General features: G+C 37.7%; 1 protein-coding gene across 1 annotated transcript; it reads right to left on the bottom strand.

The window, feature by feature from the left end:
* Positions 1 to 21,097: 21,097 nt before the first annotated feature.
* npffr1l2 (neuropeptide FF receptor 1 like 2) lies at positions 21,098 to 66,294 on the bottom strand (the record flags this gene model as incomplete). Its single annotated transcript, XM_079872361.1, has 4 exons — positions 66,088 to 66,294; positions 46,843 to 47,234; positions 25,873 to 25,972; positions 21,098 to 22,097 (listed from the first exon to the last, which is right to left on the bottom strand). Exons 2-4 carry the CDS (start codon positions 47,189 to 47,191, stop codon positions 21,098 to 21,100), a joined length of 1,449 nt encoding a protein of 482 aa, XP_079728487.1. The 5' UTR covers positions 47,192 to 47,234; positions 66,088 to 66,294.
* Between the last annotated feature and the right edge of the window lie 5,795 nt (positions 66,295 to 72,089).

The following is a 72,089-nucleotide window of genomic DNA, read 5'->3' as shown; positions in this document are numbered from 1 at the left end:
TAACTGTGTTGCTTGATCGAATGTGATTGCTTTTATTTATTTTATTTTACTTTTCTATATCTTGTTTTGAAAATTAGAAGCAAGGTATCAAACGAGGAATTTAACTCTAATTGATTATATTCTAACTTAAGATTTTCAGCCATAAGGTGAATTCAGCATTATTGGTGGTAACTAAATTTGAATTTATTTTATTTTTTTTATTTTTTTTCTTCATAGAAACAATCAAATTCGAGTGAAACCTAAAAAACCTTTTTGTTTCGAGTGAAACAAAAACCTTTATTTTTGTTTGAAGAAGTGCAAATTGTATATATATATATATATATATATATATATATATATATATATATATATATATATATATATATTTTTTTTTTTTTTTTTTTTTTTTTTTTTCTCTTATACATTCCAGTTATTGAGTTTTTTTTTTCCCAACACAAACATAATACAATCATTTAAATATTCTACCTTGTGTGAGTGACTCATTATTGTTGTGACATCCTTATTCTCTGCAGGCGAATTTAGTCTTCTGATCTGACTGGTCCATACTCAGACATTGTGTCTGTACCAAATTGAGTGAAGGGTTACACACAGATCTGTGTCAAATTGTTTCTACTGAGTTTACTTGCTGTTTCTGCAGTACTATTCCGTGGCTGAATCCGAAATCGCCCCCTATACCCTCAAATAGGGCGTTATTTAAGGGGACAGCCATTTGTAGTGGTGTCCGAAACCATAGTGGACGTTATTGAGTGCACTTATTCAATTACACATCGCACTGCAATAACGAGTGTACAACCGATGTGCTCAACGGCCGAATGTCCGAATTCGCTCTCTCCTTTTCATTCACCCCTTCAAGTGAACAGTATTAGTGGACTAACGTAGGGAATAGTGAATGAGGGTTTAGGGGGTAATTTCGGATTCAGAACGTAACAAAAATGGTAGCGTTTAAAAAAATAAAATAGAATAAAAAGCAAAAAACAGCATGTTGTCAATTAGATAATTTCATTTTTTGTTGACTTTGCAAAAACAAAGGCGGGAATAAAGAATTCTAAACTAACACAAAGAACTATTTCAGCATATAAAGGGTTCTACAGGATGATACGTTTCTAAATAGAACTGTTACTACATGTAAAGGACCTTTAAAGAACCATCTTTTTTAGAGGAATAGTGTAACCAACAAATGCTTATTTAGTGTTGTACACTTGTACGAGAATTCAACTAAAAACAACTGTAGAGAGTACTTGATAATTTACTTCAGATTACTTAGAATTACTTTTTTCTACAACTAATTCATTCCAAGTGTATGGCATGCAGGTGATAGGTTGATCAAATAACTATTAGACTACATTTGTAAGACTTTGGATGCTAAAATATGTGAGACAGTATTAGACATATACAGACTGAGACATGCTGTGAAGGTTTACCAAATTGACCAAAACCTCTGTTGTTCTACCTTAAGCATACACTACAGATGATTGACATTTTGTTATGCTTTTCTCCTGGGTCTTATTCTAAAAACCAATATTCATTGTCTATCTTCCCCTGAGGCCAGAGCTCAGTGCATCACTTTATATTAATAATAATAACAACATCATTCTGTTCAGTTGATGTGGGCATTGTTTGTGTGTGTGTGTGTGTGTGTGTGTGCGTGTGTGTGTGTGTGTGTCATACCAAATTGGTGCTCCCATAGCAAATAACACAGCTTTTAACAAATCTGTTGCAAAGTTTTTTTGTCACATGAATCACAAAAACTAATGCATATTTTATGAAATCTTGTAATGCCATTGTGTTATATTCCACTCTTTGGAGAAAATGTTCTAAATAGAACCTTCTGTCAGCAGTAATGACTTTATGAACTTCTTTGCTTGCCAGATTTATAATATTAGAGAGAAAATTATAACCATGCAACCATCTACTAATTACAGTATCGCATCTGACAGTATTGCAGTAATTACAGTATTGCATCATAGTGTCCCTTGGCCAGAGGAGAACTGGCCCCCGACTGAGCCTGGTTTCTCCCAAGGTTTTTTTCTCCATTCTGTCACCTGATGGAGTTTAGGTTCCTTGCCACTGTCGCCTTTTTTGACTTTTAACATTTAATTTAATATTCAACAATCTTATTGACTTTTTTACAGCAAAAATGAAACATCACTGAACTTACAAAATTTGTTTAAACTGTCTTTATATACCAATACATAATTAAAATGTAAGTACTCTGAAAAAGAGAGTATAAAAATCGAGTGTCTGTAGACCTCTCACGACTGTTGTAAACACAGCTAAATATTTCCATTCACTCCACCCCCTCCCTTCTGAGCTCCTTCCAAAGCCACGCCCCCAAAACACATGAACGCGCGACGCCAAACGCTCAGGCTCAGCTGGAAGACGCATTTATTTACCTGAGATGAGTGGAGAGGAACGAGCGCAGTGCATGCAGTGACATTATGTCAGAATCACATGTAATAAAATACCTAACTTTATCACTATGAATATAAACAAATAAGATTTCTTTTAGTACTCACTATCAAGCTAGCATATCGATACTGGTAAAGTTTAAAATATATTTTGTTTGATTCGGTAACGAGCTATATTTAGGATATAGGTAACGAGCTATATTTATAAGGCAAAGCTAAAAACAGGTTGCATTGATACACGTTTTTCCATTACCATCAGTTACACTGTGATGAAGGTGAATTTCGTGTAAGATTCATAACATATACAGTGTTTTGCATGAAAGAGTTTCCATGATGAAAACATTGTTGACTCTGATGAGGACTAACGTTACACTCCGGTGACAAGTACCGCTTCGTCTGTTCGAGGACAGGTCCGGGGTCGAGAGCTAAGCAGTAGAGGTTGTTCAAGAGTGCGGGCAACCAGGGTCCGAGGAAGTAGTTTTTGCCTTGTTTGCCTTCGCTGACTGAATATGCAGGTGCTTTGAATTTTGAATGCTCTTTCTCTGCCATAATTTTACTCTTCGTAGGTTCCGCGCCTCTTGCACTCCTCAAATCAAACGGGTGCGCGCGCATATGGGCAGATCTAGCAACAGGGGTGGTAGCCATGGTTGCGAGAGTGAGTGACAGTCGCCCAAACCAATCAATTGTTTCGTCCCGGATAGAAATAATGAGCTGTGTTTATTGCAAATTAAACGGTCTACAGTCACTGAATTTTTATACTCTCTTTTTCAGAGCACTTACATTTTAATTATGTATTGGTATATAAAGACAGTTTAAACAAATTTGAAAAAAAGTTTTTTACAAAAATCCTACCTACCCTACCTTTAAGCTGGACTGTGACGCTATTTTCTTCTGGAAACAAACTTTGTTGCATTATTTTCCTGTTATCTCTGTAAAGCTGCTTTGAAACAATCTGTATTGTAAAAAGCGCTATATAAATAAATGTGACTTGACTTGACTGAGGAAAAATTCCATTCATTCTTTGCTCGTCAAATCATTTAAATCAATAACATGTAGCCTATGTTAGACCCTATACCGCCTAAGCTACTGAAAGAGATGGTTCCAGAGGTCATAGATCCTCTTCTTAATATCATTAATTCCTCTTTGTCATTAGGATATGTACCAAAAACTTTTAAGCTGACTATTATTAAACCGCTTATTTAAAAAACACAACTTGATCCTTTAGAATTAGTCAATTAGAATCAATTAGAATCTACCTTTTCTGTCAAAAATACTAGAAAAAGCAGTCTTCTCACAACTCGGTTCCTTTTTAGAAAGAAATGATATCTGCAAGGATTTCCAGTCAGGATTTAGACCATATCATTGTACTAAGACTGCTCTCATTAGAGTTACAAATTTGCTCTTATCATCCGATCGTGGTTGTATCTCTTTATTTGTGTTACTGGATCTTTGTGCTGCATTTGATACTATCGACCACAGCATTCTTGTAACGAGATTAGATGTTATCGGAAGAAGGAGGCGGGAACCGGCGAACATTTAAAGAATTGAATAACAAAATAAAACAAATACAAAATGAAAGTAAAAGACAGCAGCCCCTCACGGACGACTGCTGTCACATATAATAAAACAAAACACAACGTAAGTCCAGGTAGGGTTGCCACCTGTCCCGGTTTGTCCTTCTTTTTAATAACCTGTCCCGGGAAATTTATCCACTCTTCCGGGACACTGAATGTCCCGGTTTTCTAAAGGCTTGTGTAGCGTCTGGACCAATCAGACACACAAATTATTAATTTATTTAATGAATAATCCAGCAAACTCACTCTCCCAACAAAGGCCTATGAAACTTCCCCCAAAACTAACATCACAAGTGATGCTAACACACTGGCAGAATGCGGTGTCCTGTTACAGGACACATTGAGACTGTTAAGAGTTTTACGACCCCAAAAAGGAATTTGCAGAGGGCTTGTAACGCTCACTTAATTCTTGCTGAGGATTTTAAATAAACCATGTTAATCCTATATATTCTATATATAACCACTTGAGAAATATATAAACATGTATCTAATTTTCCCATCTCATGATTTTCCTTTTATGTTGTTTGGCTTTTGTTTCTTGTAAACTATAATGGATTAATGTTTCAGACTTTGTTTACTTTACTTTACTTTACTTTATACTTTATTGTCAGACTGAAGTCTGAAATTTTTCTTACATGACAGTATCCATGTTTACCACAACATTTAACATACATTCAACATTGACATTCACTCAAACCACACAATTATACATTCAATACAAGAATCTGCCTTCTTACTCCAAAAGACCTAAGACGGCGAAGAAAATAGATTCTCTGCTTTGTCTTTTTACATAGGGTCTCAATGTGATCTTTCCAAGATAACATATCGTCTATGGTCACTCCCAAATACTTATATGTCTGTTGCATACTATGGTTTACCAAATCACATGTGCGGCATGTTTAGTCTCTATAAACTCCAATCTTCATCCCCCATTTGTTAATTTACATTACATTTTGCTTACTTTGTGACTCATTAGTATTATAAGCATCTTAAAGATTCTTGTGTTAAACATCCAATCAAATTACATGTTCAAAGGCCTGCTTGAACAATGGGTCATAAAGAAATTTCCCTTCAAAGTAAAACACTTCTTATTGGCTCACACACCTCCAGAGGGTGTGACATCTTCACGCTTTAAAAATCACTGATCACAAGATCAGCTCTCTCTTAGCTCACTTAGCTCTCTTAGTCCCTTTCTGAAATGCTGACATGAAGATGATGCTGAACTAGAAGTTTCTAAGGACCCACCAAGTTTGTGCCAGGCTGCGGCCTTGTCTTTCCATTCACCAAAGATACTTTGACTACCACTGGTTCTCTCTCATCAAGACCACATCAGCAAAGATCAACTGGAGCCTCAACAAATTGCATCAGGAGAGTTTAATTCAAATGGGCGAGACATGCAAGTATCAAACTTAGTCTCATTATTTGATACATTAAGTATACATTAAGTATCCTTACCCCTTTTTAAGAAGGGCGTGTTAGAACTAAACTGATGATTTGCTCAAGGCTGTTGATCTGCTGAATTTCAAACAATGCTATAACTTCTTGCTTTCCTGTATTCTGCTTTAGCTCTCTTTCCCTTGGTAAACTGTATGCATGTATGTGTGTGTATGTTAGAGTAGTTTAAGTGTTTAGACTAGTTAATAAAATCTTGTTCATGTCACACGTAAAGTTGTCTGTGTCTCAAGCTCATAACTGGAGTCTCTAATTCATAGATTTTGCTACTGCTCTTAGTAGTACTGTAAATTAAGAAAGACATTTCCCATGCCCCGGAAATGTACATTTCTTAGAGTTAATAAACAATTAATCCTGAGTGTTCACGAGACAAACAGGTTAATTGATTGTAATATTAATTTACGACATTAAGTTAATTATATTAACTGATCCGAATATTCATAATCAATTATAACCAGTTAATTATTGATTATTAATATTTCATAGAGCTAATTTGCTACACTGGAAAATGTGTTGGCACCATTTAGTCTGTAAAGATTAGCAGCAGAGTTCCAGAAAGCGCACTATTTTAGCAGTATGTTCTGATACGTCCAATTCTGGGCACACAAAATTGTTTCCCTACACGGTCCAGTATTTCTGTGCATCCGAGGGTGTGAAGTATGGATTGTTAGACTTTTACGACGACTCCAACGAATCTAGTGAAACCATATTCAAACAAACCCACATGGAAATAACCTATATAAACATATAGGTTTTGATATAGGTTTTTAATATATGTGACATATATAAAATTGGCCGTTTTCCTATATTATATGTACATATATGCACCTATATGTTCACCTATATATGCACCTATATGTTTACCTATATATGCACCTATATGTTCACCTATATGTTCACCTATATGTTCACCTATATGTTCACCTATATATGTACCTATATGTTCACCTATATATGCACCTATATGTTTACCTATATATGCACCTATATGTTCACCTATGTTCACCTATATGTTCACCTATATATGTACCTATATGTTCACCTATATATGCACCTATATGTTTACCTATATATGTACCTATATGTTCACCTATATATGCACCTATATGTTCACCTATATATGCACCTATATGTTCACCTATATGTTCACCTATATATGCACCTATATGTTTACCTATATATTAGTAAAATTATTAAAATCCATAGCTACTAGGCCTACACTGTAAAAAAAGAAAGAAAAAAGAAACGTATACAAACGGTAAATCTCTGGCAGCAAAGTTTCCAGACGGATTCCGTTAAATTACAGCAAATAACCATTTCACAAAATTACAGGCAAAAACCGTGAAAATACAGAATTGACTTTACAGTCAAAATTTATTAAATTACAGTACATTACTGTTGATAATGGCTTATTAAACCATGGAAAAACGGATAAATGATGTCAAATTACATTAAAAAAAACATTTAACTTTCAAGTTAAACTGTACATTTAGGGTTTTATAAAGTTATTTTATAATAATGCTGTCTATCTACAGTAATTATCTTTTAATATATAGTTTTTCTGTGTATAATAACTATGAAGTTATGTATAAAAATGCATTAAGTACATAAATTCAAATACAAAGTTTGTATATTTAGTTTTAATTTTTGCATTTCCAGTTTCACAACTTTGACCAATCTCTAATTAAGTACTTAATAATAGCAAATGTACAGTCAATTTCTGTTAAATTAACTAAACGTACAAGTACAGAATACCTGCACATTTACAGTATTACTCATTAAACAAACACTGAACATCAAGATATGTGAATGATAGGAAATACAGTCTTAGTATTATACTCTAATATAACTTACTTTACACATTTACAATTACATTTTATCCAAAGTGACTTAAAAATTAAGAGAACAATAGAAGCAACAAGTGCAGTGACAAGTCCCAGTTAGTGTAGCACAGTACACAAGTTTATTTATTTATTATTAAAACAAAGATTTAGTATTATTGGGTCAAGTGTTTATGAAAAGATGGATCTTTAGCAGTTTCTTGAAAATGTGTTGAGTTGGGCAGGTCATTCCACCAGCAGGGAACAGTCCAGGGAAAGGTCAGTGAAAGTGATTTTGTGTCTCTTTGGGATGATGGCACCACAAGGTGCCGTTCACTTGCAGAACACAAGCTTCTGGAGACACATAGATCTGAAGCAGTGAGTTTAGGTCTTGCTGTTACCTCAGCCGGTGATCGGTTGGCATGATGACGAACCAGGCATACGAATACGATTGCTTTGATACACCAAAATATGTCAGCATATTATATGGCTCAATTGTCGGACATTAGAGGTGAAGCTTCGCAGCAGCACTAATTATGTTTCCAGCAACATATTTCTGCATCAAATGTCAGCGAGTGGTGGTTCGCATCGCAACAAAAGCTTATTAAAGTGGGATTTGTCAGTGTGCCGTACGAAGCGGTTTGACCAATCAGATGGAAGGGGTGTTTCAGCGCCGCCCACATGTGCGAATGAAATATCAAAGCCATAAACCGATTTTTAAACCACAAACGAAAAATTAGAACTCGAGCAGAAACTAAATGAAAAAACTAAGAAACGAGCCGTCTTTTCATTTCTCGTTATTCCATTCCAAATAAGCCTGTACACAAACCCATGAAAGAATTATGCAATCATTTAAGACATTTCACCTTATATAGAAACTTTTTGGCATAAAGCCTTCTTTAAAATTGAGTAAAGAACCCTAAGTTTCTATTTAGAACCCCACTGAATGTCTCGGTTACGTATGGTAACCCTCGTTCCCAGTGGATGGAACGGAGACGTGAGTCAGAAGTGATTCTGACAAATGGGGATCGCTTGCGAGAGCCTATCTACTTTGAGTGAAATAAAACGAGCCAATGCATATTGGCATGCGATAATTGCACCAGCTGCTGAGCATCGCGGCGTGAGCATATAACGAGTGGCAGGTGCCTCGCATCCTTGTTTTTCCGCTGAGGAGCCGGACCTGTGACTCGGCCGTACAGCGGAAGCTCAGCAACTGTGGCAAGGGGTCTCACGTCTCCGTTCCCTCCTCGGGGAACGAGGGTTACCATACATAACCGAGACATTCCCCTTCGTCAGCTCACTATGACGTGAGTCAGAAGGGATTCTGACGAATGGGGATATCTACCAAAACGCCACGGTTGCTGGCCCTTCCAGCGCTCCGCTTGAGCCTCCTGGTCTGACCGCAGCATTGGGCAGAAAGTAGGAGCTCTAAGCAGAGAAGGTCAGTCACTGCTGTTCCACAAGACCCACTCAGTGTGACTTATTGGATGTGGTTCCAGCCTAGTTATAGGGGGGAAAGAACACCAGCAGAGACGACAGAGCGGGCTCTGTCGAGGGAAAGATACGGGCTCGTCAGCAGAGGAGCTGATCGTGGAGGAATACACATACTGTATGAGGTCGCCGCAGGGACTGCTACATATGGACACCCAGTCTAACACAGGTTCCACAATGCATACGAGTATAGGCCGAAGGCAGAGCTTGCAGGTTCACTACCTGATCCCTGAAGGGAGTGGTAGGAACCTTGGGCACATATCCAAGCCGGGGTCTCAGGATAACGTGAGAGTTGGCCGGCCGAATTCTAGGCACGATTCTTTGACCGAAAATGCTTGCAGGTCCCCTACCCTCTTGATGGAAGCCAGGACAGTCAGGAGCACTGTCTTTAGTGACAAGATCTTTAACTCAGCTGACTGCAGTGGTTCAAAGGGAGGTCTCTGCAGTGCGCTGAGCACCAGAGACAGGTCCCAAGAGGGTACCCATTCACAAAAGAAATATATTGAAATATATTTTAAAGTGTCAAAAATATATGTGGCATATATTCCAAATGCATTGAAATATATTTGCATTGTTGTTCACTTATATTTATCATTTTGAAATATATGATGTTAAGTGTGAAATATATTTACATTTATAACATGTAATGTAAAATATATGACAAAATATATGGTCATAAAATGTTTAGCTTGCTAAAGAAGGGTCGAAAATGTATTTTGATCATAGTAATTCCTCTACCTTTTCCCCTATACACAACAGTAGGCTACCATATTTCACTACTGTATTATGACACACAGCTATAATACATACTGTACTTACATTTAAATGACTGCAATGTAAAATGACAGATAGTTGCTTTCCTTGGACTATTAGGCCATATTAGGTGGCACGTACCTAACACTAAGTGCAATTATTAGATTTATTGTTGTTTTATTGACATCTTTCCTGAAGTCATTTAAATATTGAAAATATGCACAATATTTATTATGAAAGTATAGCAGTGACACTCCAACAGTGAAGTGCACTTAAACAATAGATAGAACTCAGTGTCTAACACTGCATACACACACTATTAAATAACTGTATTCAATTCTGTGAAAATAGGGGAAAAAACTCTGCATTCTGTGTGTTATTTCCTACATAAAATTGTCATTTTAGGCCAATAAAGTCAGTAAAGGGGCAGCTGTGGCCTACTGGTTAGGGCTTCGGGCTTCGGGCTTGTAACCGAAGGGTTGCCGGTTCGATCCCCGACCAGTAGGAAAAATGTGGGTGGGGGAAGTGGTAGAGCACTGCTCTCCCATGGCCACATCCACAGCTGAAGTGGTCTATCTAAAAAATAAATTGAAAATGTGTTGTTTGTTTGTGAAAATGTTAACTTTTTAAATTTCAAAATATATTTCAAATGAAACAATTTGCAAAAGTTAAAACATATATGATAATATATTTACATATATTTAACTAAAATATATTTATTGGGCCAATTTCAAATATTTGCATATATTCCAAAAATATATTTTGAAAATATGTTTCAAATATATTTATTTTGTGTATGGGGAGCTCTGGGTCTGACACGGACAACGCTGGCACACCCGAAGGAGGCAGCGCAGCCGAGTCTTGATCCAGCGATGCAGCGACCCTCCGATGCAGTGATCAACATTTGATCATCCTGTGGAGCTCCAAAAGAAATGACTGGGGCCGTCGTGGGCGGTCCAGCCTCTTGGGGGCTCCGCGGGTGGCGTTACAGAGGAGTGAGGGGCCCGAGGAGACTGGCTCAGCAGGTTACCTCTCACTGTGATCCTCAGGTCACCAAGGCTATTAACCGAAGTAGGCTTTTTCTGTTGGGCAGAAGAAGTGCTAGATCGGGGAATAAGCGAAGGGGCTCCACCTCTTTCGAGGTAACAGAGTCTCGACTGTAACGCCGCAATGGTCATGTTCCCGCAATGAGAACATGAGTCATCCTTGAGCGCCATTTCAGCATGGCTATAGCCCAAGCACATGATACAGCATCATGCCCGTCAGCCGGAGTCAAACATTGGCTGAATGACATCTTGAAAAAGACACAGACAGATCATGTTAGCTCTTTTAGAAGTGCTCTGAGGTGCTGAAACGCACAGGGAGATAGCCGTGGCTACACACCTGGAATGCAACCCAGTGTGAGCACTCACTCTCAATCGTCACGCCCACCGAACCGACAAAGCTGTGAAAACAGCTGTTTATGCTCTGAAGAGAAGACGCAGAGAGATTGCGACCCTCGCTGTCAGCGCCGTCACACCAACACCACGAACCAGAGATTCTTCTTGGCAGAGACTCGAAGACACTCAGTAGATCTTTGCAGGAGACTGGAACAGCATACGCCATCTGGCTCCGAAGCGAAAGACAAGGATACGAGGCACCTGCCTCTCGTTATATGCTCGCGATGCACAGCAGCTGGTGCAATTATCGCATGCCAATATGCATTGGCTCGTTTTATTTCACTCGAAGTAGATAGGCTCTCGCAAGCGATCCCCATTCGTCAGAATCACTTCTGACTCACGTCATAGTGAGCTGACGAAGGGGAACCCTTTTTTTTCCTAAGAGTGTGCTCATTTTTCATTCACTGAATCAGGACATTAAAAAGAGACACCTTGAGGATCCTCTGTAAACATTGCCTGTGATGTCATTCCAAAACGTATTACTTTATTCTGTCGGATAAGAATAATTGTTTTTGTCCATACAGTTGAAGTCAGTGGGGTTCAAAACAACTTAAACTCTTTTGACTTTCATTGTATGGAGAGAAAAAAAATGAGACGCTCTTCAAAACAGGGATAATGCCTCACATCAAGTAGCTTATTGAGAAGAAATGTGGTGTTATTTTTCTAATCTAGTTTTACCGGAGAGTATAGCATCAGGAATGTGGGAGTAGAGGCAATGGTATAAGGGCACGCTGTACCAAAACCTTTATTTCTGTGAGCTCTTGTGTCTCAAGCACATGCACTATTCTTCATGTCACGGTTCTGACACATTAAAGGCAACATCTGAGCGCTCTCGTAAATATGTTTTTCATTATCAATTTGTACTGAACAGATAAATAGGCAACATATAATGTGAAACATGCTTTCTGAATTCTGATGCTAATGATTGATCTTAACATAATGTTCTATATGAATAAAAGACTTTTAATTTCAGTTACTCTGAATACAAACAATAATGACACGTGGCATCTAGCTGTTTGTTATTTTTTGCATTGATTATGCTTTTTCTTGCTACTGTATACTGATAACAGAGCCTTCTTTGAAGGTAAAGTATCATTTTTCATCATTTGCTCAGCCCGTTGTTGCACCCTTCATATTATTTTCATTCTTCTTTGAAATACAAAAGGAGATTTTAGGCAGAACGAGCTTCTGTTTTCCAGATACAAAGAAAAAATATGGTGATTTATACGTTATACAAAAAAGCTGTAAACTTGTGCTATAGGCTGCTTCAAGCTTTCTGAAGTCATACGATATATTGTAGATTTGTGTGAAATTTAAGATATTGTTTGCAGATCAATTTCTAACTCTACGTAATGTCATTTGTGGTGTGTTTTTCGACGATGGTTCAATAACATAAGATTTAATATAATACTTAGAATAAACAGCCAACATACGAAACAGAGTGCTAACATAAACAATACTAGACAACAACAGAATGAAAAGGAGGAACTTAAATACACGGTGGTGATGAGACAATGACAAACAGCTGTGGTGATTTGAAGGTGTCCACTGATCAGTGGCGGCAAATAGAACCACATGTGACTAACGAAAACAGACAGAATGTCCATGAAAACTAAAACCAACTACAGTGTCATACAAAAAGAAAAATGTTCAAATGATGACAGAGAGCTGCGGTGAAAGCCAAACAACCTCAGACGAATCACAAATAACTCGAGAGATTTTCTGAGTATATGATTCAATGGAAGAGCCTCCTTTCGTTATTAGGCAATCAGTCTGCGTTTGATTTGAGCAATCATTTTAATGGGCATATTTGTGTTGTTTCTGTAGGAGACTCTTTGCTATCAAGTCCATTGTGATTAGCTGCTGTACTCTATAATCTAGAGGCATCAGGGCGCTGTACAGGTACAACAAAGGTGATGAGCTGAGGGTCTAACAGATGAGTCACTGCTTGGGAGTGAGTGTCACAGCTATTGTCCTGAGGCGCACATGGGTTCACTTCTGTCCTTTCACTTTTCTTTAACCTTCTGGCTCACACGTTTCTCTCTCTCTCTCTCTCTCTCTCTCTCTCTCTCTCTCTCTCTCTCTCTCTCTCTCTCTCTCTCTCTCTCTCTCTCTCTCTCTCTCTCTCTCTCCATTTCTCCTCCCTCTGTTTCCCGCTTTCTTGCTTTTTGCAATTGTTGCCACATCTTGAACATTCATGCTTTTATGATTTGTTGAGTATTTGCACCATGGCCATTACATGATATATTGTGTTTCTTGTGTTAATTATTGTGCTTATTTATAGATATACAGTTGGTTCAAAACATCTGAAACCATTAGTGAAAATGCTTCTAATTTTAATATTAATTCACTAACCAATCTGAATATTAGATGTCTTTATTTCATGTCATATTTGTTTGTTTATATTTTTTAATCCTAAAGCCCCCCCCCCCCTCCCAGTTTTGAATAGAAGTTGAAATAGATTTTAATTTGTCATCATTTACTCACATTTGTGTCATTCCAAACATGGTCAGGTTTTCTAACAGTTTTTTTTTTTACCTTGATGGTGTTGAACATTTCATATGCATGGAACATCAGACATCCATTTATTGATTTCATTCTGTGTAAATTAAATGTACTGATTTCTATTGGTTGCTAAGAGAAGTGAACTCTTATGTTGATGGATAACCTTCCTCAAATGAGATCGGTAGTCTATTATGTTGCATGACCTCCGGAAGATTCACGATCACATTATGAAAGATTTAGAATAGCAAGCTCTGAAATAAGCTCAGTTAACTCACATTGATGCTTTTTCCAATGCACCTAAACGGTATTTTATGAAAAGTATGTGAGCTAAGAAACACCTGACTTGATTTATTGCTCTTTGGGTTAGCCATGAGATGGAAGAATTTTTGCTCTCTGGGTACACCATTGTGGCTACTGTCACTGATCCTACTGTTCTCTAGGGAAAAAGAGCATAAGGAGATGATACTTCTAAAGAAAAAAAGCTCTAGACTGTTTTTTTCTAGATATATACCAAGTGAAGGGAGCTTCAAGCATGGAAGAAGAGCATCTGGCAAGGTCACTAAAAACTACCCCAATTCCTTGAAGCCAGTTTGTTTGTTGGAGAAGATGGGGTGCAAGAGGAACCATAAATCACAATCCTAACAGATGTAAGTTGTTTGCAATATAGGGCACTGGGTCTCAGTTGACCCCAAAGTATGTGGACAACAGGGAACAACTATGCAGAGCAAATAATCATGCATACTCAAAAAAAAAAAAAAAAAGAAAAGAAAAGAAAGAAAGAAAGAATTTTTTTTAACTTGATTGTCATTTGCACTCAATTGAATTACATCAAATTAAATTAAATTTGTAAAATCTCAAGTTAACTTAATCCATTTGGTACAGCATAAATCATTTTTGTTGCGTTAACTGAAACCGAGCAGTGAATTTCTAGTTCCCAGCATGCTTTGCATAGGACTGGATTAGGAGAGTCAATTTTGAAATTAAGTGCTATTTAAATTTACATTTAATCGTTTAGCAGACGCTTTTATCCAATGCGACTTGCAAACGAGGTGAGCAATAAAAGCAATCAAGCCAACAATAGGGCAACAATATGCACGTGTTGTGACAAGTCCCAGTTAGTCCAGCAAGTTTTAATGTATTTTTTTTTTTGTTTTTTTTTAAATAGCTACAGAGTAGTAAGTGTTCATAATAATGGGTCAAGTGTTGCTGAAAAAGATGTTTCTTGAAAATGGTTAAAGACTCGGGTAGAGGAAAAAAAGAAAAAGTGGCGCCCAACCCCTACCACAATCATGAAGGAAATATCAAGTATTTACAATATTTACTGGAAAAAAGGGCAGCACCTTGCCACAATAACGAAAGTGAAAAGAAAATACACTGGATTTAAATACACTACAATTAAACTTCAATAATTGTTAATTAAATACAATTAAAATGCATCTTAATTCAATGAGATCACACCAATTTTAGTTGATGTATTCTGTTAGCGTTCCCTGAACATAATTCACTCTTGTTGATCCAACCAGTGCTGTCACTGGTCAAATTGGTGTCCTATGCAGAGTTGGCAGAACCTGATTTCCCCAAGTGCAACATGTTCCAGGATTAACAAGGCGAGATTGGATTGGTTAATTTAGGACCTGGGGCTGTATTAAATAAATGCCTTATCTTAAGCCTTAATTTCAGATCTGACAAGTTAAACAACATTTAAAGATCATAAACTTGCTATGTGACTAAAAGATAAGATCGTCTGTAATGCATCCCTAAGGTTATTTTTTGAGATAGAGATTAGATTAGAGCAAGGGGGGGGGGGGGGTCAACCTTTTCCAGCACAGAGACCCCCTAATATAAAAATTATAGATTTTTCTTTTCAACAATGTGTGAAAACATTTTTCTTTGTGTGTCCAGTCTGTCCACAGACTCCTTGACTCTGGTTGAAATCCCTGTAATTAGATGGTTTAGAGGGGAAAAGAGCGTTGTTGCATTGTACTGCATGGCTGTTGTCAAAAAGCGCACATGGTGCTGGAGTGAAAGCTGTGAAGATCAGAGATCTAGTCGTTGAATTTGAGTATTCTGAGCAGCGTGTCATGCACTAAGGACTGCATAGATGTCCATTGGACAATGCTTTTAAAGCTAACGCTAAGTAATGTGAACTTATAGAGTATTAGAAAGTATTTATTGATGTTTGATTATGAACATCAATCTAGATATATTTGTATATCTAATTCAGTACTACATTTTACTTTCAAACAATTGTTTATACCACAAATAGCTGCAGTCTTCTGGGTGTCCATGGTGATTAAAATAAGTAATTTCAGATCTTTCATCACCATTCTTGCTCACAGCTTCAGTTCCTGACTAATTATAATTTATAATGATTGGAGTAATGAATAGGCTAGCTATAGACTGAAGGGAGAGTCAGGTAGAAGTGCTTGTTTTAACAGTATGGTGTTTGTACCCCTCTGAGAACCCTTGAAAACTAGACTCTGTAATTCAGAGGGGCTATGAAAACACAATGGGACACCGCTGTCTATACATTACATTACGCACCGTACGTTTAAACAGAAAGAGTAAATAAATTCGGTCTTGGTTTAAGCTGTCATGTTTTTCAACACATTTGCTATTGTGAGTGCAGGCTAAAAATCAAGTCATGTTTAATAAGTATTTTTCAATAACAAATGAGTTTCAAACATTTATGAGACATTCTCTCCTTTATTTTCAAAGTAAGCCAGCAGCAAAGCAACAAGAAACAATATAGATCTACAAATTGCTATTTAAAATATGTTTCATGACAGATTGTACAGTGTAACAATTGGCAGATTAACAACAGAAAAGAAATGAAAAGAAACACTTTATGTCATAGGTTGTGGATTACAATTTTTTTCAGTCACTGAATTGAATCCATCAACTGATGAAACAGCAGCATTTATGGCATTTATTGACCAATTCTCTAACAGTGTCAATCGAAAACCTCATGGGGTTATAGTACTCTTGAAAAGTAAGCAGATTGTTTTGCTTTTTCTGAAACACTGCTGTAAAAGCTCTTTACTGACCTTGCTGCTTTACACATATTCAGACATTTTTAGACTACGCGAACGCATTTCTTCCACCAAAAATGAAATGCTATAAACACTAAACTAATCATATCACACATTTTTAGCGCTGAATGGCTGAAATTCGGCTCAGTGAAACCTGACAAAGAAAACTGATTGCATAGCCACTAGACATTTTGTAGAAGACTTACAGCACAACAACATCAGGCAAATTAGCCACAAGCTAATAGTAATTAACCACAACAACATTTGCTGAGTTTTTACATTTCCATGGTCTATTTTAATGGTGAGCACTTGTTCTTTTAGCAAATGATACTTCCTCAGTCGTAAACATGAGGGAAAGAGCACGGCTTGAAACAGAATGCTAGCTTATCTTACTGAATACTGAGCAGTGTGCACTGTATGTTGCCTATACTGTTTTTTTTTTTTTTTTTATCAACAAAAGGAAGTGGAACATTAGGCATTATTCCACAATAAACATTTCAAACAGTAGTATGCTACATTGGTGTCCTACATTGGTGATGACCTAATCACTATAACATCTTAGTGCATCCAGCAGGTTTGAGCCAAATTCAGAATTGAATTCAAGCCAACATACAATGCCTGAAAAACTTTGCTTTACTTAGTCATTTCAATTTTACTTCTTTAAATTCAAATTGCAACTACTATGCATCCTGTTTACAACCTTCAAATTCAGAAAGTAAAATGGAATTGAAAAGGCATTCTCAATTCAATTCTTAATGGTGAACAAACCTGGCATTCGTTTATCAGCTTAGAAATAAAGACTGTATTTTGCTTTTTCTGTGGTTTGTTAGCTCGTCACATAATGTGCACAGTATACATTCACGGTAAGCATATGTTGTATGCTATCCCAAAAATAACCCATGACCCAATCTACATGACTGGGCTTTGGTCACTGCACCCAATTCAGTTTTGTTTTTCAAATCCAATTTTATCTTTAGGACTAATGGTCTGCACTATAATTTGCTAAAATTTGAAATGGGATCCATTTGTTCAGATTACCGTACAAATAACATGTATTTAGGTCGGATAAACCATAAAAGATAGAGTTTTGATCTGGTTTAGTACGTAATATTTGTGAATTCTTTGTATTGAACACAAATTGAACACAATCACAAAACAAAACTTTTCCAAACGGCCAAAGACACATCCACAGTGTAACCAGATTTTAAAGGACTGAAACAATGATTATGCATATTAAATCTATTTACACAAAGAGAAAGATATATACTCAACAGAAGAAATGGACAAATCTTACATTTTAACGGACCATAATTGGCAATAGACACACAGTTTTTCACTTTTAAAGTTCTGCTCATAAGTTTACATAGCCCTTGCAGAATATGCAAGATTTTAATAATATTAAAATAAATGAGAGGAATCATATTTTTTTTAGTAGGCTGTCCTTGTCAGAGGGTCCTCCAGGTCCTGCACATTCATTGGTTTTATAGCATAATTTGAACCCTTTTTAACAGTGACTGTTTGATTTTGAGATTCATCTTTTCACACCGTGGGCAATTGAGGGATTCACACACACACATGCACGCACGCACGCACGCACGCACGCACGCACACACACACACACAAAAAAGTTCCATCTTTTTATTTTTCTGACATTTTTGAGCGCCACATGTGCAGCACCAGAGGGTTAAAAGTAAATCAGTCTAAATTTGCAACCCTGTTACTCATTCTGATTGATTTTATTTCCTAAAAAGTGTCCATTTAAATAATTTTTTAAATTGAATATTTATTGCTAGAACATTACAGTATCATACAAATCAGGATTTTAAACTGTATCTAGACACGTCAGAGTTCCAGGCCCCATTGTTCACCCAATTTGTGGTAAGTGTCGAAAAATTCTACTAGATCATAATAGTTTGAAATTTGATTTACTCTGTAAAACCAAAACAAGTAGCATAAAAATCTTCTGCTGCCATTACATTTTAAGATTAGTCAACTAAACTTAGTCAAAGTTTAAGTTTAATTTAATCAGAATGATTAGCCAGCAGCCATATCACCCTGTAGCCCAAGACTGGTTGCCCCCTGAAGCTAAGCAGGGCTGAGCCTTGTCAGTACCTGGATGGGAGACCCTCTGGGAAAACCAGGTTGCTGCTTGAAGAGGTGTTAATGAGGCCAGTAGGGGGTGCTCACCCTGTGGTCTGTGTGGGTCCTAACGCCCCAGTGTAGTGACGGTTGAGACGTTAAACTGAGGTCCTGACTCTCTGTGGTCATTAAAAATCCCAGGATGCCCTTCAAAAAAGAGTAGGGGTGGCCAAAAAAGAGTGGCCAAATTTGCCCATTGGCCCCTGTCCATAATGGCCTCCTAATCATCCCCATATACTGATTGGCTTCATCACTGTCTCCTCTCCACCAGTAAGCTGGTGTGTGGTGGGCGTTCTGGCGCAATATGGCTGCCGTCGCATCATCCAGGTGGATGCTGCACATTGGTGGTGGTTGAGGAGATTCCCCCCTTCCATATGTGAAGCGCTTTGAGGACCCTGAAAAGCGCTCTATAAATGTAACAAATTATTATTTATTATTATTATAAGTTTTCAACATGTTAAATCTCTTAAATCTAAAAAGTTATTTGTATGCTAAATTTTAAGTTGTGATGTAGCTAATTGTTGTTGTTGTTGTAGAGAGTTCTATTTTATAATTATACCAGACACTGATGCAAATTCTCATTCAGTTTATCAGGGACTTAGTTTTTATTCTCTGTGTACTGTCAGAGAGGGTAGACCTTAATTCTTCTTGTTTTTATTCTGATTGACTTTGTCATGGGCAATCTGTTTTTAGTAGTTCAAACTATAAGGAGTTATTAGGTTTCTTATACTCTGGAATAGAGATGATGTGCAAGTATAATTAAATTGTGTGGTACAATCTGTGTAGTTCTCCATATGAAGGCAGCAGACAGATGACAAGAGAGGTCTAAGGAAATTAATGGACCCCCATTAAGAGAAACCTGATTTGAAGTGAATTATGTGCTTCATTAGCATCGCAAATATTTTTAATAAGCATTCCTACTCCACAAACAACTTGACAAATGTAATTTCTTTGTGAGTTTGTTGAGAAAATATTTGTATAAAAATAAGCTTCATTTTTTGTCATTAATGTACCTGAAAGCAATGAATTGAGCAAAGCTGGACACTTTCTAACAAATATATATATAAAAAAGACATTTCTGATGTATAGCTACCAGTTTCCCAATGTCATGAAATCAATAAAAGCCATTAAAAGATCTTCAAGGCCCAAGGTGAGCCCAACTGATTGTATATAAAAAAAGATGATGATTATGTCATAATCGATCATTTAGACATAACTGTCACCATAGCGTACGACTTGCAGTTTGCAGGTAAGGAACGGTTAGATGTTATTTGATGTCATAGTTACAAAATATGTCCTTCCTTTCAAGTGTTAATTAGCTCTTTTTTACTCTGTTCTTTGGGGTCTGTAAGATTTTTAAATGTTTTTTTAATGAAAGAAGTCTCTGGGCCTGTGTTTGACTAGGCTTGTCTTCCGTGGTGTGATAAACTATGATAAAATATAAACAATGTGTATGTGTGACCATCCTCAAAGGACCTGGAGCAAATTATGACACCTAGTCTCACCTCAAGAAAACGGTTAGAATTCATTTACACTTTTAAGGTAACACTTGTCTGAAACTAAAGAAGCATGGAGGAAAAACACCTCCTTGTAGAGATAATGGTATGAATTTATCATATTCATTCTCTTTACAGTCCATTTACATTCATTTTGCTATTACAGCATTAAGTATATAATTAGACACCAGGTACCAAGCCAGGCTTTACATTAGCCTCTTAAAGCCACAGTCAGACCAATAAAGACGGATGAAAAAGTCATAGTCATAGAGTCATAGTCACGGATTGTGCTTATTCCTTGCATCTTCACCACACTGCTGTTCTGTTTTCTCACATAGTGAACAACAGTAGCTATATCAAATATGACATATGGCATCTTTCCCCTTTGGTATTAACCATATGTGTTCACTCCAATGGTTTTCACAACAGTTATAAAATCACTAATTTACATAATAAAGGACACACACAAATACAATATACAATATACAAAATACAATGCAGATTTCAGGAAATATTTGTGCAGCTGTGCAATACCGTCTTGAGAAATGATAAACACAGCCAATTTAGTGATCGTAGCTTGTTGCCTGATCTGAGAAAAATATCCCACAGATTCTCCTGTTGGATGTTTAGACTAGACGTTTATTTTAAATATATATATTTTTTTGTTGTTGCAATAATTTGGTGAATTCAAATCTTTTAATTGCAAATTAAATTCTATACGCAATATATGACTTCATTTGACTTCAACCTCCTTTAACATTGCTCTCGTTTGCACTTTCCAGGAAACAAAATAGAGCTTGAGAATTTTGAGTCCAAAAATTAGTTAATTCAGCCTTTGAGTGTTTCAAGTGTTTTCACAGAAATGTTCTGATGAGATTAGTACTGATTTGATCTAATGATCTCACTTTTCATATCTCACTTTACATTAAAAATCTGTGAAGTCTCAACTGCCCACAACCAGAGTCCATTAATCGCATAAATAATCCATCTATTCATCCCAGGCTTGGTTTTTACCCCTTCTGATAGGACTGTCTGGCTCCTCCATCTGAAAGACTTTTTGGTTTGTGACCCCTTTTGTCCCAGATTCCGCACTGGATCCTGTGTCATTGGAGCAGGCCGAGTTATTACAAAGCCGGCCAGTTCTCCTGTGCTCCAACTCCAGAGACATCCCGGAGTTCTTCAGATCGCCATCATTGTAGACCCGGTTCCTTGCACTGAAATTCAGGGGATTGGAGTTGACCGCAGGATCCCTAACGTCTCCTCCTGCTTTCCGTTGGATTCCGCTCTTCACAGACATTCCCTCGCAGCAGCACGAATGCGTACTGCACACCGCCTGAAAGCCCCTCTTGAAGTTCTCATTGTAGTATCCGTAGATGATGGGATTGACGCTAGAGTTTGAGAAGGCCAACCAGTGAGCGAATGGGAACACATAGCCACTCAGCATTTCCAAGTCATCTTCGTTCAGACCTCCGTAGTCCGTGAGGAGCATCAGGGTCCACAGAGGCAGCCAGGAGAGTGTGAATAGCAGAGCCACGATGCTCAGCATCTTGATCACTTTGATTTTCTTTTGGGAAATGAGGGGCCGGCCTTTCTGCTGGGCTCCAGGAGCTGGAGGGGAGGTGTGAGACTGTCCCGTTTCGTGCTGATCGTTCCCAGAGATCACAGAGGTGGTGTAGAGTTTGATCCCGATACGTCCATACATAAGCGTGATCAAGGTGAGGGGAATAAGGTAAATGTGTGCAAACAGGACGGTGGTGTAGACTTTTCTCATCTGTGGGTTGGCCCAGTTCTCAAAGCAAGAGAAAAGTGTGTATGTGTGGTTGTAGTCTTCATTGTTGACCATGTAATGATGCTCCACTCTCTCCACAGTCAACATCACAGCTGATGGACACATAATCACCACTGCAAGCACCCATATCATCACTATGGTCACCTTAGCTACCAGTAAGGTGAGTTTAGGTTGGAAAGGGTACACAATGCAACGGAACCTGGAGGAGATTGGAACAGAGCTCTTTACAGCTGGAATAAATCCATCAGGCATAAACTGTACACCAATGTCAGTTAATCCTCTGCCTTTTTCTATAATTATTTTCTTATGCTTACTTCCCCTTTTGTCGTATTTTATCATAAAACATAATGTCTTTACTTAAAGCAGTCATGAAATGGAAAATCAAATGTCCATGATATTTACACATAAGAGGTTGCTCTACAACAAAAGCATAGTTCCAAGTTCAAAACAATCTCCCCAGTTTAAAATGATTAAACTGGCAATGCCGGTACATTTATTTATATTCTTTTTAGTGTGTTTGTAATGTATGTCAAACCAGCATTTAACACTGTCAGTAAGTGGAACACTGCTAGAGTGCTGCTAATCAAATCGCTATACATATACTGATTAGTAATATTTTCTTGAGTTGAATATTATATATTGTGTGAAGGAAGTGTAGTCAAGTTGAACATACAGTATGTTGGTGTAGTTTGTGTTACCGTTGCTATTATCAACCTACAGTATTACACAATGTAGCGAGTGTTGTACTGTAGTCATTTTTTAAGAAAGCAATACGTATATAGATAAATACTCTGGCCATATCAAACATCAAAAAAGATGTCACGCAGGCTGTGGGGGATGGGATGTAAACTGTGCAAGGAATTTTGCCAATCACAGCAGTGAGCATTTATCACATTTCAGCCCAAAATAAGAAATTATATTTGATTAAAGATTTTTTTGCATTGTAACATTATTTCCTCCTACTTTTGCCCCCAAATTGTCATTACTGTAATGCAATGTTATATATATATATATATATATATATATATATATATATATATACATTGTATGTAGATAGATATATTATAATATGCAGGGTTTGAAATTAACACCTGCCAACCCGGTAACGCTGTCAAATCACTAGCCAATTTGGTGTGTTACTTATTATGTTTAGTCACTTTGCTGGGGAAGTTCGTGTAAGACAAATCTGCTTAGATTTAGCGCAAATACTCGTGAGTCATCATGATATATTAAATACAGCGTATTGTGCAGAATCTGTGCATATCTGGCTTACTTGAACATACGCGTCACTACGCAACAAATAACGGTGTGCTTGTTCATTTGCATTGAAGCAATAGCGAAGATTAAAAAAAGCATTTGGTTAACAGAAAAGACATTTTTATTTTCCAACATTCTACTTTTTTTATGTTCTTTGTGCTGTATTGATCTGTCCAGCTAGAACACATTTTTGGTGAAAATTATGAGGATGAAAGAGGAAGGGACAAGATGATGACAGGGTTTTGTTTGAATAAGAAATTAACGTATGCTATGAAATCCAAAATTTTATTATATATATATATATATATATATATATATATATATGTGTGTGTGTGTGTGTGTGTGTGTGTGTGTGTGTGTGTATGTATGTATATACACTCACCTAAAGGATTATTAGGAACACCTGTTCAATTTCTCATTAATGCAATTATCTAATCAACCAATCACATGGCAGTTGCTTCAATGCATTTAGGGGTGTGGTCCTGGTCAAGACAACCTCCTGAACTCCAAACTGAATGTCAGAATGGGAAAGAAAGGTGATTTAAGCAATTTTGAGCGTGGCATGGTTGTTGGTGCCAGACGGTATTGAGTATTTCACAATCTGCTCAGTTACTGGGATTTTCACGCACAACCATCTCTAGGGTTTACAAAGAATGGTGTGAAAAGGGAAAAACATCCAGTATGTGGCAGTCCTGTGGGCGAAAATGCCTTGTTGATGCTAGAGGTCAGAGGAGAATGGGCCGATTGATTCAAGCTGATAGAAGATCAACTTTGACTGAAATAACCACTCGTTACAACCGAGGTATGCAGCAAAGCATTTGTGAAGCCACAACACGCACAACCTTGAGGCAGATGGGCTACAACAGCAGAAGACCCCACCGGGTACCACTCATCTCCACTACAAATAGGAAAAAGAGGCTACAATTTGCACAAGCTCACCAAAATTGGACAGTTGAAGACTGGAAAAATGTTTCCTGGTCTGATGAGTCTTGATTTCTGTTGAGACATTCAGATGGTAGAGTCAGAATTTGGCGTAAACAGAATGAGAACATGGTTCCATCATGCCTTGTTACCACTGTGCAGGCTGGTGGTGGTGGTGGTGTAATGGTGTGGGGGATGTTTTCTTGGCACACTTTAGGCCCCTTAGTGCCAATTGGGCATAGTTTAAATGCCAAGGCCTACCTGAGCATGGTTTCTGACCATGTCCATCCCTTTATGACCACCATGTACCCATCCTCTGATGGCTACTTCCAGCAGGATAATGCACCGTCACAAAGCTCGAATCATTTCAAATTGGTTTCTTGAACATGACAATGAGTTCACTGTACTAAAATGGCCCCCACAGTCACCAGATCTCAACCCAATAGAGCATCTTTGGGATGTGGTGGAACGGTAGCTTCGTGCCCTGAATGTGCATCCCACAAATCTCCATCAACTGCAAGATGCTATCCTATCAATATGGGCCAACATTTCTAAAGAATGCTTTCAGCACCTTGTTGAATCAATGCCACGTAGAATTAAGGCAGCTCTGAAGGCGAAAGGGGGTCAAACACAGTATTAGTATGGTGTTCCTAATAATCCTTTAGGTGAGTGTGTGTGTATATATATATATATATATATATATATATATATATATATATATATATATATATATATATATATGTATATGTGTGTGTGTGTATGTATGTATATATATATGTATGTATGTATATAGAAAAAATAATATAAATATATATATATATATATAAGAAAAAAAGGGGGGGGGGGGAGAGATTAGGCCTGCTTTACAGCTTAGATGTGATAGATGGATAGATAGACAGATAGATAAAAAAGCTGTGACGTAGTGGTTTATTTCTTTCTTTTTTCCCCTTTTATTTTTTTGGCTTGTAAAAATTCAGAATGGCCAGTAACTTATAAAATTTAGTAGCCAAATTGCCTGGTGAGTGAAAAAGTTAATTTCAAACCCTGATAATATGTTTTGCGTGTGCAAAAAGCTGTGCAAAAGTCTTAGGCACGTTAGTATTTTCACCTCCCAAAAAATGGTTTTAAGCTAGTTATTTAAATACGAGGCGCTTGAAAAAACCTACCAGCAAAGCTACCTGAAAAAAAGTGAACGCAAAGGGTGGTCACACCAAATATTGATTTGATTTTGTTTATAGAAGTTAACTGATAAATAAAATCTATTTATGACATTATTTTTGAAAGCATCCTTACTTTACAGCATTGTTACACAAGTGCCTAAAACCTTTCACAGTACAGCAGCTGTGCAGGTTTCTTCAAGCATCTTGGAGACATTGCCACAGTTCTTCTGGATTTAGTCTGTCTCAGTTTTTTCTGTTTCTTCACGTAATCACAGACTCTACAAGATCAGATCTCCATGTGGATCATGCCGGCTGTTGTCAGACTCCTTGTGCATTATTACAATTAATGGCAGAAGGAATGTTTGGAAATGTAAACTGATATTTCCTACTGACACACTACAGCAAAGAAATAAATAACTGCTTAAAACTGTGTGTGTGTGTGTGTGTGTGTGTGTGTGTGTGTGTGAAAGTACTAACACGCCTAAGACTTTTGCACAGTGCTGTATTAATTTCAAACATTTTTATAAAAATATTTAGTTTAATGTCTTTATTTAATTTCAAATATGTATAATTTAGAATTGGATTTTAAAATATTCTTTACAAGTTTCATCAGATTCATGTAATGACACCACTGACCTGTCCACTGCAATGGCCACCAGTGTGAACACAGAGGCAGACACAGACATACCCTGTACCAGACCACTCATCTTACAGACTGTGTTAGTGAACGGCCAACCTTGGAGGAAAAAAAGAGAGAAAAAAGTAATGATTGACAAGGTAAATTGGGCTTCACACAACCCCCTCAAAACACACACACACACACACACTCTCTCTCTCACTTTCAGGGGAGAGAGAGAGAGCGAGCTAAAGAAAAATTGCTGAAAGCAGAGTGAGAGTAAAAGATTATTCTCGATTTATCAGCAGGCTGTCTAGCGTGAAAAGCCAGATCTGGATTTGTTTCCTTTACCTTTGTGTCAAGACAGTGGTTCCCTCGAGATTTTCCTATGGTTTTTTATGAGGTAGTTTTTCAGTTTACGAGTAAAATAAGGTCTATGATAAACACAAGTTGATGATGTTTAGACGTTAGAAACATACGTTTTTTTTTTTTAAATGAACATAATTCTAAACATATTCAGATATTATGTAACAGCATGAGGGAGAATATAACAGTTGCCTCCAAAAACTCACCTGTTGGTGCACATATAATGGTACAGCAGGCAAACATACAACTCAAAGACGGATGACACAAAACATGGAGAGTGGAGACATAAATAATGCTGCTCAGCAGGCTAAATAGAGTAGTATCCTCAGAAAGACATGTTGCTTCAACTAAATAAGAAAATGTTCTGTAAACCAAATGTTAAACTAAACTTGAAATTGCAATATATATACAGTATATTATATATATTATATTTTTACATTCAAAGAGGGCCAGTCTGGGTTGGTGACAAGCATAAAACGGCAAAATCTGCTAATAAACAGCCTTGCAAAAGCATTTTTAAAAGAAAACGGGCAAGATTTGGTGGTTACTGGGATGTTGGAGTATGAACTTCATAATGACAATGTATTTGTGCATTTGTTTGTTTATTTATTTACAAAAAAAAGGCCAAGGACACAAAAGTGGCTGTAGTTGGAGAATCACACTCAAAAAATGAATTGTTGCCCCTTGTTAAATTTTATTAATTAAAATAAGCAAAAGTAACACAATTGTTTAATATTTTGTCACAACTTAATTTAATTGTGTTCAATCAACCTAATATATTTAAAACTGAAGTTTACTTAATTAATTTGTGTGAAAACTACATGAATCATTTTTGTTGACAACTAACTGGGCAGTGGATCTGTAGTTCCCAGCATGCTTTGCAAGGGACTGCATTAGGAGGGTAAATTTAGGGATTAAAGTGTTATTTTATGTGTTTTTCTGTAAATGGAAAGATGTTGTTAGTTAATGTTAGTGTTTAATATTCACTAATGTTAGAAACTTAGCGGACTTTCTGTAATGTTTTTGAATTTTGTGGTTACCATTATGCAGAAGAGTGGCGACTGTGTTTAGTTTAGGGCTGTGGGCCTCAGTATACTCTATACATGCAATAAACCTCTTTCGCAGACCTGCATAAGTAATATTCAATATTACTCTGTAAAAAGTGGTTTAACTAAACTGAACACTAGTAGCTCATATCATTGGAAATAACTGTAGAGTCAAATTAACTAAAATTATAATGTTGGCGATTTTAGGCAGGGCACAAATTAAATGTAGTCAACCTGACAGAACTTTATCTAGCAGGAATGACTAAATGAATTTAAGTTCATACAACAAGATTACAACAAATCATTTCAAACAAATTAGATTTTGTTGGAAAAATGTAATTCATTTTCGTGGAAAAGTTTTCCTTAATTTAATTAAGTTCATTCAACAGCTTTTTTTTTTTTATATTAATCATCATCAAAAAAAATGTATAGGATAAAATGAGTTTAGATTTGAGATTAAAATGAATGGAGACTATTGGTTGTGAGCACAGTGTGTCTGATTACCAGCATGCAGAGGGATCTTTGTTTGCAAAGTGAATGTGCTTCTCTTACCCAAGTTTGTGTGGGTTGCTGGTTATAAAATCAAAGGAGAAAGATTGCTAAAACCTTCATGGTTGTAGTCATTGAGTTTGGAGTAAACCACATGCTGAGTTCGCTCAAGGACAGCTGGGAAAAGCTAGCCTAGAAATCTAGATGCACCCTAGCGGCAGCAAATTTTATTTTGCAGCCAGTGTCGTCTAACAACTCTCCGTTGGCTTGCGAGCTGGAAAAACCAAAATATAGTTGGGCCAATCACATCATGTATAGAGTCGGTGGGCGGGCTTAACATATTGACGGCAGAGTTGAAACGGTTCCGTGTGAATTCCCTGCTACTTGAAAACAAAGAAGAGCTGCCGCTGCTGGCGAACAGCGGTCTTTTGAATCGGCATCCTCTGGAAGACTTGGAGTTAAGCTTTTCTTTGAGAAAAGAACAAAGAACGGCACTGAAGTCATTTTAAAAAAAGGAAAATGTGTTCGGAATTTTGCCGACCAGATACGGCAAAAGTTTAATCTGGTTGTAGCACTATCCTATTACGTGCAGAGGGAATTTGGAAAACAACCGTTTATCCCGCCCCTCGGATTGAGCCCTACCAATGGTGTGTTCCCAGACCCAACATCTTGATGTGGGTCTGGCTTGTCAGGCTAGGGAAAAGCCACAATGTGTTCATCAACTTTGAGATGCTAAAAAGTAATTGCTGAATCTACTTAAGAAAACTAGTGAATTTAACTTACTTTGGAAAATGTGTTGATTTAACTTGATTAGACTGTGTACTGTGAACTTTTAGGTGGATGCAATAGTTAAACTAAACAAATCTAGTACATTGTACTTAAGATTGTTAAGTGTATTGTACTAAAGGCATGTTCACACTGTTGCAAATTTCTTAAGCACAGAATTTGAAACAATAACAATATAACAATAATAATGATAATAATAATGGAATGAATAAACTTTTTAGTAAATACCCTACAATTAGAAACGGTTGTTAAGTTGATAATAGCCATATCCTCCTGGGACCCAGAAAAAAAAAGTTTTTTGAATTTAGTTTTTTTCCATGTCATCACACTGTTTAGATCACAATAAACAAATGGTAAAAAAACATTTTTGCAAAATAATATTTTATTCATAAGTTATGCTATGTCCTCTGTAGTGGACGCCAGGACTAAGTTGTTTAAAAAATAAAATGACATGAAATTATATGTATAGGCAAAAACAATGGGATTTTTTTTTCAATCACCAATAAATTTGGGGGTTTCAGGATTTTTTCAACCAAAATTTGTATAAAGATTATTCTCAACTATGTTATGAAAGAAATAACGGAATGAATTGATACACCATTTTACATTATGCAATATGTGGGTAAAATGTCCATAAATGAATATTCCCATTCAATGCAATGTATATATAAACTGTATCTAATTTGCACCTTAATGTGTTCTTGGAGCAACATTTAATGAAAAAATAAGTGTAATAATTGGAGTAATAATTGGCAACATTTTAATAATAATATCTAATATTTCATAGGAATATTGATGTATAATTTATTTCCATATTCACTTGTTGTGTCTCACAAAATGCCTGATAAACATGATTTAAGTCCCGGTGTCCTCTACAGTGGACACGTTTGAAATCAATGCCCTGTTCTGTAACAGAAAATATTTTTTTTATTTGAAACCCCTTAACATTTTCCTGAGATGTTGTTTTATGAAATAAAATTTGAAAAGTAGTCCAATTTAAATTATAATTACAATATATTATCATATTTCCATAAGAATGCTACATTTGATCACTAAATTAATGTCAGACATTTTTAAAGACCAAGGAGAAGTTGTTTTCATGGTGAAACCTCCAAACATTTGGTATCTCTGAAAAGTCCTGAATGTGCTCTTTACAGGACACCCAGGTTGTGTCATGTGACATGTATGACGTCAGAGAAATTCACTAAAATATAATGTCCACTAGGAGGATATACAAGTACTTTGCAAAAGTCTTAGGCATGTTAATACCCCCCCCCACCCCCCAAAAAAAAATGGTTTTAGTCAGTTATTTATATCTTTTGCTGTAGTGTGTGAGTAGAAAATATCAGTTTACATTTCCAAACATTCTTTTTGCCATTAATTGTAATAATCCAGTGAGATTTGTGTATGCACAAGGAGTCTGACAACAGCCGGTATGATCTGATCTCACCATCATCGAGTCCGTCTGTGATTACATGAAGAAACAGAAGAAACTGAGACAGACTAAATCCAGAAGAACTGCGGGAACGTCTCCAAGATGCTTAAAGAAACCTTCCTGCAAAGCTACCTGAAAAACTATGCGCAAGTGTACCTGGAGAAAAGCCGTTTTAAACACAAAGGGTCGTTACACCATATATTGATTTGAATTAGTTAATAGAAGTTAAATCATAAATAAATTCAATTTGTGATTTTATTTTTGAAAGCATTCTCACTTTACAGCATTTTAACACAAGTGCCAGTTTTCACAGTACTGTAGCTTTGCAGGAAGGTTTCTTCAAGCATCTTGGAGACGTTCCCGCAGTTCTTCTGGATTTAGTTTGTCTCAGTTTTTTCTGTTACTTCATGTAATCACAGACGGACAGACGGGATATTAACATGCCAAAGACTTTTGCACAGTACTGTATATATATATATATATATATATATATATATATATATATATATATATATATATATATACATATATATATACACACACACACACACACACACACACACACACACACGTGCGTTTGTATTTATTTATTTATAGGCGTAGGAGCATTAATTATTTGATATTTGTTATTGGTTATTCACTGTCACATGGGCACAGGTGATCACTTCCGTTTTCTTTATTATTTCCTTTGGCGGATTGCTTGTTGCTGTGTTTGGAAGTGCTTGTTGTGCGAGTGCGAGTTGCGGGAGCCAACTTTCTGTTGACCGTATTGCTTTGGTTGAATATATGTCAAGCTGAAATAAAAGTAAAATCAGATAAAATTGCCAGTCTATTGTTTTGGTAATGATATGATGACTGAGTGCGAGCGAGTCACGAGCCATCCAGCTACATAGCCTCTATGTGACTTTTGGATGCCTGAACATTAGTCAACAGAAAATGGCACTTTGTTTTCAAGGATATTTCATTCATGCACTGCATTGGAACGCAGTTGTGGATTGCAAGAAGAAATGGACACGAGATGCAGAGCACTTGGACCGGTATGTGATTCAGATTATTATCTATCTGCTTGCTGGTTGTCTATTGGATACGCTATTTTGGTTGTGCTTGATGTGGAGCGCGGATCCGTTTGTTTGGGTAAACTACGGTGGGCTGGAAAGTGCGTAGTTTATGTTGTGTGTTTCACGCAGCACTAGGATTTGCACAATTGTTGTGTGCGATTAAACAGATTGCCTTGAAAGTTGCATGTGTCGCTAAAGTTGGATGAAGATGAGGCTGATGCGCTTATGGAGCGTAAAAGCGAGTGTAAGCTCACTGCAAAGGCTTTGGAGTTAAAGATTGAATCGCTGCAAAAGGACCGTAAATCCAAAGTGAATAAAATAAAAAGTGTGATTGCTTCAATGAAAGAGCTTATTTAAAATGATGAAAATTCATTCAAAGTTTGCTCTTTGCTGGAAACATTGAAGCTTTTGAGAGATGATGTCACTGTTGCATGAGAGTGTGATTCCTTTACTTCCTGCTGAGGAACAAATAAAGCAAAAAGAATGGTATGGCTCAGTTTTTCGGTTCAACAAGGGATTTATAGAAGATGTGGAGCAATGGCTGTCTGATCTTAAACCTTTGAAAACTTCACTGACTCCTACCATAGCAGCAGCATCTGAACAGAGAAATTAATGTCCTCTGTCATCTCATTCTGCAATAGATGGAATACTAACAATGACTATGGCGGTTCAAGGGCAATCTCCCTTGTAAGAGAGTAAGAAAACCATGAAAGGAAAAGGATGAAGCGATCTGCTCTAATTCAATGGCAGGGGCATCAGTTCAAGTTGACACACATGTCGAGTCACAGTCTTTGTTAATTCAACAGGAGGTGCAAGAAATAAGGAAAGTAACTCTCAGCTTCAGCCAACTGCGAGGTGATCGCAGGTGATCGCGAGGTGATCGTGCTTTTGCTGTTGTGGGTCCTAGGCTGTGGAATACCCTCCCAATTTCCCTGAGAACACTGACCTCCTTACTTGAGTTTAAGCACAAACTAAAGTTATATCTTCTCGAACAGGCATTTCCTTGATTTTTTTTGACGAGGTTTTATATTATATTATGTTTCTGTCTTTCTGTTTTCTGTGTATTTTATGTAAAGCACAGTGGTCAACGTTGGTTGTGTTTACTTGTGCTATATAAATAAAGAAAGAAAGAAAGAACTGCATCTGTGAATGGGCAGCTACTCAGTAATCATGGTAGCAATGTACCTGTTTCAGGACAATCACTAACTGATGGAGAACAAGGAAATATATTGCGTCTTATAGAAAAACAAAATTAAATTACTGCCATGTTGTTAAAACAGCGCAATATTTCATTACATTACTTCATTCAAGGAGGTTGTGGAAAAAAGAGCAAACAACTATGGTGATTGTTTCTATTTTCTTGAGCAGTATACCCGAGGTCAACCTAGAGAAGTTGACAGAAGTTGTCAACACATGACTTCCACGCAGGGTTGCATGAAAGCCAAGACCCTGGACAAAGTGCTCTCTTGGAAGTTCATTAAACCTGAGGATACAAGGGCTTTACAAGATTATCATCTTTTTCTTAGAGCTTGCTGTAATGCTATGGAGGATGTTCGTTATATGAAAGAGTTAAACTTAGCTACCAACATGCAAATAATTCTTTCAAAGATGCCTTTTAAGCTCAGAGACAAATGGAGAGCAGTGGCGTGTGATCTGCAGGAAAAACGTAAGGAACCAGCAGCATTTAAAGACATTGTGGATTTTGTAGAGAAGCAAGTAAAATTGTTTGGAAACATCTTAGAGGCTCCTTTTGGTGGAGGTCGAAGCATGATTCGTTCTAAGACTAAGGGAAGTAGTTTCGCTACCACTGTTACTGTACCAGGTATGGAAGATGTTGGGAAAACTAATAAAGGAAGTGCATCCTGTCATTGTTGTGGCAAAGATCCAAAAATCCATGAAGAAAACCTGGACTTTCTGAAGAAGAAAGGAATCTGTTTTGGCTGTCTATGTACAGGCCATATTAGTAGAGATTGTAAAAAGCACATAACATGCAGTGTGTGTGGCTCTAAACATCCCAGCATCCTTCATGTCTTTCAGCGAGATAAACCAAGCAGTGGGCAGTGCTCTGATCTCTGTTCAGTCCAGTAGTCTTACTGGGGCCGGTGAAGATGCTTGTGCCTTGTCCATTCTTCCAGTATGTGTTAAATCTAAGAATGGAAACAAAATAGTGGAAATGTATGCCTTTTTAGATCCAGGCAGTTCAGCGACCTTTTGTATAGAAAGTCTTATGAATAAGCGTAATCTTTACGGCAAAAAACTGAATATTCTGCTTAAAACCATGAATCAAGACAAATCGGTTTCCAGTTATGTTCTCAAGGATCTAGAAGTTGCTGGATTGGATCAGACACATTATTGTTCACTTCCTGAAGTGTATTCCCAGAAAAGTATACCAGTTTCTAAATCCAATATTCCCATGCAGAGCGATCTTGTTCCATGGCCTTATTTAAATAGCATACACTTGCCCTCAATAGAAGCAGGAGTTGAGCTCTTTATTGGAGCAAATGTACCAGATGCACTGGAGCCATGGCAGGTTGTTCGCAGTCAAATGAATGGACCATATGTGGTAAGAACCATACTTGGATGGACAGTGAATGGACCGCTTAAAGGAATGGAACTTTCTGTAATGACCAACCTCACGTGACTGTTAACAGGATCTCTGTCTTAAAATTGGATGAGCTTTGGGAACAATTTTCCCCGAAAATGCTCTGGATGAACTGGTAGGGATGTCTAAAGAAGATAATCAGTTCATGGATCTCGTATCTCAGTCTTTAAAACTTATAGATGGTCATTACTGCATTGGTTTGCCCCTCAAGAATAAAGATGTGGTCCTACCAAACAATAAAATAGTTGCAGAACAGCAGGCTTTGAGTCTGCAAAGAAAATTCAGAAAATACTCCACATTTCAAGCAGTATGAAATGTGCAGAGGACCATGGAAGTTTGTTTAATTGCAAGACGGCAGAGGTCATCCGGAAACACTTCTATCTGGATGATTGTCTTAATTCAGTGCCCACAGAATCTGATGCTATTCAACTATACAAGGAGCTTCATGCAATGTGTGCTAAAGGTGGATTCCATCTGAGCAAATGGATGAGCAACAGTCGGGAGGTGTTCAATTCCATACCAGAAGAAGACAGGGTGAAAGAGGTAAAAGACCTTGACTTGAACCATGTTGTGCTTCCGATGGAAAGTGTACTAGGTGTACAGTGGTGTGCCGAATCTGACACCTTCAGATTTAAGGTAGTAATAAAGGACAGAGCTTTTACCAGAAGAGGGATACTTTCCCGTGGTTAGTGCCATATATGATCCTCTTGGATTTTTGTCTCCAGTAGTTCTTTCCGCAAAGAAGATTCTTCAAGATCTTTGCAGGGAAGGGGTTGCATAAAATAGTGCTATACCCATCAAATCTTCATGGCTTGGAGAAATTTGAGACAAAAAGATTTTTGAAACCTGTAGAGTTTGGAGAGGTCACGGCAGCTCAGTTACATCATTTCTCGGATGCCAGTGAGGAAGGCTATGGCGTTGTGTCTTACCTACTTCTCCAAAACAATCAGAACATTGTACATTCCGCCTTCTTGATGGGTAAGGCTCGAGTTACAGCCGCCACTCTCGCCAGTCGAGTGGACAGGCTATGGAAAAGAGATCTAAGGATGAAATTACAAGATTCTCTGTTTTGGTCAGACAGCACTGCTGTGCTAAAGTATATTCAAAACGAGTCCTCTAGATTTATGTGTTTTGTTGTGAACAGAGTGTCTGAGATCTTGAGAACATCCAACGCGGCTCAGTGGAGATATACAAATTCTACCGATAATCCTGCTGACTTTGCCTCAAGAGGGCTGAAGGTGGATATTTTACTTCAGGAGCAGATGTGGACATCTGGCCCTCCCTTTCTTATTGGATCACAGGAAGAGTGGCCAGATATGCCAATTGATTTGGGAAATAGTTTGGTTCAAGACCCTGAAATCAAGCAAAAAGTTGTGGTTAACACTCTACTGATTCAAACTGAGGAGGGATAGGCTGGATCCTCAGGCTGAAGAAAACCCTACTAGCTCTAAGGAAAAGGAGAAAACAATTGAAGGAAAATCTTGATTGTACTGAATTGAACTAACCACTGGAAGTTATCAATAGAAACATGCTTAAACTACGATCCAGTATGAGTGAAGGCTATCTTTCAGTAGATGAGCTAGAGGAAGGTGAAATGGCGATTATACGCTTTTCCCAAAAGATGAGGTTCCCAGAGGAATTTAAATCTCTACAAAGAGGTGAAGACGTCAAGCAGAGCAGTCCTCTATATCGTCTCAATCCAGTATTTGAGGCAGGTGTTATAAGAATGTATGGACGTCTAGATAATGCAGCCATGCCTGAAGAATCAAAACACTCAATAATACTGGCAAAGGATCTGCATATTTCCGAACTTCTTTTTAGGCATGTTCACAAAGAGGTCGGACACAGCGGATGAAATTACATGTTGGCTAGGCTACGTCAACGATATTGGATACCAGGAGCAAGTGCCATACGGAAAGTTTTGTCCAGATGTGTAATCTGTAAATGACTTCAAGGAACAGCAGGTTCCCAACAGATGGCAAATTTACCTTCAAGCAGAGTCTTACCAGATGAACCACCATTTAATCGAGTTGGAATTGACTGTTTTGGCCCATTCGAGATCAAACGTGGACGAAGCACTGTGAAGCGATATGGAGTCATTTTTACCTGTTTGGCTATAAGAGCCATACACACAGGGGCGGTTTCTTCATTAGGGCGATTGGGCAACGCACCACCAAAGTGTGAAAGGGACTTTTTCAATCACATTCACAATCTCATTCAACCACAGAGTTACGCTAGCCGTCACTGTTCTGCCTCTGGATATAGTCCAATCAGCGTCATGTCACGTTCTGTGGAGTACCGCCTCTTTTTGGGCGATTTCACTCTGGCTGAGAATCGCCCAGAGTGTTCCCATAGACTTACATTCAAAGATGTTTTTTTTCGAACTGCAGGCACTGCAATGCATTCTCTATGGGTTCCGGGAGGGCTCGCACTAACGTGCTTACGTCATCATACGTATCCTTAACTTGTGCAGCGATTGGTGGGAACAAACATACACTGTTAAAAATCTTTAAGATTAAGTGACAAATAATATTTGAAAACAATTTTGAATTTGAACAACAAGAAAAAATGAAACACTACTTTAATATCTTTATCAAATGTGATTAAAAAAATAAAAATAAAAAAGAGAACGAGAGCGAGAGAGACTGTTGGGACATCTTGCAAGTTGAGGCCAGTTGAACTTGAACAACGTCATGGCGAACGCAGTTAATTCTATCGTGTCATTAAATTTTTTATCACTTTGCTACTTTTCAAAATTTCAGTATAAGTAAGCAGTGTATTAAGCGAGTAATGTGATGTAATCAGTGTAATAATAGTGAGTAGTGTAAATAGTGAGTAATGTGCAGGGTTCGTACGGGTGCTTGAAATCCTTGAAAGTGCTTGAATTTTGATGTGTTTAAGGTTTGAAAAGTGCTTAAATTTTGGATAAAATGCTTGAAAATGTAACTATATTTCTTTCACAACAAATATTTATCTGACGGAATAGTTTGTATATTAAATGGAGAAATAAAATGTAGCCCTTCAGATTCAGAGCGATTTGCGCCAGAGCAAGTAACTTAGCGTAAATACACATAAACTTAGAGTTATGTGATTTCAGTTGTTTCTTATTAAATTGAAATTGGAGTAAACGTTTTTGGAAATTCGCATCCTGGCTGGGCTTTGTTTGAATTGATTTTGGCTTGCTGCTGAATTGTTAACACTCATATAGAAACAAACAAGGAGATTTATTGTAAGAGTCACTTTATTTTTCATTAAAATTAAAGTAGTGAAGTTGCCTTTACATGCTTAAGCTGTTAATTTATCCATTGCATGGGTGTACCTTATCCTTATAAATCATCCAAACATTTGCCCCCCCTGAGAGATTTTGCAGGAGCCGCCACTGCATACACATCAAAGTGGTTGCATCATTGGATACGTATTCTTTCATCCACGCCTTACGGCGTTTCATAGCACGACGTGGTCAAGTATTAGAATTACGCTCCGATAATGGAACCAACTTTGTTGGAGCCGAACGAGAATTGAGTGAAGCCATAAAAAATTGGAACCATGATAAGATCAGTGATGTTCTAATCCATAAGAGTATCAAATGGATATTTAATCCTCCTACGGGATCTCATCACGGTGGCGTTTGGGAGAGGATGATTCGATCAGTGATAAAGATTATGAATTCAATATTGAAGGGGCAGAGTTTAGATGAAGAGGGTCTTCATACGCTTTTGTGTGATGTGGAGTCAATTAATAATGGCCGTCCTATAACAAGATCATCTACGAATTCTAAAGATCTAGAGGCTCTAACACCAAACCATCTGTTACTTCTGAAAACTCAACCATCTTTACCCCCTGGTTTGTTTGAGAGGGAGGATTTATATGTACGTCGTAGGTGGCGACAAGTACATGGACGACCTATTTTGGAGGAGGTGGATAAGGGAATACCTACCTAAGCTACAGAAACGGCAGAAATGGCTTGTAAATAGAAGATATTTTGGTAACACTTTACTTGAAGGGGTGTGCATAAGACTGACATGACAGCTTCATAATCATGACTTGACACGTCATTAATATGAAGGAGGTTTTATGCATGTTAATGACAATTGTCATTAAGTGTCATTTGCTCAATTATGTCATTTTTAATGAAAAGATGACATTGTTTGAGATGTCTTTGTTATGACAACTTGACATAAACCAATACATCATAACCTGTCAGTGTCTTTGTCATGGCAACTTGACATTACCAAGACAACATAACCTGTAATAAATATGTCATAAAGATGACATAGCAGATTATGTTGTTTGCTTAATAGTGATTGCTTACTGTCAGTTTGTCCTATTTTTTTATTTATTTTTATTTTTATTTTTATTTTTTAGATCCTGGCAGAGTCAAGTCAAGTCACCTTTATTTATATAGAGCTTTTTACAATGCAGATTGTATCAAAGCAGCTTCACAGTGATAACATCAAAATAATACAACAAAGTTTTTTTCTAGAAGAAAATTGCATCATCGTCCACCTTAAGTAAGGCAGATCAATAATATTGTTGAATATTAAATGTCCCCGACTAAACAAACCAAAGGCCAAGGCAACAGTGGCAAGGAACCAAAACTCCATCAGGTGACAGAATGGAGAAAAAAAACCTTGGGAGAACCCAGGCTCAGTCGGGGACCAGTTCTCCTCTGGCCGACAAGCGAACAGTGTATGATATGATCCAGGCAGCATTACAGGTCAGAAGTCAGATTGGATCAGAACATTCAGAATATTATACAGTTCCATCTGGTTGGAAGTCAGAGTCATCACGCCGGTATGGAGACGAGTTTGTTGAGGATCAGTGCTGATGGTCTTAGTTTAGTCGTGTATCTGGCAAAAACCTGCAAACCAAATTCTTTCAAGAACTGGACAGATTCACTCCATGTTTCATCGATATCTTCAGGGCTAAAGGTGGAGACATTGGCTCCACACTGAAGAAGATTCTGCAGCAGATTGAAAATGACGTAAGCTCCTCGACATATCACAATTATTTTTCGATAGCAAAACAAATGTTGCTTTTGCTGTTGTTGTTTGCTCTTTGTTGTGTTAGTGTCATAAGCGCTATTCAATATACATTTTTATAGCTTTGCAGAAATCCAACATCAATGCGTTACAAACAGCCGTTCTTCACGGCCTACCACTCCTCCTCGGAGAGGACCCCTCTGATGAAGACAATTTTTGTAAGTATTTTCTTCTCTGATGTGATTCTTATTTAACAGGCAAACTGTTCTTCAAACAGTTTTGAGATCTGGCAAGAAGAGTAATGAAGGCAAGAAAAACAGTCAGGACGCAGAAACAAAGTAAGGGATAGAAAAAAGAAAGTGAAAGATAAATTAAGAAAGTAGAAGAAAAAAGACAGTAAGAAGATAAATTTTATATTGCATAAAGAAATGAATGAAAAACATTTGTAAGAAAGACTATTTTTTGTTAGTTTTAATTTGTATAGCTGGTCTTCAGGTTTTTTTTGTCTTTTCATGCAGTGGTTTGATGTATGTATTCCTCCCTGCATCCACTGCTGTGTCCTGTTTGAAAAGGCCTTTACATTTAGACATAATACAGTGATATTCATTTAGTTTCACGTTTTACTGAGTATGTGCTATTAAAGGGATAGTTCACCCAAAAATAAAAATTCTGTCATCATTTACTCACCCTTATGTTGTTACAAACCTGTATGAGTTTCTTTCTTCTGCTGAACACAGAAGAAGATATTTGGAAGAATGTCGGTAATCAAACCAATCAAGCCATTGACCGTAGTATTTTTTCCTACTATGGAAGTCAATGGCTACTCTCAACTGTCTAGTTACCAGCATTCATCGAAATATCTTCTTTTCAGTTCAACCGAAGAAAGAAACTCATGCAGGTCTAGAACAACTTGAGGGTGAGTAAATGATGACAGAATTCTCATTTTTGGGTGAACTATCCCTTTAAAAGAAGTTTTGTGGCATACTTAGACCTCATTTTTGTTATATGCTATTCCCATTTTTAGGACTGTGATGACAATTAAGACATTTCCCACATTTGACTTTTTTGTTTCACAAGAGTAGAAATATGAGGAAACTCAAAGGCCAAATTCCTTTAATCATCCATCACAATGAGTAAAACCAAAGAATATAGCTCTACCAGAAAGACTCGGGAGAATCAATACTGTGACAATTATCGATTTATTAAAACAACCCAGCAAGCAATAAAGTTCTTTGGCGTATGCCCCGTCCGTAGCTCGCAATCTGAGGGTCCGGACTCTGCATATCCTGCCTGAAGATCAAGGCAGGGGCGCAGCCGACCCCCTGTGAGGTATGGAAGGGACCATCCTGGTGGTGGTGGTGGGGAGGATGGAGGGAAGGATTCGACTTGGAGGTGGTGGGGAGGATGGTGGTGAATTGGAGCGTCAACATCTACAAACTCAAACATGAGTAAGTACCGATCTTTTATACCACAAGTGTTGGAATGTGATTGGATAGATAAAAGGTAAAGTGACTTAACAATTGAGTCTTCCCAGCAGAACTTTATGCTAAAGCTTTCATTTCTGATGTGCAGCAAAAGATTGTTGAGCTTTACAAAATAGAAAGTGGCTGTAAGAAAATACCTAAAGCATTGAAAATCCCCCTAGGGATGTTAACCGATGACTGTTTGACCGATGGTTGACCGCATCAACATTTAACTGATCAAAGTTGTCGGTAGTCGGTTAAAAAAAAAAAAAAAGTGATCTCTAAATTAGGCTATTATAGACAGTGGACTAAACGCTACTACATTTAGCCATCTCATTCCAAGATCTTTTTGTGTGAAGTGAACAAATCCCTCACACTCAATTTTTCATAACTTGCCTGTTTGTACTTAATAAACCAATAAAAACATTTGGCACGAGGTCACAGTGTTTGGGTTCGCACGCTCACAAGGTTTGCGAAAAGTAAAGGCTACAGGCTAAAACACTCGAGGTTAGAGCCAGGGCAGACGACAGGATGAAGCGTGCAAAGAAAAGTAGTGTGTGGGACCATTTCACCAAAAAGAATGACAGATGTAAGTTGCAACTTGTGTGATACAGTGCTTAAATACAGTAGTAGCACATCATCTATGATGCAAAGTGATGATGATCATCATCTTTCTTTATTATTGTTAGCACCACCTCAAACTAAAGCGGCGTCTCTTCGGAGCTGTCATTTTCTTAAATGAGCCGCGGCAATGTTTCAAATCAGCTTCTAACGTTAGACAAACGCCTTTATTTTCAACGCGATCACCTTGTTCCCAAACCATTTCGAAACTAAGGAGCCATTTGTCCTCCGATTACATACAGTACATACAAGCTCCTCGGCGCCGCGTTTGCGGGACTCATGTTTCGCGCTGTAGGGGATTTTAAAAAAGTGACGTGAGTGGAAGGGCGGCAGTGTGTGTGTGAGCGGGAGGCAGAGCGGCAGAGAGATGCGACAGAGTTGCAAAATTGCAGGCACGGCTCGAAATGGCTGTTATTTCAAATAGCGTAGCATATTTTAAACTAATCGGTTAACCGGTTTCAACCGGCTAATGAGGCTCGGTGGTCGGTCAAGAAAATGTTTAGTTTTCGTCATCCCTAATTTTGACCATCAGGGCAATAATTAAGAAGTTCCAATTATCTAAAGATGTTATGAATCTGCCTGGAAGAGGACATGTGTCTATATTCTTATGCACAGAGGAGAGTTTGAGTGGCCATAGACTCTCCAAGGATCCCAGATGGAGAATCCCAGAGATTAGTTGAGCCTTAGGGTCAAAAAGCCTTAAAAAATAAATTAAAAATAATAATAATCATACAACCCCTACATGTTGTTTGGGAGGGTTTCAAGAAAAATCTCCTCGCTCATCCAAAAACAAACTCCACCATATTCAGTTGTCAGACATGGCTGGAACTTCAAATGGGATGAGGTTCTATGGTCAGATGAAACAAAATAAAAACAGAGCTTTTTGGCAGCAAACTCACCAGATGGGTTTGATGCTAACAGGGACAAAAAGTACCCCGTGCCCACGGTTAAATATACTGCTGGATCTTTAATATTGTGGGCCTGTTTTTTTGCTGGAGGTCCTGGACATCTTGTTCAGATACATGGTATCATGGATTCTAGCAAATACCAACAGATAAAAAATCAAAACACGATGACCTCAAAACCTGATGCTAGAAATCTTAGAATGTGCTGTGGCTGGATCTTCCATCAACACTAAAGTGTCACTGAGCACAAAAGGAAGCTTCAGCCATGACCATCCCAAGCCATGACCTGAACCCTATAGAAGATGAGTGGGCTGAACTGAAGAGAAGCAGCACCAATGTGGATCTGGGAATCTGAAGGATCTGGAGAGATTCTGTATGGAGGAATGGTCTCTGATCTATTGTCAGGTGTTCTCAAAACTTATCAGGCATAGGAGAAAACTCAGAGCTGTTATCTTTTTTTTTTTTTTTTTTTACCAGTTTTTGCAACCAAAAGGAGGTTGCAAAAAGCAAATAATTAATAAAAGGGTGCCAAAAATGATGACCAACGTGTTTTGGAGAAATATTTCCCCCCCTACTTTTAATTCATTTACTTCAATAAAAGGTTGGAGTTTTGCAAAAAAAAAATAATGAAAACTTAAAAGGATAAACAATGCAGATTTATTGTTACAGCCATCTTTGACATATTTACCAGTTGAGCCAATAATTCTGACCACAACTGTATCTCAGTAGCCTGGTTCTACCAGACTCTCGTACATTTCATTTGTACAGAGAGTCTGGCCTCTCTCCATTGACAAGCGTTAACTTCCTTGTAGGCGGGTACTCTGTTGAAGTTTAAAACTATTGGATCTGCCCAGAGTCACTCTGGATCTGCCATAACCAATCGCTAACGTTTGGTCGTGACGTAACCCTATACTCAAACTAGCGCACGACCTCAACGTCATCTTTCTCAGCCACTCCCTCTGTTCGCTGATTGGACCGGTAAAAAATTGATCGGAGAAAACCAAAAAATACACCACAATCCCAGACGTAGTCCTGAAGGGAAATAAAATTGAGCGGAAGTACGCAGGAGGGCGGAGCCAGGCTAGTATCTCAGAGTAGCATAAGCTAGAATAGGGAGGAATTCAAGGAAAGTAAAAACATAGAATTTTTTTATTTTTTATGATGATGTTAAGTGCTCACGGAAGAGATGGGTTTTCAGCAGTCTTTTAAATACTGCATTCCGCATGGAGGTGGGGAGATCATTCCATCAGCAAGGAACAGAGAACGAAAATGATCTGGAGAGTGATTTTGTGCCTCTCCCGTAAGAGCAGGTGGAACTAGGAGAGTTCTAAGCCTGTGGTAGATCTGTTAGCAAGCATCAATGCCTTGAACTTGATGCGAGCAGCAGGTGGTAGCCAGAGATAAAGATAGGTGTGACGTGGGCCCTTTTGGGCTCGTTGAACAAGTTGACAAGACGTGCAGCAGCATTCTGAATCATTTGTAGAGGTTTGATTGCACATGATGGAAGTCCAGCCAGAAGAGCATTGCAGTAATCAAGCCTCGAAATGACCAGGGCCTGGACAAGAAGTTGTGCTGCATGCTCAGTTAGGAAGGGCCTGATCTTCATGATGTTGTGTAGTGCAAACCTGATTGACCGAGCTGTCTTTGCAATGTGGTCTTTAAAGGTCAGCTGGTCTTCAAAGATTACTCCAAGATTTCTGGCCGACCTTGATGGGGTGATTGATGATGAACCTAGCTGGATGGTGAAATCGTGCTGTAGAGTCGGATTGGCTGGCAATACGAGAAGCTCAGTCTTTGCCAGGTTAAGCTGCAGGTGATGTTCTTTCATCCATTTTATCACAGCTTGAGAATAGTGCAGCTACTGTGGGATCATCTGGTTAAATTAAAGATAGAGCTGTGTGCGATCAGCATAGCAATGGTAGGAGAAACCATGTGCCTGTATGATGGGTCCCAGTGATGTAGTGTATATGGAGAAGAGGAGGGGCCCAAGAATTGAACCCTGAGGAACCCCCGTGATCAGTCGATGTGCTTTGGATACCTCCCCTCTCCAGGCAACCCTGAAAGACCTACCTATGAGATAGGATTCAAACCAGTGAAGTGGAGTTCCTATGATGCCCAGTGATGAGAGGGTGGACAGAAGGATCTGATGATTCACAGTGTCAAAGGCAGCAGAGATCCAGGAGAATGAGAACAGATGATTTGGAATCAGCTTTCGCAATCCCTGTGCTTCAGTGACTGACAGTAATGCAGGCTAGGTTGATTGGCCATTCATGAAACCAGATTGGTTGATGTCTAGCTGGTTACTCTGTGAGAGGAAAGATGATGGTTGGTTGACCTGGTTGAAAACTACAGTATTTGTTCAAGTGTTTTCGCTATGAATGGTATGGGAGAGATAGGTCTGTAACTATCTACAAGTGTTTAATGTGGGTTTTTGAAGCTGCAGGGTTACCCAAGCCTGCTTGAATGCGGTAGGGAAATCCCAGTGTGGAGAGATGTTGATGATGTGTGTGAGTGCTGGTAAAAGTGTAAGAGATGGCTTGTAGAAGGTGTGAGGGGATGGGATCTAGGGGGTAGGTGACTGGAGAGAAGAGAAGCATTTAAAGGTCCCGTTTTTCCTGTGTTTTTGAAGCTTTGATTGTGTTTACAGTGTGCAATATAACGTGTTCATGTTTCGCGTGTAAAAAAAAACAGTATTTTTTACACAATTATCTGTATACCGCTGTTTTCACTGTCCTAAAAACGGGCTGATGACTTCCTTGTTCTATGAAGTCCCTCCTTCAGAAATACGTAACGAGTTCTGATTGTGCCAGCGGTTCCTGTGTTGTGACTCGACAGCAGCTTAGCGCACGTTGCCCGGAAAGGTCACGTCTCTTACCATAACGTGGAGATGCATGCGCATGCGCATAAATTGTAACCATTGATCTCTAAGTACAGCGTCCCTGGGAAGGCCAAACAAAGGTGATTGGACTCCGGGATGAAAATAACAGCGTCTCGACGACATGGCGACAAACACACTCTACAAACACAACTCTTCCTCTTCTCCGTGGGAGCGCAACAAGACCACGCCCCCCTTTTTTGTGTATTCCTGTGGGCGGAGGTTAGTCAAAAAACTGTTCTATTGAGGTCATTAAAGCAGGAAGTAGAGGGATGTAGTCCAAACCGGCCGTTCACTGTAGGCGACTTCTGTTAAATAAAATATCTCGCTTGGCATTGAACTTTGAGCTTTATAATTTTACAGATATTATTTAGACTCTAACAACAACATTACACACTAACTAAAGTTTGAAACATGAGATCACGAAGAACGGGAACTTTAACCTATTAGCAAGACATTTTATTTGATTAAATGTGTTAGTTTTATTAATATTTACTGCAATCTCCTAAAAATGGGCTTATTTAAAATGTGCTAATGCAACATGATTTTTCAATCTGTTTTCATTGCATTCAATCCACTTGAATTAAATTAAAAATTAATTTAAATTAATTAAATTGAACTTAATTGAATTATTGAATATTTTTTTATCGTATTACCTGAAATTGGGCAGCCTTCTCATCCAGAATTTATACACTGTAAAAAAAATATATTGTTGCAATTATCTACAATAAATAGCTTCATTTTATATACAATTTAATAATATGATTATAATGTGCCTTTGTATAATAGATTTAATATGCCTTTGAACTACAGAGAAACAGATCTTTAATGGGAGCAACGCCACAAACACTGCATATAGGCTAATTCTGTCATGTGACACCACATTTATTTGCGTTAAAACCCTTTTTCTCGACAAAAAGTGTTTCCAACTTAGTTTTTCGTGACGTAAAGTATCAACCTAAAAATTATGCACTTAAGTTAATTGGAAAAAGATTGTGTTGACATTTGCATTAAATTATCAATAATTGGCATTTTAATCAGTTATATCGTCAAACATTTTGATGCGCTTAACCTTTTTTCACTCCACACTCTGCCAAACAGTCCAATCTGAGGAGGGAGGGTGAGGACTCTGGAGGAGGACGAGGAGCAGGCAGAATAAGACACCATTGAGACGATGATCTGGGAGGAGCCAGGGCAGAGACAGGAGGGACCAGAGCATAAATGGGAGGAGCAGGAGGATGAGTTCCAGATGGAACCAAGGAAGATTGCTGACTGGGGTAGATATGGTAGAGGTTGAGACCAAGGCGGAGCTGAGGGTGGTGCCAAAAGTCTGGAGGGCCACGGTGGAGCTGCTGGCAAGTGTGACTGAGGTGGAGACTGTGGAATGAGGACAATGGTGGATCCGGAGGGAAGGAGGAGTAGATCCAGAGGCAGATACAGATGGGTCCGTGCAGCAGAGTGGAACAACTGGAGGAGCTGAATGGTGACAGCGGAGACGAGGCAGATGAACTGGATGGCGTTGGCAGTGGAGGAGGGAAAGGGAGGCTGAGCATCTGCAACTAAGGAGACTTGGTACTGGGCATAACCAGCGACAACTTGGAAATATCCAGTGATGACTGAAACAGTGAGGAACTGGCTGGGAGTGGAGATGACTGAAGTACAACAAAAGCCTTCTCATCCAGCTCATTCAGATCATCATGTAATACATTAATCCAGCTCTGTTTAAATACCTCATCCTCAGCCGCAGGAGGGTGGGCAGGGCTCGTATTCAAGCCGACAAACTCCACTAAAATGCCATTCGATGACTGACGCTGTTGCCAGCAAACACACCTGGATTGACTCTGCATTGGACTCGGGCTCCGGCATGAAGACCGCCTCTGGCGATCGCTCTGGCTCGATCTTTGTGGCAGGCTCAGGCTCCGAGTCAATAAAACAAGACAGAGAGAGCTTGTACCAACACAATCCACGTAAAGTTAACACAAGACAATGAACTAAGGGAGAAATTTAGCTTTTTGTTCTACTGAGCCAAAGTCTAATAGCAAGAACTGACATATGTACTGCAGCTAGTAAATGTCACAATAGGTCAATGTTGTAGGAGTATTAGCTCTAGACTTAGAACTGTGGGATTGAGATACAACCCAGCATAATGCAGTGGAAAAGAGCTAACTGGCCTCAGGGTTCACTGCAGTAATAAGAGACTTGCTCAGTGTAGAAATGCTCTAAAGATGTGCTATATACAAAGCCATGAGCAGTGGAGAAATGTTTTTATCTTAAGGAAGTGGTCAAGGCAAAAGACAGGATTAGGATTTGTTTTTTCTCTCTCTCCTTCACATGTTTGTGTCAGTGTATTGATGTGTTTTACCTGTAATGAGGTTGTCCACCAGGGTTGTTGGGATACAGAAGACGCCCACCAGAAGGTCACTAACGGCCAGGTTGAGGATGAAGAGGTTCGTGACCGTTCTCATCCGCCGGTTCTTCAGCACAATCAGACATACCAAGCCATTTCCCACCATGCACAACAGGAAGATGAAGAGGTAGGCCGCTGTCAGGGTGGCAGCCACAGACAAAGAGTGCTGGTAATATGGGTAGTAGGTGATACTGGTGTGGTTGGTGACATTACTGTGGTTCGCGTAAGCATTCAGGAGACTGCTGTTCAAATAGAGTGTGGAAAGCTCCTGCAACATCTCCACTTCTGCTAGCTCGTCCTCCATGCTGTCACAGAGTTCCTCTTGCTATGCTGATTGCAGAAAGCACCTGAGGGTGAACAAATTGCACACACACCACAGTAGAGCCAATTCAAAACAATAATGTCAAAACAGAGACAATAATGACTTTTCATTGTAAAATGCATTCATGCAAAGAATTTGAGCACCAGAGAGCGTCAGGCTTTATGTGCAGTCAGTTTCAACAGGAAAGCTTGATACATCTGATGCATGGCGTATGAATGCTTTCCAGCATCTTCAGATTGATCAACAGCCCTAGCTCTTATAGACTGTCAAGTCATCTTCATTTATATAGCGCTTTTAACAATGTAGATTGTTTCAAAGCAGCTTTACAGAGCTAAACGTATAAGGTAACAGAGTTTGTTTTGGCCTTATAGCGGTTCTTTAATAAAGTTATTTTCCAGCTAAAGTTAGTTTTGATTGATTCACTTCCGTCGCAAAGATCATTTGTTATTAAATTAGGGGCCGCTAAGACTGTCATTGTACATTTTTCTGTGATTTTATGCATAGTGAGTTTAGAACAAGACTACATTTTCATTTCTAGAAAATAAATTGCCAAAGCTTGCAAGACAGTAAAAAATATGCATAAAAGAAAGTTTATATTGCTTTGAACTCTGCTCTGAAGGGAGGGTGGTATCTTATGCTTTCAAAGCTAGCTTCCCTGCTGAAAAATTATTATGCTGGTTAGTGTTGGTCTAGCTGGTGTTCTCAAGCAAATAGGAGCTGGTGGAGCTGGTTCACCAACATGGTCTTGCGGGTGTGAGTTGGCTAGCTGTCTGTATCTTTTTTTTTTTTTTGTCTCCTTTTATCTTCTGTGATTCTGTTTGTTAACTGCAGATGTCATCACTAATGTTCAATCATCACTTGTGAATTTATTTCACTAACTGCAACACTGATTTTCTTGTTACTTTTACTCTTTATAGATTGGGACCATATGAAAGTGTTTGTTTAACACTTGGGATTTTACTGTGTACCAGTAACCAGCAACATGCGTTCCTCTTTATTAAATGATTTCTACAAATGTATTTGGAAAATTGTCTAAAATAACTATGAACACATACTAAGAAACATGATATGTAACGCATACACAAGTTTTGTTGTGGCCTTTTTGGGATCATATCAGCACCCCAAAGACAACATATGCTGGTTAACCCTACCTTTAAATATTGTCTGTATATTCAGCAGTTTGGGCTGAAATAATTTCAGAAGTTGAATAGGATAAGGGTTAAGTACAAACCTCTGGCTAGAATGCTTAAGGAATATCAATAGAGTCCAGTCTTAAAGGGATAATTCTTCCAAAAATGAAAATTCTGTCATATTTTTCTGTCTTTTCAAACCTGTTTATTTATTTTTTCTGCCAAAGACAAAAGAAGATATTGTTTGGGAACCCAAACTGTTTAGTTACAAACATTCTTCAAAATATATTATTTTGTGTTCCACAGATGAAAGAAAGCCATATAGGTTTGGAAAGACATGAGGGCGAGTAAATGATTTAAAATTTTAAATGGTCAGACTTTCCTTTTAAATATGAATGCCTACAATATTGATCAGAGTGAAATAGTTTGTGTATTAATTATGATGGAGAAAAAATGTGTTGTTCTTTGTGCTTGTGCAGGTCTTTTTTTTTTTTTTACAGGAATAGACACATACAGGCAGTAATATATATGTAACACAAAGGACAACATTCTGAGGGAAAATTTACTGGAAAGATGAAATTTAAATCCATGAACTTACAGCACTAATTGTTCTGTCTGTTGCCATTGCTTTTAAACTGATGTTTTAATGGGAGTGCTAATTAATGTTTCACACAAGCTTGGGGCATAGATCAAAACAATTAAACATTACAATACAACATAATCATCTAACCACAGAACTGTTATTAATACTGACCAACATAAAAAAAAAAAAATTATTTCAAAGACTTTGACACATCTATGTTCTTGTAATTAAACTCTTGTTCAACTGTGAATAAAATGGGAATGATACTACCCACGTGGTCTCAATTTCTCCAACCATTAAGGACCTCACAACAGTCTGATGGATCTGGAGTTACATCCTGTGGTGCAAAGCTGTTGAGTTTGCTGCAAGTAATAAAACAATCGAGAGAGACTTGCTGTGAAGTGAGGAAGTAAATATCCTCGGTATTCTGTATCAATCTATGTCTCAGCAAGAGCCGAGGAGTTGTCTTTGTGATTGTGAGGGCACTGTTAATTACTTTAAGTTTAAATGGCAGGAGTATTCTGTCCTATCTCAGAATAAATACATTAAATATCCTCACAGCATGCACTGAATATGCTCTACTAATTAGAGAAAATGATGACTGGCTATTAAATGATGATTGGCTATGACTAAGCTATTAATTGAATTGGTCTGTCTTTTTTAACAGAATCTGCCTTTCAAATAATATTGCAATACAGATTCTATTAAGATTCAGTTGACATCTGCCCTTGTCCGAAGAGTTTTGATAGTTTTTATATTTGCATGTTGCATGTAATTATGCATAATTTATTGTTACTACAGTAACTACATGTAACAGGTGTAGCAAGGACACTGTAAAATAAAGTGTCACCATGATTTGCAATTACATTGTAATTTACATTGTACTTATTTTTTGATGTAAGTTCATAGTTAAAGCTGCAGTCCATAACTTTTTTGGGTTAGAAATGATCCAAAATAAGTTTTGGAGCAAGTACATCACCAGCCAGTGTTCAAAACTATCTGCTTGCCTTAGCTCGATTCAAAACGGTAAATAATATTTTTAAGTGGTACTGGTGGATTTCCGTGGGAAATTCGAGCATGTCTTTGTGTCATTACCTCACATCTGTACACATAAAGAAGGTGTCTCGACTAGTAGTCTATGTTGCGTGTGAGGATGTTGGAGGTGGAGATTTATAGCCTTTTCTCACAGCACTTGATATAATTAAACTTATCAATTTGATGGCGGATCCAGAAAGGTTCAAACAACAATCACCAGTGACAACTGGAGATTCACCCGTTGTAAAACGCAAAAGACTTCGGACTTCTGAGTGGCTACAGAAAAAAGAGACTTCAACTGGGCCCATGCGAAAACAAGGATAAATATCGGAAGGGCATTAAATGTAGTCATGCAATGCAGATGTTGTTAACATTAACAATTTGAGAAAAAGTATAATTTGCACGGTTTGACGTGATATGATAAGCGATCGTTAGATTTAATCAGCGCGATTTACTGCAATGCTTTTTTTCCCTTAGTTGGTCAGAACAAAAGTGGATGTTACTTGTTCAGATGACATTTTCTGGTGAAAATTCTTATGTTGGTCATACTTCCAAAAAGTAGAATCTGTGATTCCGAATGACAGTATCCACACCGGCACAGTGACTGACAGCCTCACATTCTCCTCAAAACATTGGATTCATCCGCGCTGTGCCATGCCGGGGCACAACCCACATAAAGTTGATAATTCCGCAAATAACTACAATTGCAGATTTCGAACAGAGATGGCGACAAAGAGGAAAAACTACGGACTGCAGCTTTAAAGACACCTAATATAAAGTGTGACCAACACACTTGTTTATTCATATCTGGTTAGTGTTATTTTTAATCTGTTCGGTGTAATTTTTTGGTTGACTGAATGAACACTGATTGTAAAGTGAACTTGTCATCTTGATATTCTTCAAAACCATTTTGATTAAATTTATGAGCCCCCAATTTGTACAGGAGAGGAGCTGGGCCATGATGTCTGATGTATTATCATTATGAACAGCATGTGAGGTCACTGAATTATTTAGCAAATGTTCACTAGAAAGGCATGAACTGACTGTTTATAAATAAATATGTGACCCTGGACCACAAAAGCAGTCACATAGGTCACAATTTTGAAATTGAGATGTATACATCATGTATTTGCACTGGAATCTGAGGGTGCCAAAAAATTGAAACATTGAGAAAATCCCATTTAAAGTTGTCCATTTATGCTCGCAATTATGCTGCATTCACTCACAAAAATAAATGTTATATTATATATATTTACGGTAGGAAATTTCCAAAATATCTTCATGAAACATGATCTGTACTTAATATCTTAATGATTTTTGGCATAAAGGAAAAATCGATAATTTCGACCCATACAATGTATTGTTGGCTATTGCCACAAATATACCCGTGCGACTTGTGACTGGTTTTGTGGTCCAGGGTCACATATTATGATGAAGAACACTCTTTGACCTTTTCCTCACCAATAATGTTTTCTTTAGCTGAATGCAGTGTTACTACAGAGCTTCAGAAGCATTAATATAATTTTAAGTTCCAGTTTATTAACAAAGACTAAAGACAAAATGCGCACACCCAAAGGGCAAAAAGGGTAACACTTTACAATAACAGTACATGAATAATCATGTAGCCTACTAATGCCTGAATTAAAAAATGAACTCATGATTAGTGAAGACATGAACTAATCATGAACCAATGAAGAGCTATCCTTAACTACGACAGCAGTCAAGTATTCATGCATGAATAACAGCAGCCTCAAGCGGGTCGCACACCGGACGCGCAGCTCAGCGCCGCGCCGCGCCACGTCTAGGACAACTGTCACCTGAAAATCCGATAACATCAGCAATTTTCTGATTTCTGTAAATAAATCTAAAACTAAATGTATATTACAGCACAGGGTTAAGTCCATATATACATTAACTACGATTTGAGACACATAAATGTAAATTTAATATATTTAAATGGCGCTCTGTGGCGCGGCAGGATTTTGAACACGGTCCTGATGAATGTTTGATAGTTAATGCATTATTTAACATTTGGGGGTAAACTAAATCAATCAGGCTCTCTAAGAATAAGTTAAAAAGAATTTTAATTAAACGTGATTTAATACTGTCATAAAATAAAGCCCTCCGGTACCCTGCTTCCACCTGGGTCGTTCTGGTCCATCGGCTCTCCGTCTGTGCTGAGGGCTCCACCTCCATCAGCTCTGTTGCCTTCGCTCATCCAACACCAAGGGTTCACCAATCTCGGTCCTGGAGGGCCGATGTCCTGCAGAGTTTAGCTCCAACCCCAATTAAACACACCTGAACCAGCTAATCAAGGTCTCACTAGGCATACTAGAAACTTTCAAACAGGTGTGTTGGAGCTGGTTGGAGCTAAACTCTGCAGGACAGCGGCCCTCCAGGACCGAGATTGGTGAACCCTGCCATAACTCCTTCCTCCAGCAACGCAGCCTGGGTTGCTCCCTGGCGCCTCCCACCTTCTACACCACCCTAGTTTGCGCAGTTGTCACATCTCCCGGATTCCTGCCTTCCACCAAAACCTCCTTTCTTCGAGCTGCTGGCACGAGGTTGCACCTTTCCGGGAGGGGGCGTACTGTCACAATTCTGTTCTGTTTGGACTTTGTGTTATGTCACTGCTGTTGTCACTCTTTGTTGCCATGGTTATTGATTTGATTTGATTATCCTGTTCAGCTGTGTTTCCTCGTTATCTAGTGTATTTAAGTTTATGTTTTTCTGCCTTTAGTTGTCCGGTCTATTGTTGTACTCATAAACATACTAGATTGTAGTGCAAAGTTTTATTGTTTATTGCATTTCATTAAGCCAATTGCACACCAGAAGAGAAATGAAATGACACTCCGTGGCTAATGAAATGGAAGTCTCGCACATTCACAGAATAGCTTACTCCTGCGTTAAAAAAATAAGGACTTTATTTTAAAAAAAGTAAAAAAATGATTTTAAAACTAGGGGTTGATATACTGAAAATAATTAGGTTCAATATTTTAAGTGGGATACCGATGGTTATGTTTATGGTTTTACAGCATTAGCATTTAGATTACATTTATCTCACCTAAATGTTAGCTCACTCATTGAATTTGTGTTTTTACAGTGGGGTAATTTTGTTGCTTAAGAGTTTAGGTGTATTCTGCTAGTCCAAACTGATCTGCTGTAAAGCCCCCCTGAATGTTGAACCTTTTCCTGTGGTTACTTGGGGTGGATGAGCTGAAGTTCATGGAAGTGCCATGCAATGTCCTGGGGCCCGTTTTTCGTACGTTGCTTAAAACATCCTAGATCAAATGAGACATCCAAGATGATATCATCGTGCTAATCATGATCCGGCAAATTAGGTTCTTCGAACACACTTGCCGGATATGATTAGTATAGCTGGATTGAGTTATCTGAGATAATTGCGCGTTCATTCGCTGGTTAAAAGGGGATATGTATCGATAGTAGAAACATTGATCAGCAACACTGCTATTGGCTGCTCAGCGTGGCCAAAGAGCGCACTCAGTTTTTTCCTCAGCAGAGCAAGAACTAATAGTCGAAGTTTATTCGGAATTTTAATGTTTAATCAAAACGCCAGGGAACACCTCAAAGTCTGCAAATGCCAGGAGAGAGGGCTGGCAAAAAGTAGCAGACAATTTAAATCCGTTAGAAGTGGCCATGTTAGATGTTTTTAACACTTATTAGCCTATATATTTGTATTTTAATAATTGCATAATTACTTTGTTCATTGTAATGTCAGAGTCACCACACTAGAACATGGGAACTAATAAAAGTGAAGTACAAAAATATTCTACATAATGGTAATTTTTAGTTATATTATAGTCTCTTTTATAAAAGGCACTGTTAAATAATTGGTTGTCTGTTTATAAAAGCAACCAAGAAAAAGGCTGATAAAAAAAAAAAAAAAAAAAAGAACAGAAAAGATCTTAGTAGCCTACACTATAAAATCATTTTTGCTGCATTAAATTAAGGCCGTATAGTCATTTCAACTGTTAAATCTTGAGTAATGATGAATTGCTTTGACTTGTGAAAGTGAAAACTGATAAACTTATGTTAATGTAAAAATATTTTGCCATGAGTTATTGATCTCATTTTTCCCGAGTGTAGTTCATTGTAATGACATTGTGTTTTCCTCTTTTGTGCACTTTTACATAATACACCAACACTTGTATCTGTTCCCAAGAAAGTGGTGGCTGAAATATGTGCAGTAAGTGGACATTTTCTAACTTTCCAAAGGAAAGAAAGTATAAGACTTTGTAATATCCATTTGTTTCCATTGCACTGGACAGTGAATAAACCCTCTCAGATAACTGTCATATGGAGGAACTAGCCTACCTGCAAGTGCATAAATAACTTTACTTAATTTATACTTGTATGCTTTATGGCTGCAATATAAGTTGCAGGATTCCACATCTACAGAAAGGCCTACAGAAGAGTCTGCACAGACAGAGGAGACATAGCTTTTCCTTTTTATTTGTTGCATGAGGCATGTGTCTAATATCTGTTGTTGCAGGCACTTGACCACTGGCTTTTCTTTACAAAGAACAACTGAAATAAAACTCAAGGAACTAAGCATATTTGTCTTTTATTAAACATTTAATGAAAAGTGGGGTTTTTTTTGGGCAATGTTGTGTAATATGGCACATGCAACAATGTCACAGGCCCTGTCAGGTGTGCAACCCTCAGACTTTTCAGACACTGAAATCTTCCCTTTAGTTAGCCAAAGTTCATATCATTGTGTGCCCTTGTCCTGGCTAGAGCTGCATTGTAACTGGTTTGGGTCAGGGAATGGGGTCATAAAACACCTGTCTGCAGGCAGGAACATGTCATAATCACCTATGAAAAAATGCAGTTCTGTTAGGATCAGCATAAGTGTATGTAATACAGTGAGCTTGATATTTAATTGTGGAACTTTCCTTACCACTTTCAAATAATGTGCATAAATGTGAATCTCTGAAAATGCTTAAGTCATGCACAGATCCTGGCCATTTTGCTTTCACTTTTGTGATATGATAGATTTTAGTCAACTGCCTTTTTTTATTTGATATAATATTACTAATCTGGAATATTAAGAATCAAGAATAACTGGGCAGCACATTTACATTGTGAACCCCCTTTCTGTTCACATAATCCCCTTCATTGAGGCCTTGATGGCAGTCTATGGTTTAGCCTATAGTCTACCAATCACGTTAGTGAAGCCTGAGTGACATATACTGTAATCAGCATGGTCATGATTGCATGATCTTCATAAAAAATTATGATAGCCTAAAAAAAACTGCTTTACAACATTGGGTCTTAAGTGGCTTGGAAATGCCACAAAAAAACTGTTTTTTAAACCTAAAAGCGCCAGGTAAACTCCGAATGACACGACAGACAGCACTTTCCATCAAGTTCTCCGCATCTCCAATAGTGTAAAGGAAAGAGCCACTCGCAAATAATAATAGGGAAATGCAAACAGTTTGTGCAGTAAAGCCCGACTCCGACAAGTCGAAAATAAATGTGCGTTTCCAACAAATTAATAATGTAAACGACAATCTCACGAGTCACGAGAAAAAATATCTCAGAAAGTGCACTATCGCGCTGCGCTGGACTTCCCGCATCAGCTCCGCTTATGAAGCCGCAGTCTAATCCTGTTTACATGAAATAAGCCTGCTCCCGAGCTTGCGCACCTGTTAAGCTTGCACACCTGTTGCTATGACAACAAGTCTAGGATGAGCTTCAAAGAACCAAACAATCCAAGATCATGCCAAATCGTCAACAATCAAATCCAGCTAACTGAGTTAGCGACGTACGAAGAACGGGCCCCTGGTGTCTTGATCACCGTCCGTAAATTCAGTTGCTCTGGTCTGCCCTTAAAACCGAGGTGTTGTGCAGCTGTTGCGAGCAAAATGGTGTGCTCTGAGCAATCATCAAGTACAGCAAATGTGTTCAAAGCTTTGTGCTAGTGATGGATGGTAACCTTAACAACTTTCAGGAACATTTTCCCACCGCAGCGAGGTTGGTCTAAGTAAAGAGTTTTTGTGGTGAAGTTGTATAGGCTATTGCTCTCACTGATAACCTCACTTTTCCTTTGGTTGATGTTGTGGATTATGGAGAGGTATTTGGTTTGGTAAAGGTGGCAAGGCCTCTTTAGGTCACAGTCTTTGGCCATGCACCGTTTATTGTCTTTGATCCAGCCAACCATTTGCTCTTTGGTTAATGCTGTAAATGTGGTACACTGGCTGAGGTGAAGTTCGGTACAGATGTCTTTGGGCTTGGTATAGGTACTTTGGGATGAACTGCCTTGGGTTTGGTTAGTGGTTCTAAGACCTGTCTTTGTTTGCTTTGGTTTGTTTGCTTGGTCCCCGAATTGCTGCCCTTTGATCTTCGCTGCATCTTTAGTTCTCGCTTTGTGGCTCTTGTCTCGTCAATTGGGTCAAATTCCATACAGTTGGCTTCTAGCTGCAGCCAATCTGCAAACTCGAAGAGGGAGAACTTAGTCTTATCTGGGTTTCTCTTGAGGTGATGCCTGGTTGGGTATGTTGTGAACAAGGAATGTCCATCAAGTTTAGTGGTTACATTGGTATGGGTTGTCATTAGCATATGCACGTTTGTGGGTGTGTGTGTGTGTGGTTTTTAATCATTTACACACACAGCTCTGGCAGGAATTAGGAAGAAACAACACACAAACCATCTCTCTATGCTTGAGCAAAAACTAAACTAAAAGTTATATTTGCATAGTCACCCGACAATGCTGTGGTTTGACTGGCATGAACACTAGACTCCTGTCCAGCAGATGACGCAGCTGACCTCTTCAACATGATGGATAGTTATTTTAGATTTATTTATAACTAGAGTTGGGAAGGTTACTTTTAAAATGTATTCCGCTACATATAACAAAATACATGCTTTAAAAAGTCATTTATAACGTATTTCGTTAGATTACTCAAGTTTAGTAACCTAATCTAAGATATGTCTAATCTTAAGGTATGTAACACAAAGGAGCATATTAACTTGATGTCTTATTTTTATGTTTACCACTAAATATCTACCAGTCATCAGATTTAGTCTTCCTCTGCATTTTATTTCAGTTTATATCAGTTTTCCACAGCATTTCTAGAGTAAAACAATAATTTAAATGCACCAATCAAAATAAATTCAATATTAATTAACTGCAATAAAGACCAATGTAATTTTAATGCAATATAAGAATATACTCAAAGTGCTTATCATTCATAGCGTTTTTCAAATTTGAGTAGACAGCTACTTGAATTTGCAGTAGAAAAAAAAGTAGAAATTAAAGCAAGTATTATATTCATTTTTACTCTTAAATGTTTTAATATTTACGTTTACTCTCCAACTTGAGCCCAATAAGGGCGATTGTAGAAAGAGAGTGTGCTCAAAAGTAGCCCTGCCTGACTAAATAGTCATTCTACCAGAGCACTTGAAGGCAGGGTGGTGTTGTATTTCAAGAAGAGGGATTTAATGATTGGATAGAGCTTCAATGAATCCAAAGTCTTGCATGGATCTTGGAGATAGTTCTGTATTTCATCTTCTGCTTTGGTGCTTGTCATCTCTGTATTCTCAAAAGAGAATAAGTTGTCATCCATGTCCCCTGAAATCTGTCCATTTTTAAAAAGTGGTCAGTTCAGCAGAAGGCACAATGTCCAGAAGAGCAGCCTCTTAGACCTTTATCCTTCTCATATTTTCCCTCTCATCTGCAGGAAGCCACCACTAATTGAAGTGTGTGACCGTCTAAGTGTGGCCGAACTGCACCCTCATTAAACTGCATTTCTCAAGGAGTACACAGCAGTTCTGAAACCTCTCACTGTTTTCTTGACTTTATAATACCATTCTTGGCCTGAAAGCCAAGCTGACTGAAAAGATCTCTCAAGTACAGTTCTCGACAAACATGATCTCAACTTTTGTCCAGTCAATTGTCATTGAAAAACTTTTAAGAATGTTTTATATTTTATTGCTATAACAATGAATTGGATTCAGAGCTGTTAAGCTTCAAAACAAATCCAAACGTGCCAAATCCAATACAATAGATTTGTTTAATGAACGGACCAAACTTTAAGTGATTACTTCCCTGATAATCCTCTCTATGGAGAGACTACCGCCACAACAGAATATCTGAGTCAAACTTGACAGTCAAGTGTGTGTTTCCCCCAAAAGCAAATATGGACGCAAGTTCTGTCATTACCAATAGAGTTCAATGGAAATTACAACCAAAGTTAACGATGCTTTTGGGAAACACACCCCAGATATATCAGATTTGTGAATAAATCATTCACACTGGTTTTGTAAACCAAAACAAATGATTCATTGAAAAGATCAACACAAAATAATCAATTTGTTCACAAACTTGCATAAACGTGCCAAGATGATCTATATACCTGAACATTTTTAAACAGTCAGAGAATCAATATTTGCCTCATTGGTTAAAAATTCCCTAACAGTTTATATTAGGCTACTATTAAATGAAACAAATGAGATTAAAATTCAAAGAAATCACTTTGATAATCAAAAATACTTTTCGGATGTAACTGTAATTTGATTATCATCTATTTAAAATGTAACTATAATGAAATACATTTACTCATATTTAGTTTTTTTAAATACGTAACGTCATTACTCCCCAACCCTGTTTATAACACCATATTGCCCTTACAGTCACCAAAATCGACAATTCCTGTTTTTGTACTGAATATTACACTATTTGTTATAAAGGATTTATCTGTGCAAGTCATTTTTCAAAAATGCACGTGCCCTCATAATCCTTAATCAAAATAACTTCACCTCCCTCTTGCAGTGACATCTCTTCTCTTCTCTGATGACGTGTTCACTGGCACGAAGGCAGGACAACCTGTCACTCACAGGAGATCGACCAATAGCAATCCACAACCATCCAATCAATTCCCAATGGACAAAATCAAGTTCCACCCTACATTTTCTCTTCAGGTTCAAGAAGCCGTTTCACTTGGATATATGTCACAACAGGGAAGAAACGACTACTGAAACTTCCGTTTTATCCTGACATTAAATACATCGTAGCTTTTTCTGCATGTGCAGCCTTCAGTGTACTTCAACTAGTGTATGTCATACAATTTCTTGGTATATTTTTGTACTGTTGATTATTTTCTCATTTAAACTAGACAGAGGACACTTTGAATCCATTGCTTTCTGTCGCAGAATGTAAAGGAAAAACACACGAGTTTGTGAAAGTAATCTCTGTTACTTAGCAGAAATTGATGCATGTATATATTGCTGCAACAACATGTTATTAGTAGAAAAATCTTACTTTTCCCAAGTTCACTAACAGGTTTTAATGTGGATGTCTTTGTGCATTAATTTAAGGTTCCTCTTTGATCTTAACTAGCAAAATGGAGATCTCTCATTTGGGATCAGGGTTTCATTCTGCACAAACAGAAGCTTCAGGTGTTCTTTGTTATGATGCCTTGTATATTGCTTTTAGAGGGTAAGGATAAGACATTCATTGCAATCTTTAAGTGCACATCCATCACAAGATCAGTAAACATGCTTGAAAGAATAATATTATTCAATCCAACTTAATCAAAGGCTGAAACTGAAGGCTTTTTCTTAAATCAAGCACAAGCTACAACACCGAAGCTTGTCTTCTTTTCATGTTAGGTGTGCAAATTTCAAAATGTTTTGAAATCTGCCTGACCCCTGCTTTTTATGTTTCTAGAAGCTTGAAAGCTCCGGTCCCCAATTCAATGTAACTGCACAACAAAGAGTCAACAGAATATTTTTCAAAACATATCCTTTTGTGTTTCACAGAAGAATGACAATTTGGCAAACATGAGGGTGAGTAAATATTCACTTTTGGAACATATCCTTTAAAAATGAACAAAATTGCTACAAGTGTTTTCACCAATGGTCATGCACAGCTTGACCTTAGTTCAAGGTAAAACTAAAACTATAATGTAATAAAAATTGGATTCATGGGTTGACTAATGCTGCCTCTTATATGTTGGACAGAGCCATTCGCATATCACCAATTACTTCCATAGCCATGGAATGAAAGAGTTGTGTTTTACGTAATTCATTCTCTGCATTTTGTAAGTATTTTGTTTGATTCACCAGTTGCCATGGAGTCACAAAAATGGCAACACCAGTGTTTTTGCATGGTCAAACGTTTGTGTGGTGGTAAATTAATATAATGTCTAATATCTAAAACTTATTACATATGTTGTTTTATAAATTCCAACTAATTAGCAGAGTACATGTTTTTCAAATGATTTGCATTTACATTAAGCAATAATAAATACCAACTGTCATATGTTTGTTGATAAAACACTAGGCCTACATTTTATTTGTTTCATTTCGGCAATTAAAGTAGGCTAATTAAAATCAACTAACTTTTTTTACCCCACCAGGCAAGTCCTCAGTACCCACTTAGTATAGCTCACAGTTCAAGGTTCAGTTGGTTGACACAGGTTGTTGACTCAAGAACATTTAAGTCCATAAGCAACCATTATAACAGAGGGGATACTGTATGAATCTTTTGAACTTTGGTATATTTCAGCATATATGCTGTACAAAACTAAAGAGAGTATTCAATGCAAATGACAAAATCTTCTAAGTGCCATTCACAATCTCTCTACTTTGACTCTGCTAATAGCAGAGACATCTTTCTGTATATTCTATGAAAAAACATATAATACAATTTATAGCCAGAACCACATTGGAGATTCAATTCAAAATGCATGTAGGTGAAAAGGAGTCCATCAGTACATCAAGTTAAACTAAATGAAAATGAGAAATTTAGCCAAATGTTGGCAACTAGCTACGATAAAATGTTTAAGGGTTTTTATATTTTATTTTATTTTATTTCAGTTTTTTTTATAGTAACAAAAGTTTATGTCAATGTAAAACAAATTAAATGTCCTCTTCATTTCGGATACAACTACACTGCTTTGTTGCACTTTTATTTGTTATTGTGCAAACTGGGACAGTTATCGTGTAAATTGTTCCACAGAACAATATGCAGTAAAAATGTAAAAAAGTAAAAAAGATCAGACTGAAATGTCAAAGAACTTATTAAAAACTTAAGCTACCTTCACACACAGTAAGTTTGTAGCTATTTTCATAGTACAATTCCATTGTGAACTGGTATTGCAAATAGTTTCCTGTTTTTGTTGTGTTTGTGCGTAGACTATATATGCATCAATTACAAGATCATTCTACTCCCTGACATCTCACAATTTGTGCTCACATGCACTCAGGCACACAACTGTTGATTTTTTTATTTTTAATAAATGTCAACAAGGGCTTGCAGTGAGTTTTGCACTGATTTGCAGGAACAGGAACAAGCGAGAGAAATACGAATGAAGCAGAGCTTGGGGAGATGTAGCCATCAGTTTGATGTTTTTTGGCTGCTGCTTCTCTTGCCCTCCTCTTGCTATTTCATTGGCAGTTACTCATCGCTGCTCTCTTGCTAGTCAGGACAGAGCACACATCTGATGACAAATGTTTGTTTTCTGAAAAATGTGTGTCCTATTGCAGGGTTTTTTTTTTTTTTTTGTATATTGGTTCAAACATCTCAAATGATTCCTAATCTAAAACTAAAAATCCAATTTCATCATATTTTGTTTAGCCCCAACCCTAATCAAACACACCTGAACAAGCTAATCAACGTCTAATAGCAAGGCATCGCATTTTTTTAAATCAGGGTCGGAGCTAAACTCTGCAGGACAGCACAGCGGCACTCCAGGACCGACGCTGCCCATCCCTGCCCATGCATGCGGTGGGGGTGTTGGGAATTGAGAATGAATAGGGAAAAGTGAAGTGAGAAGAGGAAATGCCTCCATCACGCTATATGATTGGATATATTATATATATATATATATATATATATATATATATATATATATATATATATATATATATATATATATAGTATAATATTCAAGTATACTAGTATAAATCTCATCAAGTTAGTTTTTTAAGCATTTTTACATTTATTCCAAAATAATAACTAAAGGCACAATTTAACAATTTAAACAATATATTTTATTTGTGAACTGATTTGTGATCTTTTTAATAGTCAACCTATTTTAATCAGTTATCAAGCTCAGTAAACACTGTCACAGACACGAAATCTTTAAAAAATAAAACATTGGGTCAACAAAAAAAAATATGTTAACGTTTTCCACTAGAATTTTTATGTTAAGACTGCTGGCAGAATTACATTAATTCAAAGCGATGTTTTGAGTACGGTGAATTACTTTTTTTTGGCCACAATAAAACGCATTTCTAAGTAACACGAACTTAATAATTTTCAACATGAATGCAAGTAATTAAATTGATCCAACATAATGTTTTAAGTTAGGTGAAGCAGTTTTTTGGCCACAATAAAACACATTTCTAAGTAACATGAACTTAATAATTAAGTTGATCTCTGCAAGAGTTAAGTTGAGCCCTTTTGATTTTATTTGAAGTTGATTACTCTTTTAAACATACATGTAACATTCATCTTTTAATATATTTCCCTTTCAAAACATTTAAATGAACTGTATTACCATGTCCTTTCTAATACAACGTAAAGCAAACATTTTCTTAGAAATCAACCTATGTACTCACTTCAAATCAAACATTCAATTTAAATGTATGGTCACTACACTGTCATTGGACAGGAACACAGAAAACATTCCATCACTGGATAGGTTTCGTTCGTTTATTTAAAGTGTGGTTTATGTCAGCTGAATGTGCGGAACGCTTTTCAGAGAAGATAAGGCAACGTTATTTTAGTACAATTAACACCCAGCGGTAACTCAGGGAAAAAAATCTCTGAATGCTTCACGTGAAACTTCGGTCTTCCGACCTATTACCATCGTGTCAATTCTCTATTAGTTTTGATGGTAATATCAGTTTTGATTAGCGTTAATATGCGCGAGGGAGGGAGCAAGACAGTTAACGCTAATCAAAGACATAAAGACAGTTTGAAGACTGTGTGAGAGTGCGCGCGCGCGGCCGGAGGAGGGTCTCTCTCTCTCTCTCTCTCTCTCTCTCTCTCTCTCTCTGCTCGTTCTCTCCTATGGTTCTCTCAGTAAAATGCGCGGGCGCCTGTCACAATTGTAAACAATAAAAACGAAATTTGGAAAACTAAAACGGAATTCATAGGGCCCTACATAACTCCGACTTGTTTTGTAGGCTATCTGAACAAATAGCGTAGCTAACTAGCTAACTTTACCTCGGCACACAGACTAACGTATACTATCAACACTGCTCAAATTTCAGAGTAAGGACTTCCAGATTTCGGTATTCGGTTACAGTAGGCTATCACCAACAGAATCCTGAGCGAATGCGAATATGTGTAAGCATAAAATTACTTACCATTCACCACATTACGCTTCAGCGAGTTTCAGCTGTGGCCACACTCGTCTGGCCTTAAACATGCGCACGGAAACTGCTGTGGACCGTTTACACGTCATCAAATTGTTTTTTACATTAACAGAACTTAAAATTAAATGAATTTTTGATCAACTGAAAATATTAAACTCTGACAAGTCATGATAGTATATTTAATCAATAGGCATAATTTGTGTGTCATCCCAGCTCAATAAAATAACAATTACAAGTAAAAAGTCTAACAGTATCTCAGAACTTGATTTTTTATTTCACAACAATATATATATTTAAGTAATGACTAAAGGTCCTCTGAATTAGTTTTTAGAGCTGATTGCTCACTAAAAATCCCTTCATCATGTCCATTTCAAGTCTGATTTTGATGTGACATAAAGCGGTGATATCTAAATGGCTGATTTGTTAATTACCTTTTAATTAGTCTTCCCATTAAACGCCATAATTTTCTTCATTCAGGCCAATTCGCGAATGTGCACGAAAACAAGAGGCAGGATTTAGCACAAGAACCAATCATATCCAACCATAACCAATCATATACAATCGTAGCACGATGGAGGCATTACCTCCTCTCACGTGACTTTCTCCCATTCATTCTCAATTACCCTCCATTAAACCCACAGAATGTTTTAGGGGGTCTGTTAAAATTCAATGGGTTCAGGGGAGGCAAGAGAGACGCGGACTCCCGCTGTAACTTTACCTGCTGGTGTCGCTGTTGGACAGTGTTACTTTAGAAAAACGAGTGATTTATACACTTTTTAATGTAACATTTTGTAATATTTGCATTGTTTTTGTTTTCTAATATGGATTATTTTCTCATCCAACTTTTTTGAGGAGGCAGTGCCTTCCTTGCCTCCTAGGAAACGGCCCTGATATATTCTACTGTACACTGTAACAGATGTAACAGAGTCATTTTGCAATCCCCTCTGCTTCAGCATTTCCCTAGTTGCATGTGCAGTTTTCCGCTCTGACTGTCTAAGGACTCTATGCCTTGATGACACTCAGCAGCACTTTAAAATCATGGAGTACTGCTGGACCAAAAACCCTGTTTCCACTTTATTTTTCTAGCGTTTAATGCAGAACACCAGCTGGTCGTATTATAATCCAGTCCTGTATCATATGTTAATGTCACACTTAACTAAATAATCACAAGTTAACACGTTGCTTTTTATTTTATTTCTTTATCATTTCAAACACCAAGACCACTAATACTAAAGCTCTGCTGAATTATTAGTATCTCTCTGCGGCTCTCTCATCTTTTGATTTGTCGGGCAGATCCTGACTGCGATATCAATTGCTTGACGCATCAATTTCTTTCCTCTGTTCATCTGCCCCGCATGTCTGGCAAAACTCAAGCATGTCTGGATGTACCTCACCCACACCACAAACCATGTCTAAATTATAATAAGAGCTAGTTAATGAGTTTAACAACCTCACCAATCATTTAATTGATGGTGCTTACCTGTTATTAGAAAGTCTTGTCAAGTTTGCTAGCAGGCATTTGTGTTTATATTCAAAATAAATCAAATGTCAAACTCTAGTGGCTTTCATTATTTTAAAAGTGCTTTCAAAATGCTTTAGATTGCAGTGTTGCCTAGCAGACTTCAACCAAATCCCACTTATTGTCTTGGAGTAAACCATGGAAATGGAATGAGAAACACTAATTATGGTGGTATGAGCTTTGTTATATCACTGACTCTAATACCTAAATAACTTATTTCATGGGGCTTGCATGCTTTATGATCTGACTGACTGACAGACAAAGAGCTCTAACACAAAAATATCCCCCAAAATATTGCTTACCTCTATCTGGATAAAGAGCTTAAGGCTATGAATATGAATGAATATATGAAATCAGTTAGTGTCCCTATCTGATTCCTTTGCTTGCTTTCAAACCTGAGCAACATTTCGTGGAAATATTGTAATGACACTTGCCTATCTAATTAAAACAGGTCATAATAAAAAAATAAAAAAATTCTAATCTCCACTTAAAGCTAGCAATATAAGAGACAGTAGGATTTCTTTTTAAAAGATGATGTTAAAATATCTCAGGCTATGAAATAGCTGCTTGACATAATCTATGTAAATATTGCAAAATATAAATCAGACATCAGAGGAAGCTTTCACACAGGGGATGCAAATCTAAATGCACCGATGACAGCTGTGTCTGCACTACTAAAGATAGAGCAATAATCAGTATGACCAATATTTCTTCTTCAATGTTTATTTATTCCTCAATACCGGGTCTACTGATTAATCGAACTATCTACCCAGCAATACTGCGGTACACCAACAGGATACCACAAAGGTTCAGATAAAGCTACACTTAGCAGGTAAACTTATTTATTTTATTTTTTGCAATATTTTGTAATTATTGTGCCAAAAAGCAGTGTAAATAAACCAATAATTAAAATGTAGGAGACTAAAATAATCAGTAGGTAGGACTATTGATTATAAAACATTGCTCAGCTCAAAATATAGGCTAAACAATGAATCCTATTATTATATGTTTTTGTGACTTGCATTAAGGTTGATGTTCACAGAGCAATGACAGTCCAGGTATATTAGAAAAGTTGCGAGACTGCAAAGCACAATTTACCTGAAACAAGCACAACTGGAACTTTTGAATTTGTGTCTAGGTGACTGTTCTGCACAAAACCATCAAAGCCCGTATCATTCATCACTTTAAACGAATCCCCAAACGATATCTCGAGCCATTACAAAAGAATAAAGCAGACAAAATATCATTATGTTTAACTTACCTGCAAACGGGGACTGTAACTTAGGCTACACGTTTCACTCCTGTGCCCTGGCGTCAAACTGTAAGTAAATGTCTTTAAGTTACTTTTAAATGTAGCTTTAAACAACAATGTTTTTATATGCAGTCGGTATAAAATAATATTCCTCTGTCTCGACGTTCATAAATGAACTTGAAGGACGGCTGGTGATCACGTCGTGTTATTGGCTTCTCCGATGATCCGCTCTGCGCTTCCAGTGAAGCTCTGAGTCAACAAGTAACGCGAACAGGAGAGCCCTTTCAATCATATTCACAGCATCCCTCAGCCCCTCCACGCGCTGTCTCTCGTGCACGCCACGCCGTTCTGCTGCTCCCACCATCATAAGAACTCACAAGGTCTGAAAGACAGCAGACCTCTGCAAACACCAGCACAATCATTCTTTTCTGTCTTTTAATAATCGTAGATGTAATATCTTGCTCATTCTACATAACATGTAGAAACATATGGACAATATATATATATATTAAAATAATTTTCTATTATTAAAATATAAAAATTGTTGGGTGTGATTTTTCTTTAGTTTTACTATATTGCCATTGTTGCCACTGTAGGGATGGAAATCACACACTTCCGATTCCAATTTATCTCAACGATTCCAGTTGGTTAATGGTTCTATTAGGCTACGTCTATTTGTACTATAGCCTATTTGAAGTAGAAATATTTTGGAGCAAAAATACACTTATTAATTGCATTTAGGCTACTACCCTCATGCAAACGTTGCTTAATGAGATCATTGTTGTGTTTGAAATCGCCCCCTGTACTCTCACTCACTATCACTATAGCTACATCTACTGACTAATATAATCCATTTGAAGGAGTGAATGAAAACGAGTGAGTGGCTAATTTCAATAAGTACTTTCTTAACGAGCGCTAAAAGAGTAGGTAGCCTACTTAATAGCCAGATCTCGTTAAGTATAAGTACATCATCCGCCATGTTGACGTTTTCATGTGACCTACGACGTTATCACAAGCGCAACAACTTAAAAGATATGAGCGATAGGTTTAAGTCATCTATCTGTAAATATCCTGATATTGACGAAATTTGCTCATTTTGTGTCTTGTTGAAGAAACAGCTGTCCATTTATTTTGTGAATACATTTAAGGTTGATTTAAGTTCTTAGATTTTAAACCCTACTAATGTGACCCAGTTTTATCCTTAATGATATTATTTTTATTACGAAAACCCAAAATCGTCATCTCTTGAATATGTTGTTAATTTCTTTATTTTATCCACAATTTTTCACCTACAAGCAAAAGTTGCTTATATCTCCTTTATGTTTCCCTCTTTTTCTTGTTGAATTTACCTCTTGTTTCATCCCTCAGGCTTACTAAATAACAAATAACAACAAAAAATACATTTTTTTATGTATCATGATGAATTGTTTAAAGATATTTAACCTTGTCATTGTTCTTTTTTCCTGTGTATAAAATCTCATATTATGATTTATGCAAACCCATTATTTATTTATTTATTTTGTCATTATGATTGTTCATTGTTAAATATACAACCATGGTATCTTTCCCTGATCTTGTATATAACTAAGTTTGCCAATAAAAAAATGATACCAGCGACAGGTGCACTAACACCTCACAACATCAGTAACTCGACAGCCCTACCTAGAATGGTTTTCCACAGCGTTTGTAATGTTTGTAATGTCTGCACAAAGGAGATGGGCAGCTGCTTGAAGATCTCGCCTTTGGAGAAAACTGTTGATTTTATACTTGAAAATTACAATAATTAAAATAAACTACAACTTAATATTTAAATAGATTTTGTTATTCATTTCTGTAGTATACTCACTCAAAGCTTTCTTCAGCCACTCTCCACCGGATAAACACACATCTGTTCATGTCCCTGTAACATCCAGACAAGATTCACATTACCTCAGAGATTTATGTGCTCAATACTACATTTACATGTTGAGGTTTTTGCTGATGTGTTAACTCACCTTTTATCCAACTTAAATGTTCCTCAATTTATCAACAGTTCAAATGGACAAATAAAATATAACTTATGTTTAGTTACTTTATAGATTTGTTTATTTGCCTTTCTGACAGCACATTTGTCTAATGTAAGCAGTGTTGACAACAGTGAATTATAATAGCACACATTCATCACTCAGATGTCTATGTCATGTTGTGATGTGCTCATCTGCAATACTTAGAGAAGATTTTCCTGTCAGATGTAAATAGACATTTAAAATGAGCGTCTTTAAGATGTAACATTATATGGTTTATGTAAATCCATTTTGGAGACGTAAACGTGTGCTTACTGTTGATTCTTGTTTTATTATGAGCTCTGTCGCGTTCTCTCAGATTCTCATCTGTTCTGCACAGAATTGTTTTTTAAAAAATGGGTGATTCCCTGGAGAATTGAGATTTAGCTGCTCCATGTCAACCTTTCTCTCTTGTTGTGGCAGCTAACCTATGCTGCTCCCACACCATAAATGCACAGTGTCAGAATCGCCGGAGCAACTTTTCTCTATATAACGAGACACATATGTACGCAATTTCCTGCGAAAACCACCCCGCCCGATCTAAAATATAAACACTTAAAATAGGCTTACCATAGTGAATCAGGGTAAGACAAAAACACATTTTGGAAGAAGGATTGATGATGTATTGGGATAAACTCCAGCCTTCTTGCGACCCTAAAGTACAAGCATGGAGAATTGATGGATGGTTGAAGTTAAATTGTGATTATTTTTAACAGTAATCCCTGAGCAACCAAGCCTGATGACAGAATATTACTTAAAGTTTGGTATATTGGAAATATTTTCTTAAATTACAATACATGCATATTAATTTGTAAAAAGTTACAGGGTGCAAAATATACTGCAAAACAGAACTGACTGTCATGCCTGATGCTTCCACTGTGCCACGTCACTGAGACAGCAAGCATTATGCTCTGCAGACATCAGCACACTGATTCTTTTCTGCCCTTTAATTAGTCTTTAAGAAAGCTCTATATATGAATCGAACAAACCTTTCACCTTCCTTGCCCCTTTAATATTTTCTCTTTATCCATCCTTTTTTAAATGAAATCTTATTGGATTATATTAGACTCAAGTCAAAAATCCTGTTTGGCAGAATTCTCTGCTTTTAAGGATCAGTGCAGCCACAAATATAATATCAGCAGATGCCTCATAGCCACAGTGACCTTGCTTCTTATTTGTGATAGACACTCACAATGAATCCCTCCAAATAATTCAGGAACGTTTTTCAAGAACTATACCTTTGTACCTTTGCTTTAGAGTCATGTGATCACATTTAAATGTTCAGTGCGATTCTGTGTAGGGGCCACATATTGAATTCTACTTTAAATAAACAGAAATCTATACAATGCTTCCATGGATTGACTACCCAAAACATCATGCATATATATACAGTATACAGTGTTTATAACTATAGAAATGTATAGAAACGTAAAGCTTAATTTTATGAGTAGGCTGTTTTCTACGACACCCCCTTCCCCACATACATTATGTTTTGATCAAGCCTTATTTGATCCCCCAAATAAATTTGATTATTATAAAAAATTGACCTTATTTGATTCCCCCCTACCCACCCCCCACCCCCCTCAAATTATTCGTACCAAGGTTTTCATTTGGAAAAAAAGATAATTTCAGATAAAGCGCTTTGTGTGACAGGCTGGTACAGGTCTTGCACCTCTTGCTGTTGAAGACAAAGACCCACACTCAGCAAGTGAAAGGTTCTCATTTCTCCTTTTGAAAGGAAGTCATAAGAGCACTTATAAAAGTTTTTTTCTTAGTCTGTTATACAACAGCAGCCACTCCAGAGATAAACATAGCTATCAGACAATCTAGCTCAATTAATCAACCTTGACATGAGTAGGTTTTGGACTGAATCAGGCTTGATTGTACAATTAAAATGTATGCTATGACAGCTCATTTGGAAGCTAGTTGTCACGGTTCATGAATTCGCTGTCTCTTCCTTGTCTCGTGTGATTGTGTATAGAGAGCCTAAGTCCCTCCCCTCCGCTTCCGGCTCATGGGACCTTATTTCGGAAAAAATATGTATGGTAGTCAATGGCGAGAGACAACTTATCTTTTTATTCCGTCTGAACTGTGCCCTGAATTACACATATGATGTTTGTCAATTTAAAAGATAATTATGAAAGTCAAGAAAGTCGCAGTTTGTCATAAAACAGAAGAGTAACGTTTAGTTTTATGTGAAAATCGCTCAGTGAACTACATCTCTCGTCTCGCACTATGTACGTCACCGTTGCTCGTATGTGTGCAGTCTGGTACAAAACACTCAGGCATGATGGCATAACGTTATGATTATAATGTAAGACTATAGAAAAAATGACAGACGTTAGCTTCAGTAAAGTTAGCTTCATTCATTGAGAGAAAAGGTATGACGTCACATGTGCACCTTCTAGGTTTGTAGTCAACAGTTTTACATCAGACTGCGACTTTCTTGACTTTAAAATGTATCTTTTAAATTGACAAACATCATATGTGTAATTCAGGGCACAATTCAAACAAGATCAAAATATTTGTAGTCTCTCGCCATTGACTACCATACAATATTTTTCCGAAATAAGGTCCCATGGTGGTCCACCGGAAGGGTACGGACGCTCTCTATAGTGTGATTAGTGTGGGCGTGTCCTCCGATCACTGCTGATCATCAGCGCCAGCTGAATCCACTCAACTCACCTATATATTCTCAGTGACTGGTGTCTTGTGTTGTCAGATTGTTGTGGTGTCTACCGGTGTTGGTTCCTGTCCTGTTTGGCGTCCTCTCGCGATCATCGTTCCAGTTTCGATTTGTCTCTTCGGTTCCTGTCGTCATCATTGCAATTCTGGATTACGGACTTCTCACTCATCTGCCATCCACCACCAGCCCGGTTGCCCATCGAGGTCCCTGCGTCACTCTCCTGCCCTGTGTGTCGTGTTTGTGTAGACCTGACCTTCACTGTTTATTTATAATAAACATCTTTTACCTGCATCTTGCTTCCTCTCGTGTTCATGGCACTAGTGAACTCTGTTACTAGCTATTGTTGTTTTTTCTCCCAAAAATGAAAATTCAAGTGTTGTTGTTTCTTCCATTAACACAAAATGACAATTTCTGTCTGGCTAGTTCAAATGAAGAAGAAAGATTTTTATAGAAGAATTACTTGGGTCTGTTTTGGTCAAAATTTCTCTTTTTGTGTTCCAGAGAAAAAGTTAATATGGGGTTGGAATGACATGAGGATGAATAATGAAAAAAAATCATTTTAGATTAACTATTCTTTTAACATTTACAATAGCAAAGCTCTTTTCCAATTGAAAACTTTTCCCAAAAAAACAAGCAAAACTTAGCTTTCCTCTACTGCAAGCTGTGCTGACATAACATTTGACAGAGCATTTGGCAGAGCATCTACAAATACATGCTCTATATTTCACTTCAAGATTATGAGACTATTTGGTATTTTATCTCTTTGTACATGGATAATTTTTCAGTCATAGGTAAATATTCACCAATCCACCATGAAAACCAGATAACAGATGACTGCTCAAATGATAGAAGTTAAACAATTTCTAATCAATGAGAGAACTGCTTGTTCCCTTTCAAAGTGGAACTTTGACGCTGCCTCTTGGTATTGACATTATGGGGGAACGCCATCAGCGTGACCAGTGTCTGAGGCACATGTACAGTCCACGACGTCAAATGCGAAGCGTGGTGATGCTTGATAAACACCTGAGATACACATCATCAGAGAGTATGTTCGGCTCTTGAGGAAGCTAAATGCATTCATTGTTCTGTATTCACTGTGGGAAGCTCCACTCATGCTTGACTCTCTCGAGGGATGAGAGCGGAGTATCTGCACCTCGCGGTTTGGGTCCTGTGGCCGCCGAGGCGGCAGGGCGGGATCGATCGAGGGGATTGTTGGAGGAGCATAGAGAGGAGTCTGACAGGAGTTTTTCCTATTTTGGGCTTCTCCTGCTATCTTGCTTTAA

Source organism: Squalius cephalus, assembly GCF_949319135.1.
Source record: "Squalius cephalus genome assembly, chromosome: 5".
Taxonomy (NCBI): domain Eukaryota; kingdom Metazoa; phylum Chordata; class Actinopteri; order Cypriniformes; family Leuciscidae; genus Squalius; species Squalius cephalus.
This window is presented reverse-complemented; position numbering and strand designations above follow the sequence as displayed.